The following is a 72,089-nucleotide window of genomic DNA, read 5'->3' on the forward strand; positions in this document are numbered from 1 at the left end:
TTTGCTACTTTTCACAAAATTGGGGAAACTGTATTAAAAATGAGCATGTGCATAGATGGTTTTTTTTTTCAACTATCATTAACATGCAGTAACTAAAAACATTAGCTTTGATACTACGCCTATAATCTGTCGCAGAAAAAAATGTAATAAATAGGCATGGGATAAAAGTAACCCGATAAACTACGGATATAGTCTGTGTTAGGGTTGAGTGAGTTAATACTAGAAAGAGTTCTAACTTGAAGCCAACTGACTCTAAGAGACAGATCTGAAAAAGTGTTTATTAACCCTCTCCTTACCAACTATAGGAAAGTCGTCACATTCGTTACGATACAACCAACCTTTATCTTATTCAATTTAAATGTAAATGTTGCTGCTCGATGAATCTTAACTACGCCACTACCACATCATCTCATTCATCTGTGGTGATTCATTCATCCTTTTTTGTTGATAAAGGGGAAATCCGAAACGTTCATTTGATATGTTTTTGTGATTAAATTGAAGCTTACATTCGATTTCACATTATTATTTATTCAATTTAAAGAACATGACCAGTGTGTTGTATAGCATGTTGTGTTAAAGAAACTAAATATGGCAAGAATTTTACTGCTATTATGTCTGAGTGATAAAAAATATATTTTTGTGTTAGTTGGGTTTGAAGTTTTTGGGAAAATCCTGAAAATGACTGGTAAGGAGAAGGTTAACCCTCTCCTTACCACCTACAGCAAAATCGTCACATTCGTTACGACACAATATACATTTTTCTTAATCAGATTTATCTTGTCCATCACAAACTTTGAAGAATTATCTTTGTTTAATTAATAATAACATAAAGTTATTTTGTAGAGAGCTTGTTTGAGTTTAAAAAATCAATTTTTTTGCTTGTTAAGCCTACGATTTTTGGGAAAATCCTGAAAATGACTGGTAAGGAGAAGGTTAAACATTGCCATTCAAAGCAGAAGAGAGAAAAATACAAGAGGAAAAAAATCATCACAAAAAAATCATCCTGCTTCAACTGGGTAGCACGTCTGGCCGATAATGATGAGATCTGAGGTTCGATCCCTCAATGAAGCCATTAAAAAAAAACAACGTGTTTTTCTTCTCTCTCTCTCTCTCTCTCTCGCTCTCTCTCCTCTCTCTCTCTCTCTCTCTCCCTCTCTCTCTCTCTCTCTCTCTCTCTCTCTCTCTCTCTCTCTCTCTCTCTCTCTCTCTCTCTCTCTCTCTCTCTCTCTCTCTCTCTCTCTGAGTGCAGCAGTGTTCGTGTGGCGCTTCCTACTCTCTGAAGAAATTTTACTTTCGCTCTTGATAGATACCTGACTTTCTCGCTATGGTCCTGCCCCAATGTTTGTGGCAAATGTTTGCGGCTATGTGGTCTTGTGGCATGATCGTGGATAGCTCATACGGTAGCGTCACGCTCTCCCCGGCCAGCGGAGTTGTCGTACCAGTAAGGTCGCTGGTTCAAACCACCATCGCCGCCGCGAAATTTTTATTCTCTATTGTCTTCTGGCTCTTTCCTACTCACTTCATCTCTGTGGTATGACACATGCTTTCGGATTCATAGTTGAGTCCTTGGAAAAGGCTCTTTACTCACATTATCTCACCGTACTCAGGTATAAAATGAGTACCTGACCGTCTGCAGCGTTGTCTCTGTCGAAAAAAATGTATTATCGCCTAACAGGCGTTATGTCTCGTTCTACATGTTAAGTGTTGCTGTTGGCCGTCGACCCCTTGAAAAGCGCTTTGAGCACGTTTAGTGGATATTGCGTTATATAAAAGCTCTTTTTCTTTGCTACGACCCCCACCTCTCTTCCCTCCCCCCCCCCACCCCCCGAGGAAAACGGGATAAGCACGTCCCTCTGCTCTCTAGTATTGTTTTTACAGCCAGTAGGGTGATTAGTTCTCACTAAATTATATCAATCATACTATGAACATTTAAGCTTATGCCTTGTTAAGTACGTTTCATCCGGCAGGCAGATGTTGTGTTCATTTTACTTTAAGCTTCGTATGATTTCAAAATATACAAGATTATTGTTGTAATAAATTTTGTCTGAAATGTGTTTTTTGTTGTTGTTGTTTTTTTTTGGGTGGGGGGGGGGGGGGGTGCGTTTTATTTTTCTCATTAATGCTGTCTCATTAAAAAATAAAACCAGTTTCGCATTTGCGTCGTTGGTTGTTGTTTTGTTTGTTTTTGTTGTTTTGTTGTTTTTTGTTGTTGTTGTGGGGGGGGGGGGGGGGGGAGAGGGGGTTCGTTTTTTGTTTGTATATGTGTAGGTGTATTGCGTGTTTTATTTCTATTTTTATGTTGTCTCAATAAAAAAAAAAAAATAAAAAAAACACTTTTCCCTTTTGCGTATACAGTGTCTTGAGATGTGAGTATAGGGAATGAGATTAGCGGAAGAGTAGCGTCCCTTGATTGGACGTCACCCATAGTCTGTGACGTCACCGGAGGACGCGAGGACGAGAGACGCATGCGCACAACCAACATGACGTTCTCTCTCTAATAACTTTTCCTCCGGTGACGTCACAGACTATGGGTGACGTCCAATCAAGGGACGCTACTCCTCCGCTAATCTCATTTCCTATCCCACTATTGGCGACGCAAGGTTGAGTCCTTGGCAAAAATTCTCTGCTCACGTTGTCTCAACGTACTTGAGTGTGAAATGAGTACCTGGCCTTTAATAACGTCGATTCTGTAGAATAAAGGTGTATGTCTCGTTTTACATTTCAAGTATTGCCGTTGGCTTGAGACCCTTTGATCAGGTTTAGTGGACAATACGCTATATAAAATTTCACGTTTTTCCCCTTTTTTTAAATTTCATTAATTTTTTTTTAAATGTCTTATTAGCTTATTGGAAGCAGGAAGTCAAGCAAGGGGAATAACTCTTAATTCCTACAATCTGTTTCTGCTTCAAGGACGTAATGTTGTTTTCTTCACGAACGCAAAAGCCACCACTTAATGTCCATTATCGAGGGACGGTGGGGGGGGGGGGGGGGGGGGGGGGTATTTATCCTTAGAGTACAGACAACAATAATATTAGAATTGATGGAAATCTGAAAGACACCCATGGAAAAGAAAAGAAAATAATGTAGATAAAGAGATAGATAGGTGATATATATATATATATATATATATATATATATATTATATATTATATATATATATATATATATATATATATATATATATATAATGTAAATTTTCACTCACATTTTTTGCCGAGACGGCTCGTTTCTGTGTTTTTCCTTTAATTCACACTTCTTCAGTCGGCATAATCCATTCTGTCCATCGGCATAATCCATTCTGTCCAGGACAGAATGGATTATGCCGACCGAAGAAGTGTGAATTAAAGGAAAAACACAGAAACGAGTCGTCTCGGCAAAAAATGTGAGTGAAAATTTACATTATATATTAGCTCTAACCACCATTATCGAGCACTTTCGTACCTACAAGTACCCACCAACACTATATATATATATATATATATATATATATATATATATATATATATATATATATATATATAAAGGATAGATACTTAGATGAGTTGTTCACTCACTTAATCCTCCCTAGACCTGGGGGCGATACAAGGGATCTTCATCTGGTCCTGTCAGAAGCTATTCTTGGGGCCATCTCGAGGGACAGACCTCTCTCCCTTAGGTCCTTCTCTACGGTACGTCCCGAGTCTTCTTGTGGGCGCCTCGCTTCCTCTTTCCTTGGGGTGTCCATCGCAGAGCATTCCTCATCAGTGTTTTTCATCAGGTCTGCGACAGGCATGCTCCGACCATTGCCATCTTCTCTTTATGAGACTCTCCAGAGACTCCACTTCAGCTCTCGCTATCAGGTCCTCATTTAAGATTGTGTTTGGCTAGAATATCCTGAAGATTCGTCGCAAACATTTGTTTTCGAATACTTCAAGTTTCTGATGAGTTAAATAAATAGATAATGTGTCTGAGTCGAGGCATAACCACGCCCCCCCCCCCCCTCCCCACCTTTCCCTTCTACAAATTTATGACTTACTTGACTTATGCCTCTTGGCACCTGACGAAGCATAGGGCCTCAACAGCACTCTTCCATCTTCTTCTGTCCTTGGCATAGACCTTTGCCTCACTCCAGGTAAGATTCGAGACATACAAATCTTGGTGAAGGCTTCTCTTCCAAGTCTGTTTTGGACGACCCTGTTTCCTCTTGCTAACCTTTGGACAAGAACAAACCAAGAGCAAATGGATGTCCAGGTCAGACGCAGAAAGTGGCGATGGGTTGGTCATACCATGCGGAAATAATTAGCCATATAATATATAAAATTAATCTACAAATTTATAATCACAAAAAAACCTCTGGGACATACTTCCTTGCTCAAGAAAAACACGAGACCTCCTAGTGTAAGGGCAAATGTAAGTGCAAATTATGTGGCTCGTTGACTCAGCAATGCGGTGTCTCGTCTTGTCACAAAAAGTCAAGCAATGTTAAGCGTAGTCAGTGGTGGATGGTTGACATTTGTCGGGAAAATTCTGGTCTCGATGACGTGTGATTCGGAAAGGCACAATACACACGTTATCCCATTCTACATAGGTGTGAATGAGTTCCTGACTAAAGGCAGTGAAGAATATGTACGGTAAGTGATGGTACCCAAACACGCTGAACAGGCAGCTGGTACTATATGAAATGGAAACATGGTTTCGTATGACCTTATTCACCCATCCAATCATCTCCAGGCTTTCTGGCGCTTGAGGCGAAACAACTGACTCCACCTGGTCTTGTCAGCAGCTATTCCTGATTCCTAGGGCCACCTCGAGAAACAGACATCTTTGCTTTAGGTCCTTCTCCACGGTCCGTCTGGCCCGTTTTCATGAACGCAGACTAGCTACTTTAGTCAAGAACTTGAAAACTTAGGATTTTATGTGAACTTACCAAGCAAGTCCCAGATTACAATCACAGCACTTTCGGACGAACTGGCCACGTTTTAGTCATTTGCTGAGGCCGGATTTCAAGCCTAGTCTGAGACTTATTACTAGGATACATCATAGCGCTGACAAGATAGCAGCTATTTTTAGATTGAGAGAGCATCGATTCCAAAGGAAAATACATCGGTTACGAATGACAGAGGCAAAAAGTGTCCTGTTGCTATTGACACTGGCTTTAAAGTCTATTTATGTCGTATCCAATCAGCAATTTTCCCAAACAAACAAACTCTCTCTCTCTCTCTCTCTCTCTCTCTCTCTCTCTCTCTCCTCTCTCTCTCTCTCTCTCTCTTTCTCTCTATTTTTCTCTTCCTCTATCTATCAACCTATCTACCTCACATTTCTCCTACGTCTCCTCTTGCTCATCCTCTTTCTTCTATGTATTCGTCTTTCTCTTCATTTCATCCTCCTTCTTCTTCTATTCCTCTTCCACCTCCTCTTTCTACTCTTCCTCCTCCTTTTCCTCCACACATCCTCTTCTTCCGCCTACCTCTATTCCACCCTCTTCTTTTTCTTCTTCTTCTTCTTCGGCTTCTTCTTCGTCTTCTCCTCCTCCCCTTCCTCCTCCTCCTCCTCCTCCTCCTCCTCCTCCTCCTCCTCCTCCTCCTCCTCCTCCTCCTCCTCCTACTCCTCTTCTTCCTCCTCCTCCTCCTCCTCCTCCTCCTCCTCCTCCTCTTTCTCCTTCTTTGCTTTTCCCTCTCTTTCAACGCCCTGTATCAAGATGCCCTAAACATCTTAGAGATCAGACCTGCATTAGTCTGAAGTGTTGTGTGGGCGGCTGTAGTTCGAACAAGGCTTAACTGGGCTTACCGAGATCCAGTTCTATCATCTCATTTCAAAGGGTTGAGTGACACGATCTTCACACTGATATGGATAAGTACTACAGGTCTGGCATAAGCTCTTGTGGGGGTCCCGATAGCTCAGTTGGTAGAGCACTCGCTTCACACGCAAGAAACCGAGATCGATTCCGGGTGCAGTCGAGATTTTTTTCTGATTCCGCTGTCTATTCAGCAGTGAATGGGTAGTTAGGTCTGGCGGAAAGTACTTAGTTTCACGCTATAGAAACCGGGATAAACTCCAGTCCCATGGGCAAATGATAAATATTTCTATGAATAAGGTGATAACGAATTACTGTGATCACTCAAAGCAATTTAGTTATTCATCAGATGAAATAGTTACACAATCGCCATAGCTCTTATTTTTAAATGTATTATCCTTCTCTACATCTATTATGAAATCATTTAACCCTTTATCAGTTTATAAACTAGTTCCATACTCATTAGATTATTTATTTATATTAAAAACATCCTATTGCAATGAACTCTAACCTAGATATTATTGCCCATAGTCTATAATATCTGATTGTTGTTCCACTGTACATTTTAAGACTTTTAACTCACTCAATCCTAGAGATTTTTGCTTCTTTTCAAAATTGGAAAAAAAGTGCATTAAATTAAAAATGAGCACGTGAATAGATAATTTTATTCAACTAGAAATCTACCATGAACATGTAAACATTAAAAATATTAGCTTTGATACTAAGCCTATAATTTGTCTCAGAAAAATGTAATGAATAGTCATGGGGTAAAAGTAACCTGGGTAAACTACGGATATAGTCGGTGTTAGGGTTGAGTGAGTTAATATTCTTTGCCAATGTTTATTTAATTCCTTTACATTGACATTTCTTTTATATATTACTTAAGGGGCGGTTTGGGTCTACTTATTAGGAAAATCCTTCAAAAATTTGATTATGAGATTTTGGTGGAAAATTATATTTTATTGTCTTAGAAATAATATAATTGAAGTCCAAATTCTTAAAGTAGACTATAAAGGCACGAAATACACAGTCGAAAATGGTACAGGTAGTAAGAAATGTGTGAAAACGGGAAGCCATTTGCTATTATCTCAATATGTCATTTTTCTAAGGGTATGGGAAACTGTGTCAAACGTTTCTCAGAATCTATTCAATGAAATTGTCTGAAAATTTCCACAGTTATCACAGAGATAATGTATTATGTCACCATATAGAGATTTTTTTGATAAGATATGTGAATTTTGAATTATAATCATAAGTCTGAATTTTTAAGGTCAATTTTGTCATAACAGTTTGATTCTCAACTTTGTAATGTTCTAATAAAATTTCCATAAGCTAAAGCCGTAAAATCTCTCTGTAGTGACACACTATGGTACAATGTTGACAAGAGGGAAGAATATGGAGGTCATTCCTTCATTAGTTTTTGTGGAACGTTTGCCACAAGATTGTTATATCTTTTTATGTCAGACCCCCAAATTGGATCGCAAAATGGGTATCAACACAAATAATTAAAATTTTTCACCATAAATGTTGTTTTTTAACCTATATTGACGATACAGAATGATTAAAACCGCCCAATATTGGTAATTAAAACTTTTTTAGAAAAGACCCAAACCGCCCCTTAATACGCTTCCTCAGTCATGACGTTATTTCCCTCGTAATGACTCATGGTAACTTAGTAACTTGCTATAAACTATCGGAACAATGGCGGACGCCATTATGAAATATTTCTCCAAACGAGCATAAAAGTGTATCCAGAGGAGAAAAAACATTATAAATATGATCATGTTTTGACTTTTATACGTTCTGATCACATGACATATGAAAAGTTCTAGCCAGCATGAAGAATAAAAAGTACCTATTTTCTTTATTTAGAACCACGATCGCCGCCGTAGCTGGGCGGCGTGACATCAGACTATTGAATCCAATTGTATTGTGATGCAGAATTATACTCTCCATACGACGGTGAATACGAGAGGGGGAAGCGTGTTCACTGGTACGGTCTTTGCTTCGGACCCGAAAGGTACCGAGTTCGATCACTCGCCGCTGCGATGTGTGGCCTTGAGCAAGTCACCTCGCCCTAGCTCAATTTGCGGCGCTGACAGCGGCTGACGCCTGGGTTATTCCAGTCTTCCCTTGGAATAGACCCAAGAGACAAATTTCTCCTATAAAGGGAATTTCTAAAAAGTATATCTTATCTTACTTAAAGGTTCTAATGGACTACGAAGCTCTTGTCGTTTGACTCAGTTTCTGAAAAACTTACTGGTCTAGATTTGAATAAGATGAACTGTAGGACTGGGGATCAAATCTTAGATTAGGCTGGTAATGAGAAGGTCCCGGGTTTGATTCTAAAATCATGATAATGATAGTGAGTGGAGCAGGCACTAATGTTGGTAACAACAAGATATGAAGTGAGTAGAAAAGTGCCAGAAGACAATAGAGAATAAAAATTTTTTTCGCGGCGGTGGTGGGGTTTGAACCTGCGACCTTATTGGTACGACAACTCCGCCTGGCAGGTGAGAGCGTGGCTCTACCGTGTGAGCTATCCACGTACACAAAAATATTCGTTTCAAACCCAAAGTCATTTCTAGATCCCTCTCTCACCCACTTCTTGAGATCGCCGATTCGTTCGCCACCATCGCGAAGAAATTTTGACCAGCAGTTAAGCTTAATAGCCAATATTCTCATCACAAACATATAACATAGAAACGATTGAGACATTGAGTATGCTCCGGTGTATGGGGTGAATTTTTAGAGCCACGCTCTCACCTGCCAGGCGGAGTTGTCGTACCAATAAGGTCGCAGGTTCAAACCCCACCACCGCCGCGAAAAAAAAAAATTTTATTCTCTATTGTCTTCTGGCACTTTTCTACTCACTTCATATCTTGTTGTTACCAACATAAGTGCCTGCTCCACTCACTTTTCTGAATTAAAAATTCACCCCATACACCGGAGCATACTCAATGTCTCAATCGTTTCTATGTTATATGTTTGTGATGAGAATATTGGCTATTAAGCTTAACTGCTGGTCAAAATTTCTTCGCGATGGTGGCGAACGAATCGGCGATCTCAAGAAGTGGGTGAGAGAGGGATCTAGAAATGACTTTGGGTTTGAAACGAATATTTTTGTGTTCGTGGATAGCTCACACGGTAGAGCCACGCTCTCACCTGCCAGGCGGAGTTGTCGTACCAATAAGGTCGCAGGTTCAAACCCCACCACCGCCGCGAAAAAAAAATATTTTATTCTCTATTGTCTTCTGGCACTTTTCTACTCACTTCATATCTTGTTGTTACCAACATAAGTGCCTGCTCCACTCACTTTTCTGAATTAAAAATTCACCCCATACACCGGAGCATACTCAATGTCTCAATCGTTTCTATGTTATATGTTTGTGATGAGAATATTGGCTATTAAGCTTAACTGCTGGTCAAAATTTCTTCGCGATGGTGGCGAACGAATCGGCGATCTCAAGAAGTGGGTGAGAGAGGGATCTAGAAATGACTTTGGGTTTGAAACGAATATTTTTGTGTTCGTGGATAGCTCACACGGTAGAGCCACGCTCTCACCTGCCAGGCGGAGTTGTCATACCAATAAGGTCGCAGGTTCAAACCCCACCACCGCCGCGAAAAAAATTTTTATTCTCTATTGTCTTCTGGCACTTTTCTACTCACTTCATATCTTGTTGATAATGATAGTGTAATACTAATACTACTACTACTACTACTACTACTACTACTACTACTACTACTACTACTACTACTACTACTACTACTACTAATAATAATAATAATAATAATGATGATGATGATGATGATGATGAAGAGAAGAAGAAAAGAAGAAGAAGAAGCTGTGTATTCCGTACACCGGAAGAGATTGTAAGGGCTAAACTGTTTAACCGAGAGCGAGAAAGAAAGGTGACCGGTGTAGCACGCCAGAATGACTCTAACGCGAGACAGACTCTAGAGTTAGCTTCGCGACCACGAGACTAACTCTAGCGTGTGCCTCGCGTACGCCAATTTAACTCTAGAGTCTTTTTTGGCGATTTTTTTTTTTTGGTAGAGTAATTCTCGCGTGGTACACTGAAACTACCGTGTCAGCACTAGATTTTTTTATTTATTCTTTTTTTGGAAATACTGTGAATTCATCTCTTACTTTGTAAAGCTGTTGTTTTGTACTTTTTTTTTAATTAAAAAAAAATTTGTCGTAAAGAAAAGTCAAATTTTAGGATGGTTTAAAAAAAAAAGACTCTAAAGTTAAATTGGCGTACGCGAGACAGACTCTAGAGTTAGCCCTTGGAAAAAATTCATAGTTTTCAACTTCAATACGTTGACACCATTCCTGGTGACTCGAGAAGTGTGATCGACTTTTAACATCTATTATTTATTTACTTTTACCCACTTTTAAGTTTATTTTTTAAATTTAGGACAAAGTGAAGACTTTGGACACGAGAGACTCTTTCCTGAAAACGACCTGTTGTTTAATTCGTTCACCTGTAATTAGGGTAAATAGACACGAATTTTAGCTGACTATTGTGTTTATCTTACTTAAAATGGCAGGTTCAGGCGAGGTTTGTGGGGACAGTGAATACTTTATACTTGGTGAAATTGTTATAATTGAATCTAACATAGTGTGAAGATGAGAACAGAATTATTGCACAATTTAATTAGTTTAGTACTTCGTTATAATAGTTATTGAAATTAATCCACTAAGTAACCTACTGAGTCAAAATTTATTGCCTTGCCTTGTGCATTCCTTGTACGTAACAAATCAGCCTGATGGACAGAAAACACAGTTGCGTATTCAATCCACTGGTGGACTGAAAACACAGTTCCATATTTTAGAGTCGGAGCAGTCTTCTTTCGACACGATGTTAGATTACAGTCGATGCAGTTAGCAGTTGTAAAGAAATGATTGAAAATGGCAGCAGCAACTGACAACACGGTGAGAAACAATGTAATAATATATTACCATCTAGACAGTCCATTAATATTACTCTATCACTGTTCTTTGACTATGTGTAATTAAATTCAGATACAATCTTCTCCTGTTACATCGAAATTGTCCGATCTGGTTATCATGTAAATTGTAAACAATGGCTGTATTTACAGTTCAGTAGAAGTCCAATGCCAATACAATTCTAGATTTTCGGCCATTCATTATTTAGGCTGTCATTATCCCCAGGCAGGTGTCTGGGGATAACGAAATTTCGTTATTCCCAGACACTTGAAACTCCGCTCTTTTAAACAAGGCTGTCATTATCCCCAGACACCTGAATATCTGTGAAATGTGTGTTTACCAATATTTATTTTTGCTAAATTTTGCACATTTTTCAGGCATCGGATGTTGATGTCAAACCACCTGTTTCATCCCTGAGCAGTTTATCAACAAGTAGCATGACTCCTACTACCGACTCCATAGACATCAAACCAAACACAAAACTGATTGGACAAATGGTGCACAAAAATTATTCAGGGTATGTTATTGATGCTATGCATTTAGTAAAAAAAAAAAATCTCTTAACATCTACCAGCAGGATAAAACGTACCAACAGACAAAACTATGAGTAACCTTAAACTTTATAGTCTGATTAATACAATTTAGTGGGAACTACTCTTAAAAACAGTAACAAAGGGCTCAGTGATGTTAATTTTGTTCCTTCTAATTATTATATGATTCTTGAGCTCATGCGTTTGAAATTCTGAATGAGTTCCCAGTGCTGCTGCTGCTGCGCGCCCTGTGTACTTCAATGCAGTCAATGGAAATGCATACATTTTCAACTTGCCATAATAATAATAATTATGTTCACAAGGTTTTAATCCAATCCAATCCATTCTGTTGCAGTTTCAACACGGAAGATAGACGCTAGGGGTGATGTTAGGTTTTGGGCCTGTATCACTATAATTATATCCTCGTATGATAGAAATGTTTTCTAGTTGACAAATAAATGTCTCAAAACTGTCAGAATTTCTCATTTGTAGTAGAGGGACTTCTATAACCTTCCTGTACTTGGAAAATAGGACGGAATGTGTGTATTCACTCAGGAGAGTGGTTGCCGATATCATCCATCTCCTTTATTGCTTTTTATTTGGTAGACGGTGGTTTGTCCTGATAAACCTTTTGCAGAAGATTTAGTTTCTGTTCATATAATAGCAGATATTATTATATTGATTCGCCCTGTATGATTCCTATTCCATCTCACAGGGCGTCTTTTTCTGGCTCAAGTAAATCCAAAGGCCCAGGAGGTAGCCAAGAGACTTATGCTTGGAAGTTGAAAAAACTCAAGAAAACCATCAAAGACTATATATTTGTAAGTGATGAAAATTTGGGTGCTGTGAAAAGGAATTATACTTCATATATATTATATAGCAATCACAGGCTTCATCGTTTAATAATAATATTGATACTTTTATTCATCCCAAAAAAGGAAATTTGTGTACAGACGTGTGTGTTAAAAGTATTGACCATCTAGATACAAATAATTCAGATCGCAACATAAAACAGTATATGAATTTACACAGATAATAGTATAAATAAATAAATAAATAATATGTAAAAATTCAGAACTAAGTGAGAGATACTTAACTGTAAGAGATACTTTCTTTTCTAATAGTCATTTCTCCATTTCTTTATCCATTTATAACTGTGAATTTATTTTCACCAAAAAGGACACAATGATGATGTGACTTAGGTCTTATAAAGGAATGAGTCACATCGCAGCCTCAGGTCTTTCAGTAAATATAATGGTGATCGTAATGTAAGAGTTATTATTTTTATTATTATTATTAGTAGTAGTAGTAGTCGTCATAGTAGTAGTCGTAGTCATCGTAGTAATAGTAGCAGTACGGCAGTGATATTCTTTTGTACCATGCAGCAGTAGTAGTAGTACAGTTCACTCTGCTTAACCACACATCTGTTCATCGCACACTCCGCTTTATACTCTACGCATTCGTGAAAAACGCATACCTTCTCCAATTAATTGCTACCCCTTGATTCCATCTTGACTGGAGAAAAATATCTAAAAAATGCACAAAAAAGTAACGACAAAGTGTTTCTCATTTGACCATTTTCGAACGTTAATATTGTATCATCCATAATAACCTTTCCCGTCATTGCAATTGGATTCAGTAGTCTGATGTCACGCCGCCTGGCAGTGCGGCCATCTTGGTTCTAAACAAAGAAAATCATTGTCATTTGCCTTGTGATCAGAATGTGTAAAGTCAAAGCAAGATCAAATTTATGTTTTTTTCCCCTCTGGATACGTTTTATGCTCGCCGGAGAAATATTTCATACAGGCGTCCGCCATTGTTCCGATAGTTTAGAGCCAGTGTTACTAAGTTACCATGCGTCATAAGGAAGGAAGTGACGTTACGACTGTTGAGGAGTATTCCACTGTCTCTATGACCCCTACCATGTCAGAAGCAAAGTGCTTGTTGGCAACAAAGGATTACCGATTACCTGACATGACGGGGTAATTGACTCAGCACTCACTGTCTGCTTCACTGGGGGTGAAACTTGATCATAATCCACTCAATGCCGAGTGTTTGTTTACATTGTCTGACCACACGATTGCAAATCTCTACCTTTACATTGATTTTCTCTACTGGGCCATGAACAATAAGAAAGGATTACAGAAATCAGAATCATCTTTTGATTGATCCATTTTGTCCTTGTCTACATTGATACACTCCAAAAAAAAATAACCTTCTAACGAGGTCATATCTCAAACATGACGGTCCCAAACCCACAGAAAAAATCAGAAGGGGGGGGGGGGGTATCTACATAAATGGCACATGAAAACTAGTGCTTAGATGCTATTTTTAGCTTCTCCACTTAATCGCACACTCAGCTTAATCAACACACTAACCCAAACTCCTGAGGGTGTGCGATTAATTGGAGTCGACTGTAGTAGTCATACTGAGAGTAGTAATAGGAGTAGTACGATCAATAAGAGTAGTAGGAATGGTATGAGCAGTAGTAGTCATAGTGGGAGGAGTAATAAGAGTAGCACGAGCAGTAGTAGTAGTTGTAGTAGCAGTAGCAGTTTTAGTAATAGTAGTATTAGGAGCTTTATGAACAGAAGTAGGAGTAGTAATAGTCGTTGAGTGTCTGAAATTCCTATAGGCCAAATTTAAATCAGTGTCTCTGCATTAACTATAGTTGTAGCATACATTGATGGTAATCTATTCTTATTTTGTTTAACTCAATCACCAAGATGAATGGGGCGATCTGCGATGAGGTTCTCAGGACAGAAGAGAAGCTGGCCAGGGTTAAGGAGGAAAGGAGATTCCTACTGCGAAAACTACTTCAATTCCAGTCTCTGAATGAATTGGCAGGAATCACAAACAAAGCAGATACTCCGGCTGCAATGGTTCGAAACTTGAAGGCTGCAGTTGCTCAGGAAAATGCCTTGGCAAATGAAACAAACACATCTACTGCTCCTACCAAAGGTTCTAAAGGAACCAAACGTAAACTGAACGCATCATCTGCTGGTGGTGCAGCCAGTCAGGCATCTGCTGCTGGTAGCGGTGGTGGAATGAACATCGTTACATCTTTGCCAACCTTGTCTTCGGGAATGCCTGCTTCGTCAGAGAAAAAGAAAAAGCAACCGCAATCAGCTAAGGATATTTTAGGTGGGTTTTGTTATTTTTAATTAATTGAGTGCCATTGTTTTTATTTTTTTAGTTTTCAGATAAGAATTGGCAGTTTGTCATTTTATTGTTCAGAGCTCCTAACTTCCCCATTAACAATCATTGTCTGATTACTAATAGCTCTCATGCTTTTATGGACATAAGTGTTAAATCTATTTATATGTTTATTAATTTAATTATGTTTTTATTTATTTATTTATTCATTTATGTATCTATTTGTTTGTTTTATTATTTTGCAAGGTTCCCTTTACTTAAAGGCAGGGTTCCCACGCAACCTGGAAAAAACTGGGATTTAGATTTTGTTTTTCAAGGCCTTGAAAACAGGAAAAACATGTCTGTGTTTTGTCCAAAACCATTTTAAAAATAGGGAAATTTATTTTTAGAGAGAAAAAAATGCCTGGAGGTTTATCAGAGACAAAGGATCGCATCAATTTTATTGGAAGCCTCAGCAAAGTTCAGATTGTCAGTCCAGCAAGGTAGACAAAATTACGTTAATCGCCTTGAATGAAGAAAGGATGAAAGAAAAGGAACAAATAAGAAAGCTTTGAAAATGAAGAACATTGATGATGTTACTCAGAAATTGAAAAAGAGAAGAAAGCCCTCGGAAACAAATCTTGCATTTGTTTAAAAGGAACACGAAGAGGCATCATAAGGCATCAGAAAAGTTAATGGACACACTCTGTTTTCTTAGGCAAATATGCTGAGGAAATGGCGAAGGATGTCACGTGTGACACCCAAAAAAATCACTTCTGACATTGAGGAAAGATGCAAATCCTTGACTGATTGACATTGAGATAGTTCTGGGTGGATTGTTTTTTTTTTTTTTGGCATATATTGTTTTAGTGTTGTTAAATATCTTTTCTCTGAAACTTAAAAATGTGGAATCATGAAGTGTATGGAGTGGTTGGCAATGGACAATAACTTTGATAGGCATTAGACAATAGGGAATGAGATTAGCGAAAGAGTAGCCTCCCTTGATTTGACATCACCGGTGGAGAAGTTATTTGTAAACAAACCAACTACAAGCCAAGCGCTCCAAATACAAAATTTATTATTCATATTTCTGTACAAAAATGCATATCATAATATCCGTTATTTATTATTATTATTATTATTATTATTATTATTATATAATTCTTCTTCTTCTTCTTCTTCTTCTTCTTCTTCTTCTTCTTTTCTTCTTCTTCTTTTCTTCTTCTTCTTCTTCTTCTTTCTTCTTTCTTCTTCTTTCTTCTTCTTTTACTTATTTTATTATTATTATTATTATTATTATTATTATTATAAATTTTAAATTAATAATAAATAATAATAATAATATATTATTATTATTATTATTATTATTATTATTATTATTATTATTATTATTATTATTATTATTATTATTATTATTATTATTATTATTATTATTATTATTATTATTATTATATTATTATTATTATTATTATTATTATTATTATATTATTATTACTATTAGATTATTAAATGATAATAATAATAATAATAATATTATTATTATTATTATTATTATTATTATTATTATTATTATTATTATTATTATTATTATTATTATTATTATTATTATTATTATTATTATTATTATTATTATTACTATATATTCATTATTATTATTATTATTATTATATATTTATTATTATTATTATTATTATTATTATTATTATTATTATTATTATTATTATTATTATTATTACTCTCTTTTTTAACATTTTATTTATATATTTACCCTTTACTCAGACCCATTGCAAGGCCGACCCAAGAAGAGCAAATCAGCTGGCAAGAAGACCATTCCTCCTCTAATGTTGGACTCTCTAGGAAGACCCATGATACCGATGATGTTAGGAGACATAACACTTCACAGTATGGGGGAGGTAAGCAAAAACACTTACGGCATTGATGGCTCACATCCACAAAAAAAAAAGAACAAAATACCGAACACTGAACGTTTTGGGCTCAAAACCCTTCTTCAGCCAACAATAAAAAACAATAAAGATATAAATACATTACTAAATTCCAGATAGACGACAGAGATAATATGTAGGCCTTCTCTGTAGAAAAATCATGTAACAAGTAATTGATACTCTTGTTTAATGCTACAGAATGAAGCTAAACCTCAGCTCTTTTCAGCCTGCTGGTGCACAAAGCATTTTTTTTATGCTTTATCAGTTTTGTTTGGCTTTTTAAGATTTTGTCAACAATGTTTGTTGTCGCAGATTGTAACAGACAGATCTAGCTTCCACTGCCCTGAGGCCATCTACCCCGCTGGCTACTGCATCACGAGAGTCTACATCAGCCTCCACAAGTTGAATTCAAAATGTCTCTACACTTGTAAGATATCAGAAGGAGAGAATGAACCTCTTGTAAGTTTATTTGCCTTTATTTTTATTTATTCTTTTGACAGCTCATTAAGACTGAGTTTCCATCCAGTCATAATTTCTTCCCACAACCTATAAACTCACACGTATGCCTGCCTGGGAGAAGCAAGGGTTTGAAGGAAAATTCATTTTTTCAAGGTATTGTTTCTGTTATGGAAGACATTTTTTTACATCACCAAACCTAACACCATCACTACAACCACCACATCACCATTTCAGATCTTGAAGAAAAAAAAATAGCTGACAAAATGGCAGAATAGGCGGAGTATTTGAATATGCTGTAGTTTATTGTTCAATCAAATGCATTCATATCATATGCATTCACTAAGTTGAAGGAAAGTGAACTTGAGGCCCTAACACTTAAACTACACCATTCTCCCATCTCTCCTTAGTGTTTCAATCATCATGATTTGTTGATAAAGGGGAAACCCGAAACATCCACATTATCTTTTTTATTCGTTCAATAAATTGAAGCTTCCCTTCCATTACTCATTATTGTTTATTGAAAGTATGACTCATCAATGTACATTTTATAAATGTCACATCGGCAAGAAATGTATTTTCCGAGACTTATTTCATCAAAAAGGCGTTGTTCAACTACTATCTTATTATTTAGATATTTTACTTATATGTGTTACAATAAATTCTCCTCCCCAGTTTGAAATAGCCCCAGAGGACAGTTCAGACATTGTGTTCAGGGCCAGCACGCCGTCAGAGTGTCACAGTCTTTTGTTGAGAGCTGTCAATAAGTCCAGGTAATCCTGTTTTGTTTGTTTTTTGGTGGGGGGGGGGGGGGGGGGGGGGGGGGTTGTGTTTTTTTCTTTTTTGTTTGTTTTATTTTTAATTGAAGATTATGTTCATTTGTGTCCCACCATCTCTAATCAGTATTATGTCAGGATGGGTCTAATGCTAAAAATAGATTTTATAGTCAGAAAAAGGAGACTTGGCTCGTGTGAAAACTCATAAGGCAACAAGACAATGTTCTACGTCATATTAAAGGCAATATACAATATTCTACATCATATTAAAGGCAATATACAATATTCTACATCATATTAAAGGCAATATACAATATTCTACATCATATTAAAGGCAAAATACAATATTCTACATCATATTAAAGGCAATATACAATATTCTACATCATATTAAAGGCAATATACAATATTCTACATCATATTAAAGGCAATATACAATGTTCTACGTCATATTAAAGGCAATATACAATGTTCTACATCATATTAAAGGCAATATACAATATTCTACATCATATTAAAGGCAATATACAATATTCTACATCATATTAAAGGCAATATACAATATTCTACATCATATTAAAGGCAATATACAATATTCTACATCATATTAAAGGCAATATACAATATTCTACATCATATTAAAGGCAATATACAATATTCTACATTATTAAAGGCAATATACAATATTCTACATCATATTAAAGGCAATATACAATGTTTTACATCATATTAAAGGCAATATACAATGTTATACGTAATATTAAAGGCAATAGACAATTTTCTGAGTCATATTAAAGGCAGTAGAGTGTCTTATATTTATTTACTGCTTTCTTTTCCCCTGGTTCACCCTACATAATACTGTTTTAAGATTTTAAATTATACTTGTGAGAGAGAGCAAATCTACAGTCCTGGAGTTTTGTATTGGATTAGTGATATTTGTTTGAGGACAATACTGTAGTTCTGCAATTACGTATTGGATCAGTGATATTTGTTAGAGGACAATACTATAGTTCTGCAATTACGTATTGGATCAGTGATATTTGATAGAGGACAATACTGTAGTTCTGCAATTACGTATTGGATCTGTGATATTTGTTAGAGGACAATACTGTAGTTCTGCAATTACGTATTGGATCAGTGATATTTGTTAGAGGACAATACTGTAGTTCTGCAATTACGTATTGGATCAGTGATATTTGTTAGAGGACAATACTGTAGTTCTGCAATTACGTATTGGATCAGTGATATTTGTTAGAGGACAATACTGTAGTTCTGCAATTACGTATTGGATCAGTGATATTTGTTAGAGGACAATACTGTAGTTCTGCAATTACATATTGGTCCACTCCCAAAATAACCTACAATACACCGAAAGCTGTGTTAAACTCTATCATTAATGTTTTCACCTCGAGAAACCTTTTATTAAAGTCATCAAACACATTAAAATCGATTCATCTTCAACCTCTCTTGTTTGATTAATGATTCTTTAATCTACATTTGTATGATAAAAGATAAATTACTTTATTTATAATTTACAATTGTTTGATTAGAGATAAATTACGTGATTTAAAATCTACAATTGTTTGGTAAAAGATAAATTACTTGATTTAAAATCTACAATTGTTTGATAAAAAATAAATTACTTTATTTATAATCTACAATTGTTTGCTAAAAAATCAATTACTTGATTTTAAATCTACAATTGTTTGATAAAAAATAATTACTTGAGGTGAAATCTATAATTGTTTGCTAAAAAATAAATGACTTGATTGTTTAAAACCAAGCTTTTTGAGTATTTGACCGTAACTGTGTTTTATTTTTGTACCAGAGGTGCTGACATTTTGCCCACGGATACACACGGTCAGGACTTCTTCGGCCTGTCCCATTCTGTCATACAAAACTTGATTCAGTCCATTCCTGGTGCCCGCAAGTGTTCCCGTTACAAGTGGGTCAAGTTTGAAATTGACAAATCAGAGTCAAATGAGAACTTTGCTATTGGTAAAAATGACCCTACTATCAGCTACGAGGCATTTTTGAAACACATTGCTGCTTGTAAGTCATTTTAAAAAAAATAATTTTGCCCTGTAATTGTTTAATTCTAATAGAGATACTCAAGACTAACCAATACCAATATCTTAAACTTTAACTCACTCAACCCTAACACCGACTATATCCATTGGTTACCCGGGGTTACTTTAACCCCATGCCTATTTATTACTTTTTTTCTGAGACAAATTATAGGTTTAGTATCAAAGCCAATTTTCTTAATTTTTACATGTTAATGGTATTTGAATAAAACTATCTAATCTATGTACATGCTTATTTTTAATACATTTTTTCTAATTTTGAGAAGGAGAAAAAATCTCCAGGATTGAGTGAGTTAAACTTGCTTAAAGTGTGCCATTTTTCTGAGCGATGGGGGGGGGGGGGGGGGGGGGGAGTTCGGGGTTCAAGTGAGCAATGGATGGCTCAATAGATTTAAACAGTTCCACAGTGATCTGAAAAATGTGTATGAAACAGTGCCAGGCAATTTTTTTAACATCATATTTTTACACCATCACATTTATGTGTTCCATTGGATCATGAGAAATTGAACTACGTTACTTTCTCCATTTCGACACAAATTACCCCCCCCCCCTCCCCAGTGTAAACTCTGTAAAGCAAGAAATCAAGAAAATGTCAAGATTCTTATTTTTTAAGAAATAATGTTGCCTTTTGGGTTTTTTTATGCTGCCCTTTGACACCTTTTTCTTTTTTTTTTTTCTCCTCCTCCCTCCGTCTCCTGCCTTTTTATTTTCCATAGTGACTCAAGCACGTCCAGGTCTGGCCTCCCAGATGGAAAAATCTACCAGTCTGAGGTCTCTTCTCACCAAAAGCTCCATGTCGCTTGGTCTGTCATAATACATTGCATATGCTGTTGAAACTATTGATTCAAAATTAAATATATATAAACACTATATAGATAGTGCGAAGTTGACGTCACTCAGGTCTTTGTTATTGTTTTTTGCCATCCGGGTTTATGAGTACTTCTCACTAAATTGTATTAACCAGACTATAAACGATCATGGGTACACACAGTGTTGTGTCTTGGTCCGTTATACTTCCGGATGGCAATGTTGTGAACTCCTTAGCCAAGCACACACTATCTATAGCGATGGTAAGATAACATCACAGTAACAAAGTACAACACGAGACATAGATGTAAGTTTTAAATCTCCAATGCCTCCTTTATCAATATATACAAAAATTCGTTGCAATGAAAGTGTATTTCTATCATAGGAAGGAGAAACAGATGCAAGTATTCTCATCTTGTCTCAATCCTAACTGAAACTTTGCAATCTATATATTAAATTTCCATGTGCTCGAGGTCATTGGTCACATTGCAAAATGTGCTAAAAGTGACCCACATAGTGAAAAGTGTTCACAGCTTTTTAAATATCTAACATCACGATTGGCCATTTTATTCAGCTTGACACATGGGTATGTTTATAACATTTGTAAACAAAGCAGCATGTTAACATTTGTTAAGAAATATCCAATTGTTGGACAGCAACAAATCATGTGATTGATGACCTGATTGGAGAAAAACCTGAATATAGATCGCTCCCATTCTGTTTTTGTTTTGTTTTTAGAATCCATCTCTAAGCAGATTGGTGAAAAAAACTAGGACTGAGACTGATTACTATTTTAAAGCGTTACTATGCACAACCTTCCAATCCTGTTGGAGTCGACTGTTTTGATCTTATCAATCGCTGTATTATTTACTACTTAGTTGGAGAGGATTTTGATTCTCCTCTTTAACAGACAATGGAAATTACTCATTAACTGTAGTCGTAGTGGTATGGTGTTTATATATATATATATAAAATAAAAAATAAATCATGATGCACATTATAATATTGTGCGGCTATGTGGTCTTGTGGTATAACACCCGATTTCGGACCGGAGGGTCCTTGGTTCGAACCTCACTCAGCGTCCAAGTCCTTGGAAAAGGCTCTTTACTCGCATTCTCTCACTCTACTCAGGTGTAACATGAGTACCCCTGGCCGTTAAAGCGTTGTATATGTCGGAAAAATTGTAATAACGTCTACCAGGCGTCATGTCTCTTTCTACATGTAATGTGTTGCTGTTGGTCAGGGACCCTTTATAAAGTACTTTGAGTATGTTTAGTGGATATTGAGCTATATAACTGTCCCAGGGGAATTATGCCATTTTTTGGGGGAAAATTATGCCAATATTATTATGCCCAAAAAAAAGGCAAATTATGCCATAAATTCGACATTATAAAAAAAGCTCACGTTTTAATACTAGTATTAACAGTGGTAACTCTAAAATAGATGGTGTAATGTGTCCAAGTGGTTATGGTTCTTAGTAATGTGAAACTCGGGTCTCTCAACCATTTTACATCAAAGAAATATTATTGTATATATTGTAAATTGGTATTCCGTATTCTTTAGTGTTGTGACAATAAAATGTTGATTTGTCTGTATGACTCATTAGTTGTGGTTTTTTTTTCTGTTTTATTTTATTTACATTTTTTTAGGTGACTATCCATTTCCCTGTTTGTTTGTTTTTTGTTTTTCTTTTTTGCTTGTTTTATTATTTTATTTTTTATCTATCTATATTTTTTCCACGGATTGGGTTTTTTTTTTTTTTGGCGCTTTTCTAGTGTCCATGGCTTTTTTGGTCTTGGTCTTGAGGTATGAAAATTGACCTATGACCCTGGGTGGGGATCCTGACATCCCATAGTAGGCAGGGGGGGGGTGGGGGGTACATACTGTGTCTTCTATCCCCTTACATCTGTTTTCCAACTTGCTTTCTGTCTTTGTCTTGGAATGAGATTACTTGGTTTTGTCCTGGTCCTGGCCGGAGTCCTAGCTGGGAGGGAAACAGTCAAATGCATAGTTATTGTTTTGGGAGATGATATTTTTTTCCTTGTAAATCATCTCTCTGTTATGTATTATTATATTTGTTATTTTGAATTTATAATGTAAGCATTTGAGTGTATTCCTCTTTGTTGGATTTTGTGCTTGTGTCCGGATGAGACTTATAAGTGGTCTCAAACTAATTACTTTGATAGTGTGCTCCTGGAATCTACATCTGATGCCTATTTGTTCCCAGTTCCCCTATGTCTTACTTTTTCTTGGGTGCTTTATTTGTAACTCTAGAACTTTTTACTATCCCATTTTCTTCCTTTTTACTGGCGCTGATATAACCTAAATGTGTTGCAAGCGCCGTAAAACCCTTAAAAACAAAACATGACCTATGACCTTGGTTAAGTCCCCTTGAGGATGAAAAGATTCTTTGATCACATTCTGTCTCTGAACTCTTGTCTGTAATGAGTACCGGATCGGTAGCAGTGTTGTCTCTGTTGAAATAAATTTGATACAATTGTGCAGCTATGCAGTCTAATCATGCACTCACTGTTGGACTGGAAGGTCCAGGGTTCGATTCCCACTCTGAGCAGTGCATAGTTGAGTCCTTGGAAAAGGCTTTTTACTCACATTCTCTCATCATACAAGTGTAAAACAGGTACCTGGCCGTTAACAGCCTTGTCTCTGTCCAGAATAAAAATTGTTATATCGCCTAACAGTAACAGGCATCAAGTCTTTACCTACATGGTAAGTGTTGCTATTGGCTAGAGACCCATTGTAAAGCATGTTGAGCATGTGTAGTTGATATTGGTCTATATAAATATAAATGGTCAAGTTCTTTTTTTTGTTTTTAATATTGCCTTACAGGCATCATGTCTTGTATGGCTCAGTAGCTCACCGGTACAGTACCTTGTCTTGCCACATGAGTCGAGCAATGTTTGATGTGATGAGTGGCCAGATGGGTGACAGTGATCGTGGAAAATTCTGGTCCTGACGTTTTATCCTTCTGATCTGTACGTGTAAGATACTGTAGACACATTAACCCACTTGACTCGGATGTGAGTGAGTCATTGGATTCAATAGTCGGATGTCACGTTGCCCAGCAACGGCGAGCAGGGTGGCTCTAAACAAAGAAAATCGGTACTTTTTATTCTTCATGTTGGCTAGAACTTTTTATATGTAATGTGATCAGAATGTATAGAAGTCAAAACATGATCATATTTATAATGTTTTTCTCCTCTGGATACACTGTTATGCTCTCGTCTGAGAAATATTTCATAAGGGCGTCCGCCATTGTTCCGATAGTTTAGAGCCAGTTGCTAAGTTACTATACGTCATTACGAGGGAAGTGACGTCATGTCTGTTGAAGCGTATTGGCTACAGGATATTGTAAGAGTTAGAACCCGGATTACAAGATATCATCGTTATGCCCCGAATAACAGGTAGAAACTTTTTCACAGTTCTTTATTACGACTATAAATTCAATTTTTTTCATCCTGAACCATCCCGACATAACACCGTTTTGAGACATATAGTGACAATTTATGGTGACCCATCGTCATAAAATGGAAGTATGATATTGTGGAGAAAATGGTGTTTAGAATTGTGATACAAGATTACGTACATCAAAGAGATAAAACAGGACACCCTAATGCACAATACCGTCATCACCCAAAACAGCAGTATGCAAGGTTGACAATTTTCATGGCAGGAGAGCGTGAAAAGTTTCGACTTTACACACTAGGGACTGATACTGATAAAGAAATGATTGGATCCTGACCGGAATTTTGCGAAGGTTGCACCGGAATGTGACAATTTCTAAAAATCTAAAGAACCGTAGCAGACGGATCCGGAATCAGTCTTTCGAGCGCGGTGATCTCTGGGCTGCAGGTTCTTAAGTCAGTGTCAGTGCACGTCGTAGATAACACACGAGTCTGTGACTCACGACAGGTAAACTCTAGATCCAGAATGTTTCTGGCGGCCGCCAATCTAACTTACTTAGAGTCTTTTTGGTGTGAGAGTGAGAGTCATTCTGGCGTGCTACACCGGTGTAGGGAATACACATGTGTGTATTCAGTCCATTATATACTGAATACACAGTTCCTAAAAAAATTGCTTTCTAACAAAATTATTTTTCGACAATGAGAGTTCATTCTGACTATGAACTTCCGTTATCAACATAACTCCTCAGAATGTAAGTGAAAACATTTTTACAGCCAGTTCTCTTCTTGTTCCAATTCCAAATAAAATTGAGTGTGAGTGATATTCACCTGTCCTGTTCCGTTCTCACTTTCACTGGCGAATGAACGAACTGTTTCTGATGAGTTCTACTTCTTTTGCATACTTACTAGAGTTAGAGTGTCTACAATCTACGTACACGGTAACTTTAGGCAGTTTAGTGAGCAGCAGTAGTGTAGGTAGTTGCATGAAAATTTGAGATTGCAGCAATTGTTTTCAAAATAGTCTCATGCTATTCTGCAAGAAATACACTTTTCAATGGTACCAAAATTATGACAATGTGACAATTAGAACCAAAGTTACGGGATTATTAGTCCGCAAAAGTGGACCAAAATACTTAATATAATTTAAGAGGAAAAAAGAAACTAAAACTGTGACCAGAGAGCAACCGAAAAGCGGGGAAATGGAAAATCACGGTTATTTGGGTTGGAATACATATAAAACCATATATCAAAATGATCGCAAAGGAAAGACGAAGCAATTTTTTAAAAAATTAAATGATTATTATGCAATATTATGCAACGTCATGCAATTACATAACCCTAGAAAATGAAAAAAAAAGGCGCGAGGAACGGATAATAACTTTAAAAACAGATTTGAGGGTGGTCTTCTTCCAGAGCATGCTTACAATACTATGGCTATGATTAATTTTGAACACAAAAATTGTTAAAACAAGAGGAAAGGAGCGAAACGTATGAATTTAGACACTAAAGTTGTGTCCTTGGGGAAGGCACTTAATATTTGGCATTGGCAAATGAGCAACAGACGAAAGATGACTGGTATTCGGAGAGAAGAAAAAAAACAAAAAAACAATGAACAGGGCTAGAAATAAAGTTGAACAAGTGTCAGTAAATGCAACTTGCAAATGTACTGCCCAATGTTTTTGCATCCTTGGACAAGACATTTGGGCACCAACAGTACTCGGGAGAAAAAGCTTGCCGCTTTATATATGCAAACATGGTCAGTGATAAAAATGCAAAATTAAAAACAAGAACTACATAAGAGTGGTAGAGAAAACTTAACCTGAAAATGCAAAATTGAATATTACGTAACATATTACATAATAACAAACAATAAGCCGATAAATACCGACACTTTGCAAACTTTCTGCAACATAGGCATGTCATATATCAAACTGAACATCTCGAAGAGATGTATCATATGACTAACTATTAAACTACATTAAAATTGAAATGAACTTTAGAAAATTTGATAATTGCTTTGCATTCAACATCACTAAGAGAACAGATAATTAAAGGGTACTCACGTACTGACTCGCTTAAATCCATAAGATGGCTGAGATGTGGCAAAAGACAGAAGACAACAAAATCTAGGCACTATGGGTTGTTGGCTGCATGGAATGTAGACACAGGCAATATCCAGGTAATGATACTGAATAAATACATCGAAGTCCAAGCAATGATACAGAAGTAGTTGGGGGAGACTGACGATCGAATTCATGTTGTTACTTCAATTTCACATTTAAAAATACAAGATAGATTATTGGAGCTGGAGGCGGCAGATGATCAAATTCATGTTGTTATTTCAATTTCATATTTAAAAATACAAGGCAGATTATTGGAGCTGGAGGAGGCAGACGTCTGAAGTTGGAGGTGGCAGACAATCAAATTCATGTTGTTATTTCAATTTCATATTTAAAAATACAAGGCAGACGACTGGAGTTCGAGGCGGCAGACGACGGGAGTTGGAGGTGGCAGACAATCAAATTCATATTGTTATTTCAATTTCATATTTAAAAATACAAGGCAGGAAATGAAACATGAAAATGTGGTGTCATAATGAACGTCTGACTCTGAAAACAAAAAAAGTACTTCGATTATGATTAAATCAACAAAATTAAAAGTTATATAATAATTTTTGTTGTGGTAAAGAGTAAAGTAATGAATGAAATATACTTTCACTTGAATTGACTCTATCATGCTATTCTGTATTATTTGTATTGAAATTAACCACATTAAATTAAACCAATACACTTAACCTGCAGAACAAACAAAAATAAAAGATAAAAAATAATATCAGTGGAACATAATTTTTAGTTGTCCGGTATCATCCCAGTTAAAAAGTCATTTCAGTTTCAACATTCATTCATAAAATAAAACTAAAATTATGGATGGGACTATTTTCAGTCTTTTTACAGCAATTATTCAGCTTGAAATTATTTATACAAGTCACAAAAGCAAAAGCAGTCGATAGTTTACAGACTGCACTGTACACAGGAGACTCGGGGATACATCGAGAGGCAATCCTGGTTGGCCGTCGCCAACTTCATGAACACGCATCGTATTTAAAGTCACTAAAAGACGCTTTCGCCAGCATCAATCACCACCAAAATTCACACAAATAGAAAAAAATGGTTGGCGAATAATATAACATTAATTAAAAATAGGTAATATAATGAAAAATGTATTTAAAATGAAGTTAAAACTTACCAAATTTTCAAACAGCTGGCATCTGAACAAAGAATGAACGGATTAAAAATCTGAAAACGCCGCCTGATGCGCTGGCTTCTCCTCTTTAAAATGAGACCGGAAGTGACGAAATTAGTGCACAGGAAGCGATTCCACGGCAATGGAAGTAAAACTATGTTCACCGGTTAACACAATTTTCACTCCAGAGCCGTAACATCGATATCGGGGCTCGATCAGCGGCTCAGCCACAGGCGATGCGACTACCTAAGTAGTGGGAGTCAAATTGTGACCCAACTCGCCCATAAGAAAGTTATGACTGGAAATTGCCGTTCGCTTTTACTAAGTTTTAGGGGGGTTCAATTAAAGACGCATAACTTCGTTATAAAGAGGAATATCGCAGATATCTTGGTATTATTTTCGTTACCAACCGGGCACTTCCTCAGGATCTTTAATCTACGTACACGGTAACAGTGAAGTAACAACATACAGGTGACCTTGAATATCGCCTTTAATGGGTTATATTGTATTGTTTGATTTTTAAAAAATAACACACACACACACATACAGAGCAAGGTCCATCCATTGCTTGTATTGTAGCAGCAAACCATTTACCGGTGACCGGTAGGTACCTTGGTAAAAAATTCAAATTGGATTGAGCTCAATGAAACCTAGGCCTATATCATTTTAAAGTGCTTTTCAGCACGATTCTAATAATACCAAAAATTGTGTTTTAAAAAATGGCATTGTCTATAATAGTCTCGCGTGGCTATTCAGACTCAAACTCCATTGTGCGTGCGCAAACACACACACACACACACACATAAAAGAAGGGGGGGGGGGGGGGAGGCAGTAGAGTGGGCAGAGGGTAGAACTGATTCTAGAAATTGAAATCAGAAAAAGAGGTCAGAAGAAATTTTGTTTTGCCCATTTCACAAACTGACCCAGCTCATCATACGCCTACTCTACACTACACTACACTACACTACACTACACTACACTACACTTCGTACTGTAGAAGAATGGATGCCGTCACACACTATCACAATATGTTTTTTTCTTTGTCCTGATTTTATTTGGACATTGTGTTTAGTGTTATGCTGTAAGAGAAAAACTTTTCCTTTACACCACAGTTATTTGACTGCCAAATTGACGTTCACCTTTTACCACAAAGTCATAGTACCTAATGAAATAAAAAAATCCTCTCTTGCCGTTGTAGACAGGACTCTAGGGGATAAATCTTCTTCCACCCTTCATATTCTTTTATCATCATCATCGTCATTGTCATCATCATCATCGTCATCTACTATTGAAATTGAGTGCATTTGATCTAAATTAAGTCAGAAACTTTTCATTCAATTCTGAAGAGGCACGGATGTAGGAGATATTCTTTATAGTGTGTTACTACACTCTGTGCTACCACCTGACGTAATAGACATTGAAGACTTCATATTATTTGAACACGCATTTCACTTTCATTCATCTAAGATTTGCAGTGATGGGCATGGTGTGCCTTCTGCATCTTAACTCTTTCAGTGCCATTGGCTGCACTGTGCGGCCGGTCTTGAAAGGCAAAAATAATTAATATAATCCAATCCTACTTTCTCCAAAATTACTATAAATTGAACCAATGGTATCATTTCTTCCATCAGAACATGATTCAATTGGCCCTAGGGGGGGAGGGGGGTATTGTAATTGAGATTTTGCAACGAATTCGAATGTCGCTTTGTCTTACCTTGTCATTCTCATGCTGCCTCAATCAGATGTCAGTCATTTTGTGATGGAAATGCAAATATAACCTCAACACTGAAAGAGTTAAGGACTTGAACTTTGAACTTCTCACATGTGCACAAGAAAACCAAAAAGAATGAATGTCTAGAATGACAGGGATTCATGGTGTATAATAAATTTATTGTAAGGCTCTCGATAAATTCTTCATGCGTACATTACAAATAGTAATAGTAGTTTCTTACCTTGAATTAGTTTTATTTACAACAAAGATAGAACAAAATTAACCTCTATCAAACCACTAAAATCACGAGTTTTAATTTTTTTTATTGTTTTATATATTTTCAGTCACACGACAGTTGTACGGATATCTTGGATAGTTGGCAATTATGGCAGGGAGTGCCTCACAATCAATCCTAACAAAATAAAGACCCTAGGTATTGATGCAAGATTTATCTGATTACAGTCCTGTTTTTCTCTTTGAATAAATAAAAACTATGCAACTACTTATATTAGCTTTTTGAAAATGGCGGATACAAATGGGATTTTTCCTTAAGATTTGCTGTGATGGACACACTCTCGTCTTTTGCATTTTATAAGACTTGCAACTTTGACTTAGAGATCTTTTTGAACATTGTGAGAGTAAACTCATTTTAAGAATTAAGTCGCAATTTGCAGGCCTTTTTAAAGAGATTGACCTTGACCTTAAGGACTTTAAGCCTCATCATGGCAATGATGGACAATGTGGAGTTTCTGATTGGGCATATCAGGAATTCCTTTGTGACGAGTGACGACACCAATATGTCAGAGTGGATCATCACGGAGTGCCGATTTAATGAAGAGCCAGAAAATAGAAGGTATTTTTTGTCTGTAATTTGGGTATTTATTCATTTATCTATTTGTTATTACAACCTGATTGGTAATTTCTCCTATAGTGGGCAGGGAGGTACTTACTGTGTCTTCAATCCCCCTGTATCTGTTTTCCAATTGCTTTCTTATGTCTTTGTATTGGAATGAGATTACTTAGTTTTGTCCTGACCCTACCGGAGTCCCTGACTGGGAGGAAAACAGTCGATGATGAAGGTCTAGCGACCAAAACTAAAAGGACTCTAACAATGAACAGATATTCTAATAACCATTTGAATCAACGGGCAATAAATATAGGGCTGAATTTAGGAAAGGTTTGCAAGTTACTGGTATATCAATCTGTGAAATATAGTTTTATGTTTTTTAGATTTGCCAGTAATTCTGCTCGATGATAAAAATTTAACCTTGGCTGTACGGAACAATGTTGATTCCCAACGCTACACTTTTTAAAATAGATTATTATTGTTATTTTTATTATTATTATTGTAATTATTATTATTATAATGATGATGAAGATTATTATTATTATTATTATTATTATTATTATTATTATTATTATTATTATTATTATTATTGTTAAATGATTTATTTGATTTATTTTAGCTCTTTAAGAGTCAAGACAAATGTTCTAACAAATAAACATTAGAGAGCGAGGAGATAGTTTGCGTTGGTCGTGAAGGTAAGCTTCTTTAAGAGAGAACATGTTTTTTAAAGAAACACCACACTATCTTACATTAGGTGAAAGATGATCGTCAATTTCCATTTTTTACAGAAACAGAAACAACAACAATAATAATGGTCTGAACACAAGTAACCGCAGTGACAGCAATGGGGAGTGTCCGTCTGATTCTGAGCTTAAGGGTTCCATGGACATCCATCCAGATATGGACTTTGGTAGGGATATATTATCCATTTATTGTACTGTTTGATATGTGTTTTGATCAAGGGCTCTGTTACTCCCTGTGTACATCCAGACATGGACTTTGGTAGGGATATATCCATTTATTGTACTATTTGATATGATGTATTTTGGTCAAGGGCTCTGTTACTCCCTGTGTACATCCAGATATGGACTTTGGTAGGGATATATATCCATTTATAATTGTACTATTTGATATGATGTGTTTTGATCAAGGGCTCTGTTACTCCCTGTGTACAGTATTTGATCCGCATACAACCTGTTCACATGCAATGGCTTGGTAGCTTGGTCTGATTAGATATGGTTGTTTTTACTTTCTGATGGATAGACTAGTGTTGTAGGCGTAGGAAAAAAAGTAGTCCTTCAGAGGTCAAGGAGCCAGAGTTTAAGATAAGTTAAGATATATTTTTTTAAAATTGAGCTTTTATATAGCGCAATATCCACTAAACGTGCTCTAAGCACTTTACAATGGGTCCCTGACCAACAGCAACATTTAACATGTAGGACGGGACATGACACCTGTTAGGCGATATTACAATTTTTTTGGACAAAGCCAACGCTGCTTACGGCCAGGTACTCATTTTACACCTGAGTACGGTGAGAGAATGTGAGTAAAGAGCCTTTTCCAAGGACTCAACTATGTGCCGAGCGCGAGGATCGAACCCAGGACCTTCTGACCCGAAAGCGAGTGTCATACCACTAGACCTAATAGCCGCATATACTTGATTGATCCTGAATGGAAATTATCATAATGTTACACATCATTCATGGTTATATTTACACAGATTTATACACTGTCATTTTACTAATTGATGAAAATATGAAGCGAATTTAAAACACAATAAACATCAAATATAATAAGATATTCATAAAATATACAGCTGGTACAAGCAAAGCTATAAACATCGGACATGAAAGTAATAATGGATTTGTAATGTAAATAGAATTTTGAGAATAGATTGGGAAGGATTGCACACAGGTTGATAAAAAGTAAAAAGCAAGCGTTGCAGTTGAATGTAAAAATAACGAATACATAATGAAAATATAGCACCATGTAAACATGCATAGATAAATAGATTGTAGAGCGAATATAGTATCATTCAAATATCATGTAATAAAAATCATCCTTAAGTACGTATTGCTGGTGGTAAATATTAATTAAAATATCTTTGTCTTTTGGTTTTCATGTGTCTGTTACTCCTCTGGCTTATATTTTGATTTCGTTGTACAGAGGGTGGGACTTGTCTCTTTCTTCTTCTTCTTCTTCGTTCCTCTGATGGACATCTATGGCTGCAGTCCGATATCTGCTATGAAGTCTGTGGTCCGCTTTAGGTCCTCAGCCTCGCCATAGAGCTTTGTGTTGAGTGTTGTAGTGGTGACCCAGTGGTTCGAACGTTGCACGTTGTATAATGGGCAATCCATAAGCACATGTAAAGTGGTTTCATGGTCGGTTCCACATGGGCAATAAGGGGTTGTTCCAATACCTAGCTTTGTAAACATATGTCCTCTTAGTCTATTGTGTCCTGTTCGGAGGCGGAATAGAGTGACTTGGCTACTTCGCTGAATGGCATGGATTGGATCCTGCTTGTTGTGTTCTAGGTGTGTGTCATTCCTTTCTTTGTCTATTTTTAGCTTTATTATTTTCTTTTGCTGATGGTAAGTGATTGACGCTTCGGTTGTTCCTTTTGGGTTCCTTCTTTGGCCAGTTGATCGGCAATTTCATTTCCATATATACCTACATGACTTGGAATCCACTGCAGCACAATTTTTCCTGTTTTATCAGATAAGCCCTCAAGGGCCTCCACAGTGTGTGCGGCTTCAGAGTCCTGGTAATTTTCAATAGACCGGAGAGCATCATCAGAGTCTGTCAAGTAAACGACATTTTTCCCGTATAGTCTGTGATCTCTGGATAGTTCTTTTGTTGCATTGAGGATGGCTTTTTCTTCAGTTTTAGTACTTGTGCACATTGAACCCACTGATACAGATATTTTTGTTTCTGTTTTATCTGTCCAGTGTATGAGTGCACCAGCACCTCCATTCATGAGGGGGCCGGAAACTGAGCCATCTGTATAAACTCTTATCCAGTTGGTCATTGGGTATTTTTTATCGATCATCTTCAGGGTTTGAGCATTGTCATTATTGCTTCGAATGTTTTTCTTGTTGATGGTTATGAATTTTTGTTTCTTTTTCCACGGTGGTGGTTTGAGATTTGGGACATTGATTTGGGCAATATCTTCCTTTGGTGTCACTTTATATTTGCTCTCTAGTTTTTGTCCCAAGGCGATGAAGTTTTCCCTTTTGAGTCGATTCTCTTTCTTTTCCATTGTACTTAGATGCAGTGGTTGGGATTCCATGAATTTTATCTTTGAGAATTGTGTCATTATTTTTAAATTTCGTTGTTCTTTGAGAGGTTTTATTCCTGTGTGGGTTTCCATCTTGTGAATTGGTGTTGTTTTCATTGCTCCAGTGATCACGCGTAGGCATTGGTTTTGGACTTTTTCAACCTTTTGAAATTGAGCCTGTGAGCACGTTCCCCATGCCGATATGGCATAGTCTATTGCAGGTCTTACATATCCAAGATATGTCTTCTTCAGGACGTTTGAGTTTGCTCCCCATTGCGTTCCAGCAAGTTTTCGGAGAAGCTGCATTCTCTTGTACCCTTTCTGTTGACTTTCATCTATTTGATGTTTCCAAGTGAGTCGAGGGTCAAATTTCACTCCAAAATACTTAGGCATAAGGTCTTCTCTCAGAATCTTTCCATCCAAAGTTAATCGCATAGATTGCTTTTTGGTTGATCAGCTGAATGTTGTGTATATGTGGTTTTATCAGCATTTACTCTCATACCCCAGTCTTTTATCCATTTGCTCAAAGCATCAAGAGTCATCTGTATCCTGGCCTTTGCAGTACCAATATTTCTTTCAGTGCATATCAGTGCAAGGTCATCTGCATACATGGCTGCTTTTACTCCTCTGCATTTGGTTTCGCAGATGTCATTGATAAAAACGACAAAGAGGGTTGGTGAGAGAACCCCGCCTTGTGGTACTCCATTTGTCATGTTCGTTAGCTTGCTTTTAGAGTTTTGAGATTGGACTCTTGCTTTTCGATTTGTGAGGTAATCTTTAATCCATGCAAACATGTTGTGTGAAACGTTGGCTTTCTTAGGTTTGAGAAGTAGTCCTTTTGTCCAGACTTTGTCAAATGCCTTTTCCATATCCACCCAAACTGTGACTGTGTGTTTTTTTTCTTGGTAACCATTTTCGATCAGCTGCGAGATGTATGTTATCTGGTCCTCTGTGCAGCGAAATTGTCTGAAACCAGCCTGTTCATCTGATATCAACTTATTGCTTTCTAAATACCATTGGAGACGGCGATTAACAATTCTCTCCATCAGTTTACCCAAGCAGCTTGTCAAACTTATTGGTCGGTAGCTTTCGGGTTTATTTTTTGGCTTGCCATCCTTTTTTATTGGTATCATGGTTGCCTGTTTCCATTTGAGCGGAAGTTTACCCTGTTTCCAACTTGCATTGAACAGTTGTTTCATTTTCCTCTTTGTGAGGGTTCCTAGGTGTTTCAACATGTCATTAGTAACATCATCTGGACCTGGTGATTTGTTCGTTTTTAGAGATTTCAAGGCAATTTCTCTTCTTCTTTTTTAATCGAACTGAACATGACATCATCTGTGGATTCTTTGGGTGTATCCTTGTGTTTTCTCAATTCTTTGTGGACTTCTCGTTTTCGTTCTTTTCTAATCTGTATACTCCCAACACTTGAGTACTGCTTCATAAAACAGTTTGCTGCTTGTTTTTTGTTGAGAATCCTCCCCTGATCATCTTCTACTGATGGTGCAGCATATCTGTTTTCTTGTCCACTTAGAGCTTTGGTTAGGTTCCATAACTTTCTTCCGTCTCTGTCGTAGTCAAGTTGTCTGGTTTTTTCATGCCATGCTTCCTGTTTTGCTTTTATTGTTTCTTTCCTGAGAGTTTTTTCAGCCTCTTTGTAAATTTCCATATTCTCATCATTTGGCTCTCTCTCTGCTTTTTTTCTGTGTTCAGTGACTTGGCTTTTGAGACTTCCTAATTTTTCAGTCCATCCTGGACAGTAGTTCTTTCTTGATCCTCTGGGGATTGATTCTTTTGCAGCTTTCATGATTGATTTTGTGAAAGCTTTGGCTGATTTTTCTACATTCCTTGTTTTACAGTTTATCTCTTTTGTATAACTATCAGTCAACTTTGAAAACAGAGTCCAGTCTGCTTTTTTATAATTCCATCTCGGAGGTGGTGCCTTTCTGTCTTTTGCATATTCTTCAGTTATTTCTTCTTCTTCTTCTTCGTTCCCGTTTCAGTTATTTTAACCAGAATGGGACGATGATCACTTCCTGCCCGTTGTTCCTTTATCTGTTTACTGACTTTACCGGTGAGATCTTCAGATATGAGAGTTAGGTCTGGAGTTGATGTTGTCTTCCATGCTCTTGAGAAGTATGTATCTGGGTCATCTTCATTTCTGACAATTTGAAACTTACTGTCTGTAAGCCAATTTTCAAGGGTTTCACCTTTTCTGTCTAAGTCATTGTATCCCCAGCTTGGGGAGTGGCTATTGAAGTCTCCCACAACAATGAACTGTTCTTCTTCACTTCTTATGTTTTCAATTGGCAGATTCTCAGATGGTGGGCTGTAACAGTTATATATTGTGAATTGCAATTTGTTTTTGGTAATTTTTACAGCCAATATTTCAACAGATTCATCTGTCGTTATTTCATTTGTCGCTAGGTCATTTCTGACGAAGATGATTACTCCACCTTTGTTCCGTTCTTTTCTGTCTTTCCTAAAATGTTGATATCCCCTTATTGAACACCTAATGTTTTCTGTGAGTTGTGTCTCCTGTATGCAGGCAATATCTATCTTCTCATCCTGAAGAAACTTGGAGAGGGCAGTCTTTTTATGTTGTATCCCTTCTGCATTCCATTGTAGCAATTTGATAGTTCCAGTAGTCCGTAACCTTGCATCTCCTACCCTGGTTCCACAGTAGGAGGGCAAGGTACCACCAGATCGCTTGGGTGAACCCTGTTTATCAGGGCTCGACGCTAGGTCCGTCCTGCGGGAATCCCCAGACTTCGCGCCATATCGTCCGGCAGTTTTGTTGTCCATCATTGTGAGGAGGATGCGTGTCACATTAATTTTTGGGTTGGTTTCCCTCTCCAGACTATTTGCGCCTTTCGGCTCTGCGACTCCGACTTCAGCGGTTCTTTATTCTCTGGATGTGACTCCATAGCCTTTCATCTTCCCAGATCCACAAGGCAGTGGTGGTTTGAAGTTGGAGTTTTCCTTCTCCTAAACAGACTGCTTTCCAAGGCTATGAGCTCTGTCCACCCATTAATGGTGTCTAGGCTGGGAGTCCAGGAGGGTATCTTTGTAGAGTGACAGTTTCCCTTCACCCCACCAGCGTCATGGGGCTAGCACAGCTTATGGCGTGAACTAGGGCAATCTGGCCACGGCGGTTGATTCCTCCCTTCATCCGTCACCTCAGACACATAGAAACTCGTGTCATCAGCCGGTTAGAAAGTTCCTTTCGGAATACTCCAACCGTTGCCCAGGAGGCGGGCGGGGAAGAATGCCCCTACGTGGACCCTGACACGAGCTGGAATGGGTTGCGGATCAGTACTGATCAAAATAATCCAATCCTGCCTCCCACTTGTCTCTTTGAATTTTGTTAATCTTAACATTAGCAATATCTTTGTGAAAATCTTCAAAATTGTTCCATCCATCATTTGCTAACATTTGATTAGCATGCTTTATTATTCTATTTATTTTCATCACTTCAGATTTTTTACAATTTCCACCCCAAGCAGCTACACAGAAACAAAAAAGACTTACAATACACGATTTATAAAACAAAGATAAAATTGCTTTGTCAACATTTATGGAGTACAGTCTCCTCATCATGAATAATCTTGTCTTCATTTTATCTACATTATCGTTTTTTAAAATTTTTTTAATAATTATATTTTCATGTATGTTACCATCTTTCCTAAAATCAAATATCATTTCTTTAGTTTTCTTCATTTTCTCACCTTGCTCATGTGTAAACTGGGTTTTTAGCTGATAGCATCACAGGCTTTTTTTTTCTCAAAAGAAAAATAAATAACACATAACAGGTTTCATGTCTGGTTCTTGATGTCGAATATTCCTGTAGGTTTGGGATCTCTTGACATGAGCCTTGAGCAGGATAAAAAAGCTCATGTCTTTTCTTATTTTTTAAAAAATATCTTATCATCACAGGTGCCCACAGACGGAGATCAAACACTGCACAGAGGTTGGAAAAGCTGAAGAAGGACAAGAGAATTCAAGGAAAAGTCAAAACATTCATTTGGAAAGATGTGAATGAGTCATATCACCGTAAGAATCAAATACATTTGATTTAGTTCAAATCATGGAAAAGTCAAATTAGTCATTTAGAAAGATGTGAATGAGTCATATCACCATAAGAATCGAATGCGTTATATATATATATATATATATATAATGACGTGTAAACATTGGAAAATGTTCCTTTTTGTGGGGACTAGTGCCTAAGTAAACTTATGGTGTGCTCATTGAATCTACATGTTCCCTATTTGTACCAATCCCCCTTTGCCTTACTTTTGTAAGGTGCTCTAATTGTAATTCTAGAACGTTCTACTCTCCCATTTTCTTCTTTTTTTTCCTTTTTACTCACACTGATATGACCTAAAAATTGAAAATTATATTATATATTATATTATTTTTATCATAAAAACAAATACAGTGTGAAATTCTAATAGCAATAATACATTTGTCTGAATAAAAAACATTATACTCTTTGTTAAAACACATCTTGATTGATGCATCTTTGTAATTTGACCCCAATATGAATGCTGATTTAGCGGGTGGTTGGATGGGAGCATCACCCTTGAATCATATACCTATGATGTTCGCATGGGTGTACGATCCGATAGTGATGTCGTTTCTTCTTCTCTTTACTAGCCTATCCTGCTTCTTTGGTTTGTGATTGTATTTTTGACAGGGGAATATTTTTTTCTGTAAATCTTCTGCCTGTTTGTTCTTGGTTATTTATAATTTAGCTTATGATATCTTTAGGTTATGATTTTGATTTACATTTGTACTATTTTTGTTAGATTGCTTGTTTTTTTGTTTCAGCGGTCTCTCATATAACCTCAATTGTGTTGGAAGAGACCTAAAGCAACAAACAAACAAACAAACAAAAAAAATGCTGATTTAGTTTATGTTATTATATCATGATTTTATATTATTTCCGTATTTGACATAGCATGTGGATGTATTATAACATATCTTGTATTAATGACTTTATGTTTAGTTATTACATTGTTGTAATAAGATAATATTATGTTGATGTAGTATGTATAATATTTCATTTGTATAATAATGTCACTGTATTATTGTTTCGCGCATTGAGCATCACCCAGTGATGAAAATGCGTGTTATAAATGTCATGTATTATTATTATTATTATTATTATTATTATTATTATTATTATTATTATAGTCATAGCTGTTTTCTCATAGTCGTTAGAGAGAGGGTGAAAGGTTTTTTTAAATACTTTTTTTCTCTCCTCCACTTAGCTGAAAACAAGAGTCATTTGTTTGAGTGGAAGGAGTTACCGCCTATCGCAACACCAACACCACCAGCTGAAGTGTCCTGTCATGTCAACGAAAATGAAGACAATGCCGATTCTTCTCACGTCCCTCACAGCACTACCAATATCAACAATAATGGCAATAGTGATGATCACAGCAAAAATGTCAAAAATAGCTCCAAGAGAAAGGATGTTATTGACAAAGGGATGAAGAGAGCTTCTCAAGTTTCCTCCTTGACTCAACAGCTAATGGAGTTGGAGCTTCAGGGCAGCAATCCGTTTTTCAAATACGCCAAGTTTGATGGAAGGGTGAGTATTATATTTCTATAGATAGTTCGAAGATGACGTCACTCAGGTCTTTGTTATTGTTTTTTGCCATCTGCGTTTTTGAGTAATGCTCACTGAACTGTTTTAACCCGACTATAAACGTTCATGGATACACACGGTTTTGTGTGTTGGTCCGTTATACTTCCGGATGGCAATGTTATGAGCTTCTTAGCCAAGCGCATACTATCTATACTTAGTTCATAGTTTTTAGGAGATTGGGGAGAATCGGAATAGCCATCTGCTTCATGGGACTTTAACAACAAGACTTAATTTTAACAAATTATCATTCATCTGGATTTTGGACAGGAGCATGTTTTAGAAAGATGAAATTATTATTATTATTATTATTATTATTATTATTATTATTATTATTATTATTATTATTATTATTATTATTATTATTATCATTATCATCATCATCATCATCATCATCATCATCATTGTAATTATTATTATTATTATTATTATTATTATTATTATTATTATTATTATTATTATTATTATTATTATTTATTATTATTATTATATTATTATTGTGATAATTATTATCATCATCATCATCATGATTATTATTATTATTTATTATTATTATTATTATTATTATTATTATTATTATTATTATTATTATTATTATTATTATTATCAATATTATTGTCATCATCATTATTTTTCATTACTATTGTTATCATCATCATCATCATCATCATTTTTTACTGACCTCTTGTTTGCTCTAATTCCCCAAAATCTTCCAGACTGCAGGGGGCATGGCTACTAGAAAGTTGGAGATATTCATTCCATTTGCACCGCCAGACCAGCGCGGATACCCGCTGAAGATCAACGTCACTGCCAATGCCAAAGGTAAAGAGGTCATAGGACTTGTATGCTGGCAGTACACAGAGGAAGGACGCAAACCAGATTTGGAATCTGTCGTTGGACCCATTAATCCAAAGTTTGTATTTTTATTCCATACTGTAAAACTGACATGAACACCTGATCCAAGGGTCATTAATAATGATAATAATAATAATACTTTATTCCATCCTGTCGGAAATTCTTTGTACTATACACCGATTTTTATGTACTGTTATTGTTATTCAAAGTTTATTACCATGCTCTAAGGGCTTAACAATGTTTATTTATCCAGGTGATTGTGTAACATTTGACTTAGGGCTCAACAATGTTTATTTTTCCAGTTGTGTGTGTGTGTGTGTGTGTGTGTAACTTGTGACTAAGGGCTCAACAATGTTTATTTTCCCAGTTGTGTAAGTGTGTGTGTGTGTGTGTGTAACTTGTGACTAAGGGCTCAACAATGTTTATTTTTCCAGTTGTGTGTGTGTGTGTGTGTGTGTGTGTAACTTATGACTAAGGGCTCAACAATGTTTGTTTCACTAGGTGTGCGTGTTTCAAATCATCTCTCTGTTATATTTGTTGTTTGGAATGTATATTATTCTTGAAATCTACATCAATTCCCCTGTTTGAACCAGTCCCCTTTGCCTTCTCTTTGGGTTCATTCTATCGTAAATCAAAATTTTTTCAACTAAACCATTTTCCTCCACTTTACTGGCTCTGAAAAGACCAAAAAGTGTGGCATGCACAGTAAAAACACCAGATTAAAAAAGAAAAAAGAAGTATTGTTATTATATTCCATTCTTTCTTCACATCTTTTTTTTTTTTTTTCCCAGTGAAGATATGAACAAGTTTTCCATCCACATGGCCGAGGACGACGGAGAGATTGATACAGATTTTCCTCCTATTGTACCTACTGACCCTGTGTCCAAGTATGGATTCACTAAATTTGCCATGGTGCCCAACGCTCCTGATAAACCAAAGACTGTTTTTGTCACCATGTAAGTTCATTGTTTATAACTCTGTATGTATACCATGTGCTTTGCTCATAAATTCTGTATAACGTGGAAAGGGCTTGGAGCTTGTTCTACATGGGGTCAAGTGCAGTATAAATGTCTTCTTCTTCTTCTTCTTCTTCTTCTTCTTCTTCTTCTTCTTCTTCTTCTTCTTCTTCTTCTTCTTCTTCTTCTTCTTCTTCTTCTTCTTCTCTTCTTCTCTTCTTCTTCTTCTTCTCTTCTTATTATTATTATTATTATTATTATTATTATTATTATTATTACTATTATTATTATTAGTAGTAGTAGTAGTAGTAGTAGTAGTAGTATTTTTGTTTTTATTATTATTATTATCATTATTTTTATTATTATTATTATTATTATTATTATTATTATTATTATTATTATTATTATTATTATTATTATTTAGAATTATTATTACTTTTTTTAATTAATGAAAGTGAAAATCTATGATTTTATTATTTAATTCAAATAGTTTACATTCCTATTATGATATCTATGGTGGAAATCCCGTAAGTGGGAGTTTTCCGATATTTAGTGGCATCTACCCCAAACCTGCTTTCCAGTGATGATAATGATCATCTTCCGAGTATCACCATCGTGTCTTGTGTCATATTTTGTCAGCTATGCTCAGATGGATGTAATTTGGTGACACTCTTCTTTTATGACATCAGTCTAGACAGACTGGCGGTAAATGTCAGACTGATGGTCATCCTGGATTAGAATGATAATGGTCCAAAGGGAAGGGAATGTTGCATATGGGTCAAGATTCTCGAAACATTTTCTAATTCTTTAGATGTAGTATGACAATACAATTGGTGATTTTATTAGTATCTGTATCTGTATGGTTGGTGCTGAAGAAACCAATGGTCTTGTTGTAGTTCAGCTGCGTCCTCATTGGGCGCGGGCCCATGTCAGTCGGGTTTTGAAATCGTTTAGGTGTGGTGCCATGATGACCAGTTCATCCAGCCCATTCCACTCCGAGATCGTTCTAATGAAGAAAGAATTTCTGTAGTTTTGTGTTTTTCTCTGTGGGAGTGTTAGTGTTTGGACCATATTGGTTTTTAAAAATGTTTTTTAAATTTTATTTTTTGTTGTTGATTGTTTGGGTGTTTGGATATTGCGCTATATAAAAGCTCAAGTTTTTTGGGGTTTTTTTTTAATTCTGACATATACCAGATTGATGTGTGGGTCATGTATAAAAACTCACAATTTATAGTTTTAACTTTCCCATCACCAGACACGTTCCGAACCAGGGATTCAATACTTTGCAAGTGGAATCTATGTCTGTCACTATGAGGGAATTGATGGAGAAAATTATAAAGAAAAGAAAAATTAGGTTAAGACCAGGTAAGTGAGAAAAAGTCTCAATTTTGTGATTTAAAAAAAGATATTTCATTTTATTTTTAAAAAATGTTTTCGCTCTGGGAGATAAGTCCTTACTTTCTTATATAAAAGTAATTAAAGGGATTAAAAAAACAAAACAACTTTATGTGAAAATGTATTGATATAACTCAAGCATTAGTCATACTTCCATCTTCAGGAAAAAATACTGTATGTGGCGACATGTTACAAGTTAACATACAGTCTTAAAGGCAATCATTCAAAATTTTCCTCCCTTTTCAGTTTTTTACACCATCAGCACTGTATTATATTTGCTTCATATTTAATGAATTCTTTTTAATGCCTTAAATCTACAGGTTTGAATTATACATTGGAAAAAGTTGGCAAAAACGAAGCAGGGAAACCCATCGACTTGGATGGGATTTTAGGCAACATGAACTGTCTGGACTTTTACCTCATCCGAGAAAATAGTATGTCTTTTCTCTATTTGTGTGTGGAACATTTTATTTATCTATATATTTATTTATTTATCTATCTATATATATACACACAATCATAAACAACAATAACGATTACACACACTTTCCGTAGATTGTCCTAGTGACATAAAACAGTACTGTAGAAGTTAAACAATAATAATTATACTTGAAATGTTTTTATATATATATATATATATATATATATATAGGAAAACTAAACAACATTCTGAAAGAAATGAAACGGCTCCAAATAAATATTCTTATGGTAATGGGGGACCTAAATGCTAAGATTGGCAGAGGCAGAGATGGTGACATAATCGGACCACATGGACTCGGAGACAGAAATGAACGAGGAAACATCTGGGCAGATTGGTGTAGAACAAATAAATTAATGATTTCAAACACCTGGTTTCAACAACACCCAAGAAGAACCTGGACATGGCAATCACCAGGGGACAGAGCAAGGAACCAGATAGACTTTATAGCAGTATCATCAAGATTCAGAAATGGCATATTAAATTGCAAAACCTACCCAGGCGCCGATGTAGACAGTGACCATGTCCCAGTTGTTTGTACAATAAGGATAAAGTTTAAAGCTATTCAGAGAACAGCTGGTAGAATAAAGAGGGATTACAGGTTATGCAAAGACAATGGCATACAAACAAAAATGAGAGAAGAATTTGAAAATGCACTCATGATACAAAGCCAAAGTGAACCTGATAATGAAAAATGTGAAAAACAATTTGATATATTCCAAAAGTGTGTCAAAGCAACTGCAGAAAAGCATTTACCAATAGCTCAAATAAACAGCAAAAAGGAATGGATGACAAATGAAATTCTAAACCTATTTGAAGAAAGACGAAAATGCAACAGAGGGTCTGCAGAATACCAAACATTGAACAACCACATTAAATCCAAATGCATCGAGGCACACGAGAACTATCTAGACTGGAAATGCTGCGAAATCGAAAGAGAATACAAACCCAACCCCCAACAAGCTCACCAAAGAATAAAAGAACTATCAGGGAAAAGGAAAAGCAAAGCAGCAGGAAGTTGTATCCAAAACAAACAAGGGGAACTGCTATTTGAAGAACAACATATAGAAAGCCGATGGTAGAATACATAGGCGAACTGTACAATGATCCAAATAGAAATGAACCACCACTGAAATTCAAAGAACCATTAAGCGGACCAAACATCACCAAAAGTGAAATTGAACATGCCATGGAACGAATGAGGGATGGTAAAGCAACAGCCCTGATGAAATATCTGTAGAGGTATTAAAAAGCCTAGGAGATCTAGCAATTGATGAACTTCACATATTATTCAACAATATATACAATACTGGGAAAATTCCAGAAGATCTCTGTAACTCTATTTTCATAGCAATACCAAAGAAAGCAGGTGCAGTCAGATGCGAAAATTTTAGAACTATAAGTTTAATAAGCCACATCAACAAAATACTGTTGCGTATAATTATCAACAGGCTAAGGAATAAGATTAACCCCGAAATCGCAGAAGAACAATATGGATTCCAACCTGACAGAGGGACAAGGAACGCAATATACCTCCTCCGTGTTTTAAGTGAAAGAGCTATACAGGTTCAGACCCCACTATACCTCTGTTTTGTCGACTACAAAAAAGCTTTTGATAGAGTACGCCACGAAGAAATACTAAAACAACTGCACTCCATTGGCGCTGATGAGAAAGACCTCAGACTCATGCAAACATTATACTACACCCAGCAGGCATCTATCAAAATCGGAAACTCTACAGGAAATTCCATTCCTATTAAGAAAGGAGTCCGTCAAGGGTGTGTTGCCTCACCAGATCTGTTTAATCTATACCAAGAAACAATCATGAGGGCATAAATAATATGGAGGGAATAAAAGTGGGAGGTCACAACATAAATAATATAAGATACGCAGACGATACGGTACTCATTGCAACATCAGAAATCCAACTTCAAAAGATTGTTGACAAAGTGGTAGTAGATAGTGAAGCCAAGGGAATGGAAGTGAATATCACCAAAACGGAATGCATGGTAATACAGAAAAACCCCGAAAACAACAACACCTGCAATATAACGATTCACGGCGAGCAACTTACCAACGTAGAAAGTTTTAAATACCTAGGTTCAATAGTGACAACAGATGGAAGATGTAACCGAGACATACGAGCAAGAATAACTCAAGCCAAACAGGCCTTCATGGACCTGGGAAACATTTTGAAAAACAAACAGATGTCGTTCGGGATTAGATTCCGAGTCTTGAAGTGCTACGTGTGGCCAATCTTGTTATACGGATGCGAAAGCTGGACTACAAATGCAGAAACACAAAAGAACATTGAAGCTTTTGAAATGTGGTGCTTGAGAAGGATGCAGAGAATATCGTATACTGCACACAAAACGAACGAAGAAGTGCTAAAACAAACATACCAACAAAGGAAACTAATGCCCTTAATAGTGGATCGACAACTATCCTTTTTCGGACACATAGTAAGGAAAGATAAGAATGAATACCTGGCAAGTTGTGGAAAAATACCTGGTAAACGCGCCCGGGGGAGACAAAGAAAAACACTCATAGACCAACTGAAGGGCTTCACCAGCCTAACAATCCAAGAGCTGTTTGAAAAGGCAAGAGACAGGGAGGAATGGAGAGAGATAATTCATGCAGTATCCGAAGCCTGGACCAGGCATGGAACCTAGAAGAAGAAGAAGAAGAAGAATATATATATATATATATATATATATATATATATATATATATATAATATATATATATATATATATATGAGCCAAGGTCAAAAGGTGCCAATTTTTTTTCTCAAAATAAAAGTGACATAATAGTCCATTCATGTTTCTATATGTGTAGCAAAAACCCTGTACTTCATGAATGAAAGGCCCCTTAGATAACTTTAAGGTCTACCGCAGCATAATATCGTCAACAATACCTATAGGTTGCTGGTGTCACCTGTGACCGGTGACACCAAAATGAGACAAAAAACTCAATAACCAAATGATTTTTGTTGAGTATCAAACTTTATTTAGTAAGTTATAGACAAAAAGACACAATCAACAACAATCATAGTACAATGATATTACCAACTATTGGAGAAAATGTTGCTTTTTGGTGTCATCGGTCACAAGCAACATAGAATGCAAATATATTATTTCATAAAAATGTTTGTACATTAACAACAACAACAATATTGCATATGCTTATTACCAGCAATGTTCAGAAACTTTTGGAATAAAATGTTGGGAAATAATGTGACCAAAGCATATCTTATTTAGGACATTGTGTCACTTGTGACATTAGACCGATGACACCATTACTTATGTCACAAGCAATACCAAATTGCAATTTCGACAATATATCATTAATTTCGGTCAAACCAGTGTAATAACCACAGATAAATATGGAATTTAATAATATTTCAGAAACCAAAGACTTCAAAAATAGAAATATACATGGAAAATAGAGAATCTGAATGTGACTTGTGACATACGACCGGTGACACCATTACTTATGTCACAAGCAACACCAAATCACACTTTATTCCATAAAATATCAATATTTTCAGTAAAAAAATCACAATAACCTACTCTAAAATGAAATTCAATAATATTTTAAGAAACTAAATACTTTCAAATTGGAAATATACTTAGAAATTAGTAATACCATTGTTGCTATTACTTTGGTCAAAATCGGCACTAGAACGCAATTTTGCCTCAATAAATCAAGAATAGCAACTGAACACATGTAATATAGCCTGTTAAATGTAATTCAATGACATTTCAAGTTTTGAAGAACATGAAAACAGAAATACATTAGAAACTTCAAACTTAAGTGTCACCTGTGACATTTTAACCAATGACACCAATGGTCACAAAAAGTACCAGAAGTCACACAAACACTAGATAAATATCAGCCATGGTAATGAATTCATGTAACCATACGGTAACATCCACCCTACTGCTCAAATCTGCTAATTTGTAGTAATTTAGTGTGTTAATAGTAAATCAAATCAAATTTCTTGACAACCCTTCTTTTATCTGGATTCGTCAAAAGCTTGAGTTTTGTCTTTTCCTTGATTGATACAACCCTGAAACATAAAAAATTAGAATTACAAGGAAATAATTAACTGTGTCAAAATCACAGTTTTATGTGAGATGTCATAATATCATATTTGTAAATAGAATAACAGCTGAAAACATAATTTTTTGGTGGCACTTAATAATATCCAATATCAAGTGTTGCTTGTGACAATGTAAAATAGCGATGACACCAAAGTTCAACTTACCTTTTCTGCCTGGAGCCACGCTGGAAAGGCAAATGAAAGTGCTGCACTTCAAAGACTGGTAAGAAGGGTTGATCAAAATTGCGAATCGCCATTTAACGAAACAAACTTCCACGTGTTCACGCATGCCGTGTTGCTTGTGACAAATGACACCAAAACCAATAAACTTCAATATCGGCACAACAGTATACATTCACTCCAAGATTTGAGTTCAGATAGTAAATCTATGCCTTTTCTCATAATAAAACATTTTATAAACCTTAAACATGAGATTTAAAGTTTCGTGTCGAGTCTTAGTATTGTGCTGTGTTTGATGACACCAAAGGTCACAAGCAACACCAACTTTTTAAGAACTCTATATGAAACTTATCAGATATGTAATATACTGCAATTGCGTTTAAAAGTAAATTTTGACTTTATACTATTAGTCAAACTTCAATCACGTGAGCTAAAACATCACATTTAATTTCTACATGATTTCTAAAAAGGTGATGCGTTGACCTCGTTTTAAGCACATGCCAAACAGCATTCAGATTTCACTTTCAAGTTGTTTATTTCATATTCTGTTGTACAGAGTATGTTGAGCTATCTCATTTTATCTCTTCTTCATATTATCAATTGATTACAAGCATTAACCCAATGAAAACAGCCCATAATTAAGTAAAAATCAAATGTTGTTAACACTGGTATCAGGCGGGCACCTTTTGACCTTGGCTCATATATATATATATATATAATGGTTACATTTATAGGAAACTATAAAACTGGGGGGGGTGTTACAATACAGTTTTTGACCCATATTATGCACTGTTTAATCACCTGGAACAACCACAAAAGACCAAAGGGCTAGAGCTTAGGTGGTCGCTGGTTTGGATAAGTAAGTAAGTAAGACCCATATTATAGAATTCTTGACCTCGGAGAAGGCCCTTCCAAGGTTGGGCTTCCCATATGTCCGAAAAAAAACAAAAACTAATAAAGGTCAAAAATTTGTATGATCATTGAAATTTTCATCATTATTTTTTTTAAACTTGACAGGTTCCCGGGGCAACGTGGAGACGATGGATGAAGACGACCAGCGGATAGCCGAGTCTTTAATGAGTCACCAATATAAATCGTACATGGTCAGTATGGTACATAAACTACAGCCAAACACTGAGGTGCAATTAGGCAAGTATTTCACTTCTTCTTTCCTGTCCATTAAAACCAAAAAAACACTACTTCTTTCCTGTCTTTTAAAACAAAAAAACTACTTTCCTGTCTATTAAAACAAAACAAACTACTTCTTTCCTGTCTATTAAAACAAAACAAAACTACTTCTTTCCTGTCTATTAAAACAAAACAAAACTACTTCTTTCCTATTAAAACAAAAAAAAAACTACTTCTTTCCTGTCTATTAAAACAAAAAAGCTACTTCTTTCCTGTCTATTAAAACAAAAAAAACTACTTCTTTCCTGTCTATTAAAACAAAAAAAACTACTTCTTTCCTGTCTATTAAAACAAAAAAAAAACAACTTCTTTCCTGTCTATTAAAACTACTTCTTTCCTGTTTTTTTAAATAAAAAAACTTCGAAAAAGTTATTCAATGATTTATTATTTTCTGTAGTTTTTTTATTTTATCCACGTAGATTTTAAAAAAAAAAGGAATTTTGTGACAGTCTATTTCATACTAATAAAATTTAGGTAAGCTTAAATATGGAAAATATGATAACTTATTGATGTGGACATTTGTGTACAGCACATTTCCATTGAATTACCAGGTACAATGCCCTTAACTCACTCAATCCTAGAGATAATTGCTTCTTTTCAAAATTGGAAAAAATGTATTAAAATGAGCATGTATATAGATAGTTTTATTCAACTACCATTAACATGTAAAATCTAAAAACATTAACTTTGATACTACGCCTATCATAATTTGTCTCAGAAAAATTTAATAAATAGGCATGGGGTAAAAGTAACTCGGGTAAACTACGGATATAGTCGGTGTTAGGGTTGAGTGAGTTAACATTGCTTCATAAATTCCCCCTGGCAGACAAAATGGAACCGAAATCCCATGTCATACAGTCGATAAAAGTCATTACCAACACCATGGTATGAGTGAGTCATCATCTGTTATCAAGTAGCATACCTGCCAACAGCAACACTTAGCATGTAGGGCGAGACCTGACACTTGTTATGCGATATTACAATTTTTCTGGACAGAGACAAGGCTGTTAACGGCCAGGTACTCATTTTACATCTGAGTACAATGAGAGAATGTGAGTAAAGAGCCTTTTCCAAGGACGCAACTATGCACCACTCCGGACTCGAACCCAGAACCTTCCGATTTGTAGGCGAGTGTCATACCACTAGACCACAAAGCCTATAACTTTTATGGCTCACATAGTTTGTTTTTTTTTGTGGTTTTTTTTTTTTTTACACTTTTTAAAAACATGTTTTTGGTAAAATTCAACCAAATTATTACGTTCATTGTTCATCTATTTTGTTGTTGCCAGGCATAAGTGGAGAGAAAATTGAAATTGATCCAGTATCTGGCAAGGGAACAGTTCGTATTTTCCGTCAAAAACCCTTCACCTACGACGCTGACAATGTAGCAGCTTGCGATGTCCATGAAACTAAAAGTAACGGTAAGTTTGAAGGCTATTATTTTTCTATCTCTTTGTCCAGTAAAATGGTTTGAAAAGGTGTTCATGAAACATTACCTGTGCATACCTGCTTATTATTACGGAACGGAACGTCTGTAATTGTTACAGAAGTGTAAGGACAATTACGGACTTACGGAAATAGAAGAAATATTACTGATACAAATGGTTGCAACGTTAAATTAAAAAATAATCATTTTTTTTCATTATTTACCACATGCTACAATAAAAAATCTCAATGCTAGGAAAAGACAATGGTGTGATAGCTTTTTGTAAGGAAAAGAACCCCAATATTATTTTATCAGGCTGTCCTCCATATAACATTGTAAGTTTATTTTACATATATAAAAGGGTGTATCTATCATTATTTTTGTTTGCTTTAGTATTACTGAAATTTGACCATTAATTACTGATGAATTTTGTATTTCTTACTGAATTTGAAATTTTCAAGTAGGCAGGTATGCCTGTGTGCATATTATATAGCCAAACCTTTAGCAAATGGTGAGGCTGCAGTGAACTTTCTCCTGGCTAAAGACAATTTTTGAAGCCCCCCAGGATTTCTATTGAAATTGAAATTGTCTCCTCACGGTATTGGGAAATGGTTGGAATGGTGATTTGCCTCATAAGCTGGTTTTCAGCTGGGTCCAATGCAACAAAAATATTGAAGTCAGACCCTTGCATTCTTTCCACTCATGAGATGAAGTGGCATAATTTTATTTTAAAACAATGAATGCAACAATGCATGTGGCATCAGTGATGTTAATGTAAAAAAAAAACGTCAGCCACCTTTTTGACTTCTGTTTTGATGAAAACATTTGGGCCATTTTGTCCATGCCATCAACACCATTCTTCATTGAAATCTACAAGAAAACCGAGTCTGGTTTTAATTTTAATTTTTCGCCACTTACATTCATGTCATCATGCATTGTTGATAGCATTGTGACATACTGATTCTTTTAAAATTTTATTTGTATGTCACCAAGCTTGCCTTTGATCGAAATGCAAATTTGTTGCCATAAAACTCATCTCGCTTCATACTTTCGTCTCTTCTTCGCGTAGGAATAAATCGTTTATTTTTTCACCATCCAACATTATTTGATAAGCCATTTTTATGAGTGTTTCTGACAACTGTAAAATTTCGTCCTGTCCAATAATTGCTGTGCTAATTTCATTTATTTTGTGGTCAGATTTTCGAGCTCCACAGATATTTTTTTTAAAAACGTCTAAAAACATATGTTTAAACTGAACACTTCCTTGATAGAATTTTAAAATGCATTTAATATAACTTTTGTATTGGTGTTTTTGGTGCCTTCTTCATTCTCTTATTGTTTTGATATTGGTTGGTTATTGTTTTCTGTGTTAACAATGTCTAATTGGTTTTTCAGCACTTTGAGGTTTCGACAAAAGGCTGTATAGAAATATGCTTATTATTGTTAATATTGTTATTATTACTATTCTTCTTCTTCTTCTTCTTCTTCTTCTTATTCTTCTTCTTCTTCTTATTATTATTATTATTATTATTATTATTATTATTATTATTATTATTATTATTATTATTATTATTATTATTATTATTATTATTATTATTATTATATTATTATTATTATTATTATTATTATTATTATTTATTATTATTATTACAAGTACGCCTAACAAGTGACTGATACTGTATGAAATGGAAATATGATTATATATGGCTTGCCAGGGAATGAGTGAAACATTGTGAAGCGCATTGTTCATATTTATGTATTTTTATTTGGAATGAGTTATGATCATTTTTTAAAACCTTTTTCTTTCTACAAATGACAGGTCGATCCGTTTTCCGTTTGACCTACCTGAACCGTGACACCTACAAACACCACTACTTTGAGGCAGAACAAGCTGTCGGTAACGAGATTGTCGAGAAGGTCAACAACATCCTAGAGTTGCGATTCAGTCCGGCCCGGAAAGAATTTGTCTTCACGCAGGAGAAGAAAGCATTGCAAAAGAGGGACTCTATAAAATATAGCAGTAATCATTGACTGTTGGCATTTTGGGTAGGGTAGAAAATGGACCATACCACAGTGCTTTCAATTATCGTTTTTTACGGAAATCTGTACTTGTTGATCCACATCCAGGGGGAGGTGGAGGCATGCGGAATGAGGTTGACTGCTGTCAAAAAAATTTTTTTTCACTTTCTCCTTGTTAAGAGCTCTGATGTATAGATAGAATGAAGTTGACGTCACTCAGGTCTTTGTTGTTGTTTTTTGCCATCCACGTTTATGAGTAATTCCCGCTAAAACTGTATTAGCCAAGCTATAAAAGTTCATGGTTACACATAGTTTTGTGTGTTGATCCGTTATATTTTCGGATGGCAATGTTGTGAGCTTCTTAGCCAACCGCATACTATCTATACATTTTGATTTGTGGTCAGTTCTTCCATGTGTGTATTTAGCTACTTGCTCTGACATGATTGATCTCAACAACTCAAGACTTTATTTTTCATAACTTTCCTTTCTCTTCAGAACGTCGTCTTTAGTATCACGTTGTTGGTGAAAATGAAGTTTGGTTTTAAGAGATGGGCCATAGTTATTGTCTGCAAGTTCTTGAAATATAGCCTCAGGTCATATGAGTTTTGACCCTCTCAAAGTGTTATTTTCAACATTCTTTGGACCTCCCCTGGGACTCGGTCCCTGGACCCTGGTGAAGGACTTGAAGCAACCCCTAGAATCCCGGCAATTTTCCTCACTTTATGGATTTGGGCATTGGAAGCTCTGCATAACAGTTGCTTACTATATATTTATATATATAGAAATATTTAATAATTTTGTTTGTTTGTTTGTCTGTTTTGTTTTGTTTGTTTGTTTTTTTGTTTTGTTTTGTTTTTTTTTTGTTTTTTTTTTTTGTTTTTTTTTTTTTGGGGGGGGGGGGGGGGGGGGGGGGGCGGATTCTGAAGCAAGAGTGGTCAGATTGTTTTATTATTGTGCGGTATGTGATTTGGTGTTATGACACTGGCCTTGGGATCGAAAGGGCCAGTGTTCGAGTCCTGATCTGAGCGGAGCACAGTTATGTCCTTGGCAAAGGCCCTTTACTCACATCCTGTTACTGTACTCAGCAAAAATAAGTATTAGCCATTAACAGCGTTGTCTCTCCCCAAAAAAATTGTAAAATCGCCTAACAGGCAGCATATCTCTTCCCACAAGTTTAGTTGTTGCTGTTGACTAGGGACCCCTTGTAAAGCGCCTTGGACATGATTAGTGGATATTGCTCCATATCAATGCTCAAGTTATTTTGTATATTTGATTATGACTAGGAAAAAGGACATGAAAAACGAAGAGTGGAAGTGATGATTGTGTTCAATCAATTGTAAAGTTTAAAAAGGAAAAAGTGGAAGTGATGATTGTGTTCAATCAATTGTAAAGTTGAAAAGCGAAGTGTGGTAGTGATAATTGTGTTCAGTCAACTTTGCTTGATCCAAATGACATGATCTATTTTTTTTGTAAGGGTACTGCTTAAACAGGTGCTATCTCAACAAGTAGACTATCCCATAATTTTTCTAAACTGATGTTTTATTTTTATAGTGAATGCTCAGCTGCTAGAATCTGTTGACTGTAAAAAGTCATGTACAAAAATGAAAACAACAGCGTCAAAAAAAGATAAAATACGTAACACGGAATGTTTTAGGATCAGATTCCCTCTTCAGCCTATAACAAAAGGCAATAAAAACGTTAATACATCACTTTAAATCTAAACGGCTGTGTTTGGGTATCCAGATTTAGTATCTAGTGTGGCTATGTGGTCTAGTGGTATGACACTCACTTTCGGATCAGAAGGTTCTGGGTTCGGCCTCGCGCTCGGCGCATAGTTGAGTCCTTGGAAAAGGCTCTTTACTCACATTCTCTCACCGCACTCAGGTGAAAAATGAGTACCTGGCTGTTAACAGCGTTGTCTTTGTCCGAAAAATTGTAATATCGCCTAACAAGCGTCATGTCCTGTCCTACATGTTAAATGTTGCTGTTGACCAGGGACCCCTTGTAAAGCGCTTTGAGCATATTTAGTGGATATTGCGCTATATAAAGCTCAATTTTTTTTATTTATTAAAAAATTGTTTTTTTTTTAGTTTTAAAGAGATGTGTTAACTAATTGAAGATGCAGAGTCTTGGTCGCGGGTGGTTGGATGGGAGCATCACCCTTGAATCATATACCTATGATGTTCGCATGGGTGTACGATCCGATAGTGATGTCGTTTCTTCTTCTCTTTACTAGCCTATCCTGCTTCTTTGGTTTGTGATTGTATTTTTGACAGGGGATATTTTTTTTCTGTAAATCTTCTGCCTGTTTGTTCTTGGTTATTTATAATTTAGCTTATGATATCTTTAGGTTATGATTTTGATTTACATTTGTACTATTTTTGTTAGATTGCTTGTTTTTTTGTTTCAGCGGTCTCTCATATAACCTCAATTGTGTTGGAAGAGACCTAAAGCAACAAACAAACAAACAAAAAAGAGTCTTGGCCCTCTTGTTGCGAAAGTATTGTTCGATGATTTGTGGATGATAATTGGGTTTTGAGCCCCGACACATTCAGTGTTTGGTAGTTTGTTCTATTTTGAAGCTGTTATATTCATTATTGTGCTCACTGATTCCTACTGTGTTTCTTGTAAATATATGAATAGTTCCAGAACTGATGAGCATGATTAGCTATTGGTAAATAGCAATGGGTCAAATTATTTTTGTGTGTGTTTGTGAGAGAGAGAGAGAGAGAGAGAGAGAGAGAGAGATGCTATAATGATCAAGAGAGAGAAAACGAAAGAAGTAAGGAAGGCAGCTAGCGATAGAAAGAGCAGGAATGTTTTACTATTTAACAGCTTCACGTATTGTAAATAATGTAATATAATCATTGATGTTGTGAAAGGTGAAGAGTTGATTAAAATATTTTGTTGCACTGATTCATTCCATCTCTTGTATTAATCCATTGGGGTTGAACTTGCTCCTAACTTCTTTACCAAGATGGGAGTAACAGGAACACAAATTGAAATTCCTACCATAGTGGGCGGGAGGTCACTTACAGTGTCTTTTACCTGGGTGGGGTTCCTACCTCCCATAGCGGGCAGGGGGGTACATACTGTGTCTTCTATCCCCTTTTATCTGTTATCCAACATGCTTTCTGTCTTTGTCTTGGAATGAGATTACTTGTTTTTTTCCTGGCCCTCGTCTGAGTCCTGGCTGGGAGGGAAACAGTCAAATGCATAGTTATTGTTTTGGGAGATGATATTTTTTTCCTTGTTAATCATCTCTCTGTTATGTATTATTATATTTGTAATTTTTAATGTATAATGAAATGTAAGCATTTGAGTGTATTCCTCTTTGTTGGATTTTGTGCTTGTGTCCGGATAAGACTTTTAGGTGGTCTCAAACTAAGTCAGTGATGATACTTTTCCGCGGATCCGCGGTTTTCTTTCCTTTCCTCGGTTTTCCTCCTCAGATCCTCGATCCGCGGATATTTCCTTCATTTCCTCCTTTTACTTTTTTTAATATAATAAATCTTTAAAAAATACCTCCTTTTTAAAAAAAAAAATATATATAACAAAAATTTCCTCCTTTTACTGGACTCCGGGCGTTTTAAAGTACTCTTCAAGTACTCAAAAGAAGTCATCCTGCCTACTTTCCTGTGGTGTAAGAATGTTCTAGGTGAGTTTTCCGTTTTTCCGAGACTTTTCCTCCTTTTTGACTTTTTGTGAGTATCATCACTGCTAAGTACTCTGATAGTGTGCTCTTGGAATCTACATCTGATCCCTATTTGTTCCCAGTTCCCCTTTGTCTTGCCTTTTCTTGGGTGCTTTAATTGTAATTCTAGAACTTTTTACTATCCCATTTTCTTCCTTTTTACTGGCGCTGATAAAACCTAAATGTGTTGCAAGCGCAGTAAACCCTTAAAAAAACAAAACAAACAAACAAATCCAACATGCTTTCTGTCTCTGTCTTAGAATGGGATTACTTGGTTTCGTCCTTTCCCTGGACAGAGTCCTTGGCTGGGAGGGAAACAGTTAAATGTATAGTTGTAGTTTTGGGAGATCATATTTTTTTCCTTGTAAATCATTTCTCAACACTGTTATATATTGTTATATTTGTTGTTTTGAATATATAATGTTAGCATTTGAGTGTGTTCCTCTCAGTGGAATCCTGCTCTTGTGGCTCGATGAGACTTTAAGTTGATCTCAAACTATGCACAATGATTGTATACTCTTGGAATCGTATTAATTCCCTATTTGTAGCTCGTGACTTTGTAGCTAAGTCTTTGGCAACCGGCAAAAAATTTTAAGCACAAGTAGAAATAACAACTTTTCACACATTATTTCCAGAAAATGATAATTCAACTGTAGATAGACATCACTATTATCCTCGTCGCCATATCGATTATTGTAAAGACAGACGATATCATAGAGTTGTATAGTGGTCATTTATTACAACTCCAGTACCGCCATTATTATGGACAACAACAACAGGAAGGAAGTTACATAAGAATAAACAAGGGTTTTCACCCTCCGAGACAAGGTAACAATTCATGGGGCATAACTGTGTCATTACTGCACATACCGTAACAATTACGCAGTTGCTTCCCATATTTATACACTAGGTTTTAAATACTGAGAATTTCTTTAGAACATTTTTTCAAAATCCCAGAACTGAGACTTTTTGACAAATCATCTTATCTTAAATTGTTTCAACAGCTCAGTTGATAGAGAACTCGTTTCACACGATAAGGGACCGAGTTCATGATTTTTTTTCCTGCCACCCCCACCCAACTGTGAATTGTTAGCTGGGTTTGTTAGATCTAAGGGAAAGTACTCTGCAATAGACTAGCATCCTACCCAAAGGGTAGCAAGCAATTGGATTCAATAGTCTGATGTCATGTCGCCCAGCAACGGCGACCATCGTGGTTTTAAACAAAGAAAATCTGTACTTTTTATTCTTCACGCTGGCTAGAACTTTTCATATGTCTTGTGATCAGAATGTGTAAAAGTCAAAACATGATCAGATTCATAATGGTTTTTTTTCCCTCTGGATACGCTTTTATGCTCGTTGGAGAAATATTTCATAAGGGCGGACGCCATTGTTCCGATAGTTTAGAGCCAGTTACTAAGTTACCATGCGTCATTACGAGGGAAGTGACGTTGCGACTGTTGAAGCGTATTGCCGTACTCTGGAAAGACATGTATCTTATCTTTAAAAAATGGGAGGCCTTCCGTAAGCTCCTAGATGTAGCATCTCTCTGCGAAGTCCCAGGTTTGAGAGTTTTTGCCAAGATGAGGGTCATTTAAATCGATTGATATTTGACGTTACGACTGTTGAAGCGTATTGCTGTTATCCGTTTCATTCTATAGAAACAGAATAAACTCTGGGTGGGGATCCTGACCTCCCATAGTGGGCAGGGAGGTACATGCTGTGTGTTCTATCCCCCCATACCCGTTTCCCAATTGTTTCCTGTCATTGTCTTGGAATGAGATTACTTAGTTTTGTCCTGATCCTTGCCGGAGCTCCTTGGCTGGGAGGGAAACAGTCGAATGTATAGTTATAGTTTTGGGAGATGATATTTTTTTTCCTTGTAAATCATCTCTCTGTTATGCATTGTATTATGTTGCGTTTACATATTATATTATATGATTGGTAAACATTTGAGTGTATTCCTCTTAGTTGGGACCTGTGCTTGTGTCTGGATGAGACTTTTAGGTGATCTCAAACTAAGTGCATTGGTGGTCTGCTCTTGGAAACTACATCTGATCCCTATTTGTTCCCAGTTCCCCTATGTCTTACTTTTTCTTGGGTGCTTTTATTGTAATTCTATAACTTTTTACTATCCCATTTTCTTCCTTTTTACTGGCGCTGATATAACCTAAATGTGTTGCAAGCGCCGTAAAACCCTTAAAAACAAACAAAAAAACAAACAGAATAAACTCGGGATCCATGGACTGCATACTCACAACTCCGTGGACTGTAACTTATTGTTTTTCACCGCCTTTAATAAGTGAGATTCTTCTTATAAATCCAGAAAAGCGAATGGAGAAGTGGTGGAGAGCATTAGCATTGATTGCAGATACTGACGAAAGAGTGAAAATGGAGAGGCTTCGTATGGGAACGAAACATGTTAACAGACAATGGACGTTTCGGGTACAAACCCTTCGTCAGCACAACATTACACAAATTAACACGGAAAATAAATAAATTAAAGTAAAATGCAAAATAACTTGTATCGTCTGTACTCAATGGTGGTTGCAGTATGAATGAAACGTGCGTTACGCCTCTCCATGTTCACTCTTTCCTTAGTATTTTCACGATCACCGGCTTCAGGCAGCCCCTACCGTTTTCTACAATGATTGCAGAGCGTCCCACTGACAGCCAGGCGAGAATTGCGTAGCACTGTGGTCCCGAGTTCGATTCCCATCATTGCAAAGAATGTTTGCCTTTTTTAAAAAATGTCTTCCGGCACTTATCTGCATTTACTCATATTAATCCATGTCATTCCTTATTATAGAGCTGTAGGCCTATGTGATTCCGGAGGAATTGTATTTATAGAAACTTGATCGTACGTTTGTTAAACTTGTAGATTACCCCCCTTTCCCGCCATTTCTTTACTTACATTACACGTACCTACCACAGGATTGCCAGATGGGTTAAGAGTTCGTTGTGGCCAATTTCGATTTCCAAGGTGGCCAAATAGAACTCACGTGGCCAAACATTACTGTTGCTCTGATCTCCTTGAAAATAACTCATCAGTTTTGATAAGCAGAAAATCAATTAGACTAGGAAAATGTTGGTTAAAAAAAAAGATTAAAAATATAAAAATCAAATTAAACCTAATAATAGAATTACGATTTTCTGTGTGACAAATTTTGGCCATGTACGTTACCAACTGGCATCCCTGCCTACCCCTGACGAGAAAGTACCTACAGCTTATGTCAAGTGATGAAAGCCATTTCCGATCCGATACATTAACATCACTCCCCTCTCCCTCCTCACTCACGCAATGTTCTTATAATACCCCTCTCATCCATTCCCCTCACGCCCGCCTAGCAACGACAGTGACTAGACAGCTTGACGGACAGATTGGCGAACATGCCCAAGTTTTCCCAGCACGAATCGATCTAATATGCAATTTATATTTTTAGCTTTGGTTACCAGAAAGGTAATTTCTACGGCCAAAAAGAATACTATTCAATTTTAGCAATGCCTCCAACCCAATTTCTTTTTAAATTTACCTCTATCTCCTTTAATTTGAAGTTATAATTAAGAATTTTGAAATGTCGGGGGGAGCTAAACTTGGCTAATACGATAAATCTAACCTTTGCCCTCTTTCTTTTTTTTTCCTCGTCTAATGTAAGGGATTAATTTAATTTGGTTCTGCCTTAATCCTAAGCAAGATCCTTCGCCGGATATGAGGCAATCAGATGTACACATGTTTCTTTGGAAAATAACTTTCCAATTTTCCAATGAGTGTAAATCCATTCACAATGCTGAAGTGTATCATTATTTGTTACCCAAATAATAAATAAATAAAATAAAATTCCACAGGGGAAATTTGTCTCTAGCGTCTATTCCAAGGGAAGACTAGAATAACCCATGCGTCAGCCGCAGTGCAGCTCCGCAAATTGAGCTAGGACGAATTGACTGCTCAAGGCCATACAGCGCAGCAGTTGGTGATCGAACTCGGTACCATTCGGGTACGAAGCAAAGACCGTATCGCTGAGCCATGTCGTAGAGCGTATCTTTTTTTCCCTTTTTTGGGTTTTTTTTTTCAATTTTTAATGTTTAAATCTTTTTTAATTTTATTTTGGATAAAGGATAATCATGTACCGCCCTTTGTTTGTTTGGTCTCAGACTAGCTATACGTAATATGTTATAATATAATATTATAATGTCGAAGTTTCGGGGTTTCCAGTTTGTCATAAAAACACGACTGTAAACATATATATAGCGCATTTCCACGGATTAACGTGCTCGGGGCGCTTCTCAATGTTTGATTTATTCCCCAATCAGGCCATATGGAACCATTCTTCCATTTCATACAGTCCCAGTTACCCGTTAGGCGTCCTTTTTGTACTAATACTTTTTCTATATCCATCATTGCCTATAGCGAGGTACTCATTTACAACTAAGTCGAATGGGCTAATAATGTGTGTAAAGCGCCTTACCAAGGGACTCATCGCCTAGACTAGGATTTTCAACTATCACTGTCACACACCCGGCGAGTGATCACGCTTAAAATGTCTTGACGACGAATGTCGTTGTTGTTCGTGCGAGATTTTTGGACAGTCACATTGATGATCTACGTTTAACTTTTCCTTTAAGAACATTTTCACCCGAGTCCCAACAGAGGTGATGATTCTTAGTTCCTGGCGGTTCAAATAAAGGGAATTTCATCATTTTTACTAGAATCTTTTCTTTCTTTCTGTATTTTTTTTTCTTTTCTTTTCGTTTTTATTATTTTACTTTTCTTTCTTTTCTTTCCCCTTTTCATTGTTTTTTTTTTTTTTTTTTTTTTTTTTTTTTTTTTTTTTTTTTTTTTTTTTTTTTTTTTAATCCAATCCCCCTCTCAATTTTGCCATAAATTAATTTGGCTTATTATGCTAAACCAAACAGGCCAGAATCTATTTTCGCTCCCAACCGATGGCCTTTACCATAAATGTATGGCACCGCTCTCTTCCACTCCACGGGAAACCGCTGGTCTATTTTTAGAAAGATTCCCAGAAAACGAAAATCGAACGGTGTAGATATAGATATAGATAGAAATATTATTTGAAAACAGATCGGCGACAAAAGTTGGCAGACGGGTTGAGCTTGAGAGTGAGTTAGAACTTGAAACGAAAATTGGTGAACTCCCCATCCACCCACCCCAGACAATAATATAAAAAAAAAGACAAACAAATGAACACTTTGCAAAACAAATCTTATAAGTACATTCTGAAATGTCTTGATGATGATGATGATGATGATGATGATGATGATGATGATGATGATGATGATGATTATGATGATGACGGTGGTGTTTATGATGATATTGATGATGATATTGATGATGATGATGATGATGGTGAGGATGTTTATGATGATATTGATGATGATGATGATGATGATGATGATGATGATGATGATGATGATGATGATGATGATGATGATGATGGTGAGGATGTTTATGATGATATTGATGATTATGATGGTGATGATGATGATGATGATGATGATGATGATGATGATGATGATGATGATGATGATGATGATGATGCATCATACGCAAAGGACTTAGATCAATCCCGGGTGAAGTCTGGATTTTTTTTTGAACCCCCCCCCCCCCCCCCCCCCCCCACTCCCTTCCCAGTTCACACCTAACAGTGACTTGTTGGCTTGGTCTGTTAGATCGTTAGATCTGGTGGAAAGTACTTTGCGATAGACTATATTATAGTCCTATCCAAAAGGTAGCAAGTAATTGCTATTGTCCATTTCACGCTTATAGAAACCGGGATAAAACTCCCTGGCTCTATGGGCCTAATCTAATGCATGGCTCTGAAGGACTACTTACTTTCATGTTCAGGGATTCACGCGTTCATTAGTCAAGTAGGCGGCATGGCAGCAGCCTCTTATGGTTTTCACACTACTATGTTATGACGATCAACCCAATCAGCAAAGTTCGGTCCGCATTCGTGCACCGTCGCAAACCCGCCGGGTAGCATCGTCACAACACACCGTTCGACTAGATGCTCTGCCGTTTCAGGTTCTTGCCCACAGCGGGTACATGTTGGACAGGTAGAAAGACTCCACCGATGAAGCGCACTGGCCGTGTGGCAGCTCCTCGACCGAAGCCGATTCGCAGTCACCCAGTGTCTCCTCTTACTGGCAGCATGGCAAAACGCTGGAGACAAGAGTTGTGAGATGATTACTACTTATCCGGGCATTGTCCACGCTCATTGTTGCTTGAATCTATTACAGGACGAGACTATCCACCGACTCATACACCCCCCCCCCCCAACCTCCTTGTATTCTTCAAGGGAGCAGTATCTGACATGGGACTTGACCTTAAATGAATACGCTTCAACAGTCATGACGTCACTTCCCTCGTAATGACCCATGGTAACTTATTAACTAGCTCTAAACTATCGGAACAATGGTGGACGCCCTTATGAAATATTTCTCCGACGAGCATAAAAGCGTATCCAGAGGGGGAAAAAAACCCATTATAAATCTGATCATGTTTTGACTTTTACACATTCTGATCACAAGACATATGAAAAGTTATAAGCCTGCACGAAGAATAAAAAGTACCGATTTTCTTTGTTTGGAACCACGATGGCAGCCGTTGCTAGGCGACGTGACATCAGATTATTGTATCCAATTCCGAGTCGAATTGTGAAATTGATCAGGAATATTAGTCATAGAAAGATAATATTATTAATAGAAAAATAGGAAAAATAGTTTGAAATCCTGTTTCGACGTAAAAGGGTTAAAAATGTTGTTGTTATTTTTGTGTCTGGCGTCTGGTGTGAATAAATGAGAGTGTCGGCTTGCTGGCGGGTGTAAGGGGGGGGGGGGGGGGGGGAGGACAGGGGTGGTGATAACCAAATGTAAATTTAGAATTAATAATTGTAAAAAAAAAAATAGGCCAGGCACTTTTAAAGCATTAATTACTAATGGGACATAGGCACCGTGTCCATCTCTCTCTCTCTCTCTCTCTCTCTCTCTCTCTCTCTCTCTCTCTCTCTCTCTCTCTCTCTCTCTCTCTCTCTCGCTCTCTCTCTCTCTCTCTTTCTAGCATATCTGTGTCCTTGAACTTCGTGTTCAAATACATTTTAAAACATACCAATAACTGAAGAGATAAAGGAATAAATAAGTGATTTTGCATGTGGAATCTTCATCTGTGGTTCCGAGGCTATCCGCAGCCATCGTTAACATATAGATAGTATGCGCTTGGCTAAGAAGCTCATAACATTACCATCTGGAAGTATAACGGACCAACACATAAAACTGTGTGTATCCATGAACGTTTATAGTCGGGTTAATACAGTTCAGTGAGCATTACTCATAAATGCGGATGGCAAAAAACAATAACAAAGACCTGATTGACGTCATCTTCGAACTATCTGTAGCCTGACACTCGAGCCCTTTAGGACTGGCAGTTTGACGTCATTTTTAAAGTTTGTGAAGTGTCTAGTGAGTTGTCGTTAGTAGAGCTCAATGATACAAGTTATTTCATTGGTTGAACTATTGAATACAACTCACGATTTGTTTTCTTTTGTGGCAAAAGACTGGCATTTTGACGTCATTTTTTGGTCAGTGTCAGGCCACAACTTTACGATGGCTACGGGCTACCACCCGTGGGTAGCCCGACCGAATCCTGGTAACTACTGTGAGCTCCCGCCGGCAGTATCTAGACTAAACTTCACTCAGGGACCGAGCACCTGGCGGTATAACTGGGAAAGGGATGAGAGACTAGCGCCCTTAACATGCGGTATGCAGGCCCGCCATCTTGTTGAACCGTAGCCATCGTAAAGTTATAGCCTGACACTGAAACCCAAAAAGACTGGCATTTTGACGTCATTATAATTTGTTTTTTGCACCGCCTAGTGAGTTGTCGTTAGTAGTGCTCATGAAAACAAGTGGTCTCAATTGGTTGAACTATTGAATACAACTCACGATTTGTTTTCTTTTGTGGCCAAAGACTGGCTTTTTGACATCATTTTTTGGTCAGTGTCAGGCTATGTTAACGATGGCTACTGTGGAACACACCCTAGTGCCCATGCACCAGCCTCCAGCTATGGGTAAATAGTACAAATCCCGGGTAAATTGAGCTCGTGAGCCTCGGAAGGCAGTCAATCTAGGAGCAAGACAACTCTGATTTCAAATTCGGGCTTGTTAGTATTGGAATGCAATCGTCTAAGGGATGGAAACCCTGAAAGAAGAGAGCCCTAATGCCCCACTGCCTTGGGGGTATGTCTTGGTTAACCAAAGGCCTGAGCTTTTCTTGAGTTTTTATATAGAGCAATATCCACTAAACGTGCTCAAAGCGCTTTACAAGTGGTCACTGACCAACAGCAACCCTTAACATGTGGGATGTGACATGACGCCTGTTAGGCAATATTACACTAATTTTGGACAGAGACTACGTTGTTAACGGCCAGGTACTCATTTTAAACCCTGAATACCGTGAGAGAATGTGAGTAAAGAGCCATTTCCAAGGACTCAACTATGCGCCGAGCGAGGTTCGAACCCAGGACCTTCCGATCCGAAAGCGAGTGTCATACTACAATACCACATAGCCGCACAAGGCTAGGAAGCAGATCCTAACAGAAAAGCAGGACGAAGTTGGAGCCGCTCGGCCGAAAGGCTCAGACATCCCGGACAGGCGTAGCTGCCGAACCCGAAAACTGTAGCGACATGCAATCACCCTCCACAAACATGAAATACAATTAGATATGTCAATTATACAAAAATACGCCAACTCTTAAGTCAGCGACGATCAAGAGACTGGAGAATTTCGTAGCCATCGTTATGTTATAGCCTGATACAGAAATCCAAAAGGACTGGCATTTTGACGCCATTATTTGGTTTTTGCACCGCCTAGTGAGTTGTCGTTAGTAGAGCTCATGGAAACAAGTTATTTCATTGGTTGAAGTATTGAATACAACTCACGATTTGTTTTCTTTTGTGGCAAAAGACTGGCATTTTGACGTCCCTTTTTGGTCAGTATCAGGCCATAACTTTACGAAGGCCACGATAATTTACACCTTGGCGTCGATGGAAATAAATAGGTAAAGTTGTGAAATATACAGGCAGTATAATATGGATAGTCGCGTATGGCTACACCTCCAAATTTATTTCGTCAACCCAGCTTCGAAAGTCTTCCTACCTCCGCCCTAAGAACTGTTTCACAGCCACCTTCAAATTTAGTTACTGGGCAGTGGAGGACGATAATATGGATGCATTTATTTGATAAACGTAGCTTTTCCAGCAGCTTCTAATGGTGCTCACACTTACTATGTTATGACGATCGACCTAATTAGCAAATTCCATACCGCATTCGTGCGCCGTCGCAAACCCACCCGGAAGCTTCGTCACAACACATCGTCCAACTAGATTATCTGCGGTTTCGGGTTCGTTACCACAATGGGCACATATTGGACAGGTGGAAAGTCCCCAATGGTAAATAAAATTTTCAAAAATTCCCTTTATTTAAACCATATAGGAAATTTGTCTCTAGGGTCTATTCCAAAGGAGGGAAGACTGAAATAAAACCCAGACGTCAGCCGCATTGCAGCGCCGCAAATTGAGCTAGCGTGAGGTGACTTGTTCAAGGCCACACAATGAGGCGGGGAGTCGAACTCGGTACCTTCCGGGTAAGAAGCAAAGACGTAACCCTGAACCACGCAGCCCCTGATGAAGATTTTGGAGAGAACCACGTTTCCTCGACTCAACTACGATACAATGACAAAACGCATTATCTTGATTTTTTGTCAGATAATGTTGAGTAAGTAGGTCTAATTCAAATATAGCCGAGAGCACCAAACTGGTATCACATCGGTGAACCATAGCCCTCGTGCGTCAACTTATGGTAGGAACGAAAGTGACGCCACTCAGCTCTTTGTGTTATTGTCTTTAGACCGCCATTTTGGTGATTAGTACTCACTAGACTATATCAATTAGATTATAAACGTTCAGGTTACACGCAATTTTGTGTGTCGGTTCGTTATATCCGGCTGGTGGATGTTGTGAGTATTTTACCTAAACCCATGGCATCAATAGCCTGACACTAACAGTATTTTGACGTCATTCTTATCTTATTGCACTGTTATAAGTTCTCAATGATTTTAAATTTAGGAATAACATAAATGTAAGACTCCTTGTAAAGCGCTTTGAGGAGGTTTAGTGGACATTCGCGATATAAATGCTATATTTAGATCAAACTATGTTCAGCGAGATTACGTATGTCTTCCTAGGCCAGGACACAAATGTTCATATTCATTATTTGTTTTATAAATCCGATCCAAGTCATCATCCTCCACCGTTTGGAGATATTATGTAAATGTTGCTGCTCGAAGCTCGAAGAGATATATATATAACAATGTGACATGGAATGTAAGCTTCAATACGATTCAATATAGTCCGTTTTCTTAGCGGCAAGTTCCGTGCGTTTTGTGCACTTTTTGTAACCAGCAAACTAAGTATACAAATTGGTGCAGAAAATTATGAAGATTCGAAAAATAGGTGGCTCCAAATACCATTTTTATTGAAAAGACCTTAAAATTCGTCGTAAAGTCTAGTAAAAACGCGCACTTTGTGACGTTTTGGTGCTCGATTACAAAAGTATAAAAAACAAACATTCTCACCCATTAAGAACATCTTGATTAGTTTTTGATCGTGGAGATATTTTTGTTTTAATGTTTTCCATTATTATTTACCAAAAATCTAGCTTTTAATTATTTTAAAACAATTTTTTGTCTTCTGACCGCAGACAAAAACCCCAATAAAAATTGTCCCTTTTTGCCCGTGCAACAAAACTATGAGTCATTAGGACGACCTATCCTTTACTAAGTATGTACTAGGATGTCTTAGCGCCTGTAAACGAAAAAAAAAAACAACAAGAGACTAAATAAATATTTAAAGCAGTTAAAGAGGTTTCTTTCAACCAGTGTGTACAGTACAGTACAATAATGCTAAATCGAAATGCGGTTTTGTCATCTGTCACCGCCTCTCCCTTCGAGATAACGACAGCTCCATCTACCGACAATGGCATCATGTGTTGTCTAAAAAATAACTGAGAGAATGAGTTTTGTCTTTTGAACGATGTCAACAAACTACAATTTTATTTTGTGCAATCTATATTCGTTGAAAAGGTAAGGAACAATATTTTTCATCTATTATAAATGTCTTATATCATCGTGATGTTAGTTTACTTTATGTGCATGCTAGTGCGATAAGTATCGCGCAATGTATGACAAAAGAAAAAGAATTGGGTCAGATCAAAGCTGATTCACAGTAATATCATTCTACACAAACAATAAGCCTCCAGGATGCAATAGATAGAGTAAGATTATGACCCATGCTTGGATCTGAACATATTTTTCTATCTTAATATAATATAAGTTGCATGTGTTATGTCAGTACTAAATTTAGACCCTTTTAGATTCGATTCGATATAGATTAGCCTGTCGATGATTGATGATAGAATAACGGTGTTTATCAATACTGCTGCCCGAGAAAAAAAAAAAAGATAACTAATTTATTACTAACTCAGTTGATCAAAAAAAAGAACATCTCCACACATAATATTGCAAATACACGCTAATATTCACACACATTGTTTTACCTTTTGCTTATTCATGTTTTTTTTTTAACAGTGTATTGACTTGTTTGTTATATTTCTACTTGCCAGCCCCCTCAGTCCTTTGTTTCCTTAAAATTAATAAGCATCATGCCTGGGGACCTCGTCAAATTGGAATGCTAGTTTGATTTGTTGAATAGTCAAGATTGCAAGGACTAAAGTTCAATTTTAACAGGTATTTGGAAGTATGTGTTCGTTGTGTGTGTTGTTTTGTTATTTTTTGTTTTGCAGAGAATCTTACCACTGAGCTATCCAAGCCCCGTCAACTAATATGTGTTTAACCTTTCTCACGCAAACACACACACATACACACTCACACGCATAACCACCACACACACACACACACACTCGCACGCACACAAACTTGTTCATTCTGTCAGCTCTCAAGCTACCCTATATCGCCTTAAGATGGTAACATTTTCTGTAACTTGAGAAACTACGTAATTCACACTTTGTAGGAAATAACTTTAAATATTGTCTATTGAGTATGTCATGGGGTTTTGTTTTATTTTTCTTTCCTTCCTAGAATGCGCTAATATGGCAGGAGGAAAGAAGCGGCAGACATCCATTGTCGACTGTAAAAATCTGAACAAAGTTCCAAGACTCGGTCGAAGTGCCTGTTTTGTCAAGAAACCATTGAAAATTCTCCTCTCACAAACCCTAAAAAGCAACCAAGTTAAATTGTATTGAAGACACGTATGTTGCCATTTCGGAGGATATCAAACTTTTTCATGACTTAGGTAGATTGCCAATAGCATTGAAATTCAATATTAACCAACCTGTGAAATGTCTTGCTAATTTTTTGAGAGACAATGATGGACTTTACCATAAGAATTACAGACACAGGTTTCATAAATCAAAACTCAAAAGGCTTGCAAAGAAGATAAATCAATGTAATAGTGAAGCCGTTGCAAGTCCTGATACAAGAGGCACATTAAACACATCACATGTAACAAACACTGCTTGTTTTGTAAGGGTTGTGAAGGGGAATTGACTGAGGTCCGGACTCTTGCTCTCTCACAAAAAGTCTACGAGGAAGCTGTCCTTCTTTCAGATACACGTATTCTTTGAGTATTTGCGGAGGGTGATCTTACTGCGGTGGAAGCAAAGTATCATAAGCCTTGCCTTATACTGTTCCACAGAAGAGCAGACGATTTTAGATGTAAAAATACTTCAGACAACAAATACAAAATACACATTGCAGAATGCACACAGGATATTGTCAATTTTAATGATCAACAAAAAAGCTCGCACAGACACAAATGTTGTGTTTAAGCTGAATGATCTCTACAATTTACTTTTGTCAAAATTAAATGCCATAAATTGGTCGGATGTATATGTACATAAAACTAGATTTAAAGAAAATTTACTATCGAGAGTTCCTTCTTTAATGGAATACAGGGATGGGCGGGAAGTCTTGCTTACTTTCAAAGAGGGGAATATTATTTCACAAGCAGCTATTGCCGATTTAGATTCAAATGATGATCTTGCAATACAAAAAGCAGTTGATATTATAAGAGCAGAAATAAGAAATCATACATTCATATCACCCCTCAATATAGATCATGATAGCATTGTCAATAGTGTACCACACAAATTAGTGAAAATTGTGAATGGCATTTTTTAGAAATGGAAGCGAGCGTCACTTCAATTCTGGGGTTACACAAACAGTTGTGGTTATCATTCTGATATCACAGTTTGCTGCATTGGGAATGGAAAAGTTGTTTGTCAACTAAGGTACAGGAAAACATAGAAGTCTGATACCTATCCACTCAATTGTTGAACCCCTGGGTCCTGAAAAATCTCTGGCTATATCCTTCTTCCATGCCTTTACGGGGTGTGACAGTGTCAGCTCATTTGCAGGGAAGGGAAAGAAAATAGCATGTTCAGTTTGGGCCGCATTTGATGATGTTACAGACTCATTTAAAGCTCTTGCTAATCAACCCTCTAAGGAACACATAGCCAGCCATTTCAACATCATCCTGAGATTTGTCTGTTTGTTGTTTGACAGAGCAACCAACTTATCTGCTGTCAATGAATGCCGGCGTGAACTTTTTACAAAAAAGTCACGCCTTCCAGACAATATGCCACCAACTCGTGAAGCTCTCAAACAGCATTTAAATCGAGCAGTTTACCAAGCTGGTTATGTATGGAAACGCTCTCTTGCTAAAGACCCTAACTTCCTTCCAAATCAGATTTTGGTTGGAAAGAAGATGGGATGCCAAAGTGGTCCACTTTGACTGACCTTACACATGCCTCACAGAATCTGATTAAATGTAACTGTTCATCAAAGAGATGCTCCAAAAGATGCAATTGTGTTAAGGCATCTCTTCCATGTAATCTGTTATGTGCCTGCAATGGTCAATGTTCTAGAGACAATGATTGACTTTAAACACGTTTTTCAATTGTATGTTTTCAACAAACTATGTAATTTTAAAAAAGGGATGTAAATCTATAATAATGCTGCTGTTAAATATGTACACAGAAAAAATGTTTAAATGGTTCAATTCTTCATTGAATAAATATGTATTGTACAATATATATAAATTTTAACGTGTTATTTGCTATATGATAGAAATACATTGTATTCTTATGTTTGAGAGTGATTGTACGTGTGTGTCGAGAGGAGAAGGGGTACTTGCTTTGGCAGTTGAATTGTCTATTATTGTTTGTTTTTTTTTAAAATCAAATTAATGTTGCTTGTTTTAGAGGATGTGAAGATTAAAAAATGTTTTTGAAATGCACGGCATTTCAAATATATGTCAGATTCTAAACTATTTAAACAGTTTCTAGGAAGGAGATATAATTTTTTTTTTTACTTTCCTGAAAAATCCCATTTGAATTTCGTATTTTCTTATATATTTCAATAAAATTCAAATGGAAAAATAATTTGTGAGTCCAGAGTACACAACAGAATAACAAAATATCCACATTGTTATAAAATATTTATAAAACTGTAAATTTTTGATGAAAATTTTTTTTTTTTTTTAAAAGGCATTTTGTCACCTTTAAAGGGCAATAACTTTTGGTTCCAGCTATTTTTCAACTTGGAGCCACCTATTTTCAAAATCCTCATAAAATTCTGCATTTTGTGTGAAAATTTCATGCTGGTTACACGATTTGCACAATTTTTCCGTTAAGGGAACGGACTAATAGGCTGATGTCACACCGCATCGCAACGGCGGTCATCTTGGTTCTGAACAAAGAAAATCATAACTTTTTATTTTTTATGCTGGCTAGAACTTTTCATATGGCTTGTGATCAGAATGTGTAAAAGTCAATACATGATCAAATTTATGTGTTTTTTTCCCTCTCGATACCCTTTATGCTCGCCGGAGAAATATTTCATACGGGCGTCCGCCATTGTTCCGATAGTTTAGAGCCAGTGTTACTAAGTTACCATGCGTCATTAGGAAGGAAGTGACGTTACGACTGTGGAATCGAATTTAATTACGAAAACAGATAGAATTCAACTGTAGTGTTTCATTCATCCTGTTTGTTGATGAAGGGGAAACCCGAAACGTTAATTCTATCTGTTTTCGTAATTAAAATGAAGCTTATATTCAATTTTCATTGTTATTTATCAGTTTGGAGATAAAATTTCATCATTGATGTTAACTTTGAATTTAACATTTTTTGACCAAATTGAAAAAAAAAATGTTTTTCTTGGTGTGGACAGGTTAATCGTTTGGCTTTATCTACTGGCTCCCATTCCAGACGAAATGTACGTGCTTCCTGCGTGAGTCACACTCATCGCGGAGTTGGTGAGTTGTAGTTAGGAGTTGTAGGTAGAATTCTAGATTCTATCCATTCCTTGCTTACGACTGACTTGGAGATAGTGTAAGGTACCGTGCGTATCGTAACGGTGCAATGTATATCTCGACGCGATGTGGTGTGATGTTCGTTTGTTGTTGATGTTGTGTGTGTGGAGTGTAGATGTGTGTGTTAGTGTGTGTGTGTGTGTGTGTGTGTGTGTGTGCACTCGTGTATGCATGTGTGTGATTGAGGGAGTGAGTACTGTTCATTGAGAGTCTATAGATAGTATGCAGATGACGTCACTCAGGCCTTTGTTATTGTTTTTGCCATCCGCGTTTGTGAGTTGTTCTCACTAAACTGTATTAACCAGACTATAAAAGTTCATGGTTACACAGAGTTTGTGTGTTGGTCCGTTATACTTCCGGATGGCAATGTTGTGAACTCCTTGGCCAAGCGCATTCTATCTATAGATTGTATGCGCTTGGCTAAGAAACTCATAACATTGCCATCCGGAAGTAAAACGGACCAACACACAAAACTATGTGTAACCTTAAACGTTTATAGTCTGGTTAATACAGTTTAGTGAGAATTGCTCATAAACGCGGATGGCAAAAAAAAAAAAAAAAAAAAAACAATAACAAAGCCCGTCAACTTCATTCTATCTATAGGAAGATGACTTAAAAAGTTAAGGAGTATTAGAGTTTTATTAGGGATTATTATAATATATATCGTGTTTATTTGAAAAAGGCCAAAGGCCGAAACGTCGTTTATTTTGTGTTGCTCTCTTATATTATATGAGTCACATTTATTCTCTTTATCTATATCTCCAACTCGCATAGACTGTGTTGGAGATTTTGCCCAAATGATGTAGATAGTCCATTAGATTCCGTTTATCTTTCGAATTAGATTAAATTTTATTTCTGCTTAACATTAAAAACTATGCAACAATATTAGAGAAAAATATCTTACAAACTCTAATATCCCGGTCGGTCATTTGTTTTTCATCATTACGGGGGAATTTCTTTCACGACTCACATCGCACTGTTATAAGAGACAAGACGCACGTTTGTAAATTTTCATTATTATTGTGAATTTATTACGACTTTGTTATAACCGACAACGGTCCTAAAGCGCCAGTCAGGTATTGCGAGGAAATAGATAAAGAGAATTTTGCTTAAAATGTCACAATGATCCAAATTAGAAACCAAAATTCATTGAAGTATTCTAAAAAATACAAAAGAAAAGAAAAAGAAAGAAAAAGTAGAAATCAAAGTTTATTGAAGTGTTAAAAATACCCCAAAATATATATATTATTTATAACAAAAAAAAATTAAAAAAAATAATCACACACACATACATACATACATACATACATACATACATACATCCATACATACATACATACATACATACATACATACATACATACATACATACATACATACATACATACATACATACATACATAGATACATACATACATACATACATACATACATACATACATACATACATACATACATACATACATACATACATACATACATGCATGCATACATGCATACATACATACATACATACTACATACATACATACATACATACATACATACATACATACATACATACATACATACATACATACATACATACATAACATACATACATACATAACATACATACATACTACATACATACATACATACAAAACCTACAACATACATACATACATAATACATACATACATACATACATACATACATACATACAACAATACATACATACA

General features: G+C 36.5%; 2 protein-coding genes across 4 annotated transcripts; both read left to right on the forward strand.

The window, feature by feature from the left end:
- The first annotated feature begins 10,640 nt into the window (after nt 1-10,640).
- Nucleotides 10,641-22,056, forward strand: LOC144979809 (transforming growth factor beta regulator 1-like). Of its 2 annotated transcripts, none has more exons than XM_078926937.1 (9): nt 10,641-10,724; nt 11,105-11,244; nt 11,973-12,078; nt 13,984-14,401; nt 16,172-16,305; nt 16,648-16,794; nt 17,467-17,564; nt 19,396-19,619; nt 20,371-22,056. In XM_078926937.1, the coding sequence occupies exons 1-9, from the start codon at nt 10,689-10,691 to the stop codon at nt 20,466-20,468; spliced, it is 1,401 nt and encodes a 466-aa protein (XP_078783063.1). In that variant the 5' UTR covers nt 10,641-10,688; the 3' UTR covers nt 20,469-22,056. The 2 variants fall into 2 exon arrangements, with proteins under 2 accessions (XP_078783063.1, XP_078783065.1); XM_078926939.1 differs by having other exon boundaries at nt 10,646-10,712.
- A 2,536-nt stretch (nt 22,057-24,592) lies between these two features.
- Nucleotides 24,593-51,347, forward strand: LOC144979810 (target of rapamycin complex 2 subunit MAPKAP1-like). Of its 2 annotated transcripts, none has more exons than XM_078926941.1 (12): nt 24,593-24,635; nt 29,182-29,690; nt 30,473-30,594; nt 36,895-37,011; nt 38,235-38,557; nt 39,328-39,524; nt 40,258-40,422; nt 41,678-41,787; nt 42,138-42,251; nt 47,598-47,729; nt 49,058-49,189; nt 51,014-51,347. In XM_078926941.1, the coding sequence occupies exons 2-12, from the start codon at nt 29,560-29,562 to the stop codon at nt 51,223-51,225; spliced, it is 1,755 nt and encodes a 584-aa protein (XP_078783067.1). In that variant the 5' UTR covers nt 24,593-24,635; nt 29,182-29,559; the 3' UTR covers nt 51,226-51,347. The 2 variants fall into 2 exon arrangements, with proteins under 2 accessions (XP_078783067.1, XP_078783066.1); XM_078926940.1 differs by having other exon boundaries at nt 24,628-24,696.
- Nucleotides 51,348-72,089: the final 20,742 nt, after the last annotated feature.

The sequence above is a fragment of the Berghia stephanieae genome, chromosome 9 (assembly GCF_034508935.2).
Source record: "Berghia stephanieae isolate SIO BIC M18660-M18661 chromosome 9, UCSD_Bste_1.3, whole genome shotgun sequence".
In the NCBI taxonomy this organism is placed as follows: Eukaryota; Metazoa; Mollusca; class Gastropoda; order Nudibranchia; family Aeolidiidae; genus Berghia; species Berghia stephanieae.

Coding starts and splice junctions, on each gene's coding strand:
- LOC144979809 (XM_078926937.1), top strand. CDS start 10,689: ATGGCAGCAGCAACTGACAACACGGTGAGAAACAAT. Junction 14,402..16,171: donor ATCAGCTAAGGATATTTTAG/GTGGGTTTTGTT, acceptor CCCTTTACTCAG/ACCCATTGCAAGGCCGACCC. Junction 19,620..20,370: donor TTTGAAACACATTGCTGCTT/GTAAGTCATTTT, acceptor TATTTTCCATAG/TGACTCAAGCACGTCCAGGT.
- LOC144979810 (XM_078926941.1), top strand. CDS start 29,560: ATGGCAATGATGGACAATGTGGAGTTTCTGATTGGGCATATCAGGAAT. Junction 38,558..39,327: donor ACGCCAAGTTTGATGGAAGG/GTGAGTATTATA, acceptor AAAATCTTCCAG/ACTGCAGGGGGCATGGCTAC. Junction 41,788..42,137: donor AAAAATTAGGTTAAGACCAG/GTAAGTGAGAAA, acceptor TTAAATCTACAG/GTTTGAATTATACATTGGAA.